Consider the following 72,089-nt stretch of genomic DNA (forward strand, 5'->3'; position numbering starts at 1 on the left):
TTACCGTTAGCCAAAGCATTGGAACAAACATGCAATCAAGAATTGGAAAATAACGAAAGATTAATCGCCAACGTCCAAAGTTTAACTTGGGATACCTTTTGGTTCTTCCTAGTTAAACCATACAGTCAAAGGGCAGCACTCAAATGTTTAACCGATGCAATTGGTTACATGATTCCTGAAATTCATGATGCCACATATTCAGCCCAACTGCATTCTCGTCTGAGTCACCCTCCAGAATTGCAACCAATGCTTGCTATCTGCCAGCTCAAGCCAAAGGATGATCGGCCGAAACAGTGAATCATGCTACCGACTGCAAACAGGCCTATTTCAAGGAGATTCTCATGATTTGGTTATACCACCTAATAGCATTTTTATTTCATAATTAGTTAGCTTAGATAGTATTTATAGACCCTTTCATGTCTTTAGAAAGGGTCCTCAATTTTTATACAAACTTGGATCGGGAAGTCACACTATTGTGCTTCTGAAATATTTTTTTTATGAAGACTGGGCCAATATTCTGAATTTTAATAAAGAATGCTTTGATGAGATATGCACTATTGCTTTTTGTGGAAGTGTTTCTAAGTTAAAAGAAGGAATTTGAATGCGATTGATATCAGGAGTGATCCAAATAACATATGGTACTATTATGTATGCTTTTGCTCCATTCTTTCATATGAATCAACATTTATTTAATCTTGCTACATTGGATATATGTATGTGTTTCAACAGCAGTCCTCATACTTATCACTATTGAATGTTTAAGGAGTGTTATTCTTTCAATCATATTTATGTTAATGATATATGCAAAATAGTGTAATAATGTTTTAATGATTACTTTGTTCAACTACTTGAACAAAGTAATTATCATATGAATAAATGTCTTTGTTTACCAATAGAGTCATCTATATTCCTGTTTCAAATAAAGATCATCAAAAGTTACACTAAAGCAGAAATTTCCCGGGATAGATTAGTTGTTTATAATTTTACTTTTTAGATTAAATCATCTATCCATTATCATTAGATACTAGAAAATCAACCACTTATCCATCCTATTTACAAACCATTGGGAAGCTGGTCCTATTATTCCCAGTCGGAGCCACCACACCAAATGGAAAAGGAGCTTCCTTTAAGGTCCGGACCGGGTGGTTTTCCGCGATGTTGATGTAGCGATTTTCGAGGAATCAACATTTTTGGCGCTAGAAGGAGGGCATGAACTGTGAATGGTGATAAAACCCAAACCTATAACCCATTCTGAGAGTAAATCTCCCTCCACCTCACCTCAGACCTCCCCTTTGCATGCTGGAACTCCAGCCTTCAAACGAGAAGAATAGGAGTCAACTACCACTGCTCAAACCGAACATATCCCAGAACGATTAAGTCCTGAGTCTCCTGAAGTTCAGTCTCTCATCCATAAACTTCAAGGCTTTTCGATATCACCACAGAAATCTGAGGTATCTCAAGGCAGTGAGACTTCGCAATTCATTCCACCTCACCCTCTCACCAGACTTCAGAGTGGAAAGCTCGGTATTGAAACTACTGAGTTTCCTTTACCCAAAAGGAAAAGGGCAAGAAAAACCACTGAAGGATCTGACAGTGAGACTTTCTCATCGTCATCCTCCATTTCATCTTCTCCAGTGCGAAGTCAGCCATCCACTCCTCCATTACACATTGTTGTTCAACAGGGATCAGGAACATCAACATCTCAACCACCTCAAACCTCAATATCAACTCCTTCCCAAACATCTGGAATTTCATCGGCAATATCATCTACTATTAGTTTTACAATGGCTCAGAATCCATGGAATAATCCTGGTGCGGTCACTATGCCTGCACCATTACATCCATTGCCAACGCATCCTGAAAAATGGTTGCCGAAATTTAATCCAGATGCAGGAATACAAGTCGACGAGCATATTAACAATTTCATGTTATCAGTTAATTTAAAAGGAGTGACAGAGGAAGATGTTGTTGTTAGGCTTTTCCCTTATACCTTACAAGGATCAGCTGGGTCTTGGTATTTTTCCCTGCCCTCTGGATCCATTACAAGTTGGAACATTTTTCAAGAACAGTTCCTGACTAAGTATGGTGATGACAGATCTTTAGCAACGTTAATCAACGATCTCTCGAATCTTACGATAGAATCTAAAGAACCTATAAAGGAGTTCAATTCGCGGTTTAATAAACTTTTGAATAAGATTCCAACCACCTCTAAACCAAGTGAACAAATCAGAAGCGAATGGTATATAACAACCCTACCTTCAAATATAGCTATTTTTGTAGATAGAGCTGCAAAACCAAACCTAGCTGAAAACATGAAAGAGGCGCTTGCTATAGAGAAACGCATTATTGCTTTAGAAAAGAAAGCTGCTCTTGAAGATAGAAAATCCAAAAAAGTTTCTTTCAAGGATGATTCAAAGAAGAAAACCCCTAAAGATCCATATGATATGGAGGGTCTCCAAAAGGTTCTCAAGACTATGTCAAATGAAATGGTAGAAATCAAGAAGCAAGTAGCTGAGACTTCAACAAAAAGGCCATTTAGAAATTTTAAGAAACCTGAATCAAAACCACCAAATGCTATATCCAATGTAGACTCAGATCCTGAAGAGGAAGAAGAGGAAGAAACAGTCTTGTCATCCGCAGAACCTGAAGAAGAGGAGACTGTAGAATGTCATGGGATGTGGGACTTTATTTTACCTAATTCCGATACAGAAAATGAACAGGAAGCTTTCCCTGTGACTACCAGGAGTAAGGGTACTCCTGAACCTGTTTAGACAACTTCGAAGAAAAGGAATGCAGGTACCACTACTACCAAAGAAAAGGTTCCCACAAAGAAAGCTGCAGCGATACCACCCCAAAATCAGCCATCATCTTCAAATCCACCTTCAACATCTAAGACATTAGTAGTTACAGATTCTATGGACTACAATATTATCGAAGACATGAAGAAGAAAAAGGCAAATATCACTATGTTTGAGCTTAGTAAACTCAAACATCAATAGAAATTACTTCTTAAGGAGTTAAATGTTGTACCTTCTTCTCCTCTTCCTAATGTTGTATTGTCCAAAGCTGCTAATGAGTCAGGTAAACCACCTCCTGGTAGAGTAGAAGCTATTGATGCTGTTTTAATTGGGGATAGATCGAATTCCCATACTCCTTCTTTCCTCTTAACCTACGAGATCTATAATAGAAATATACACAACTGTTTGATTGACTCAACGGATTCCTCTAATATAATGCCAGCTTCAATTTGTTCAAAACTGAACATTGAACCCCAAAAGTCTGCAATTCATATTGTATAGTTGGATAGCACTAAGGTCCAGGTTTTAGGAGAAATTAACTCAATGACTATTAGGTTATCAGCTGATCCAAGAGTCGTTCAGAGAATTGATATTTTAATCGTTGATATACCTGAATTCTATGGTTTGATTTTGAGTAGAGACTAGTCTGAGAAACTCCATGGTTATATTTCCACCGATTGGTCCCATATGTGGCTACCTTATAAAGGAAAGCTAAATCAGATCAAGATCGATCGGGAGAAACACATGACCCATACTGTTACTGAATTCGAACAAGAAAATCAACCAATAGCATTCAATAAAAATATTTTGGGGAATTACTCATTCGAATCATTCTTTGGCAATTTCACCGCCCAACCATCTCCTTTCTTAGTTAATAACTTCACATCTCAAATCAAAAAAAAATTCACAAACAAATAGATCAAGATGTGTTAATATTGCTGAGGAAACTATAAATAAAATTGTAGATAATTCCTTATTTTAGTCATTATACTTTGATGGGTCTAAATCTAGTGAAGGTGCAGTAGCAAGATGTATTTTAGTTAGTCCTAAGGGAGAAAAGACCATGTTATCATGCAGATTGGAATTTGAATGCACAAACAATACAGCCGAATATGAGGCCTTAATTCAAGGACTCTACAAAGCAATTGGTCTTAAAGTTCAATATTTGAAAGTGTTCGGTGATTTAGAAATTGTTATAAAACAAGTTAGAAATATAATTCATTGCCTTTCTAGTCACCTCAAACATTATCAGTCTTTGGTGCAGGAACTCATATCTCAATTTTTAGCATTCAATATTTCTCCCATCCCTAGGTCCCAGAATGCAGCAGCAGATCTACTAGCTAATGTTGCTTCCAAGCTCCTTCCATCTGAAGATTACAGCCCAAACAAATTTTCAGTAGAGTTAATTTTTAGACCATCAATTCCTAATAATGTCACCAATTGGCGAGTGTTCAATCATGATGAAGACATTTTAAATTTCTTAACTTCTGACAAGACCTATGATGATCAAATCATTGATGAAAGTGATCATGACCTTCAAATGAAGGAAAAGCAAGAAGAAAACTCAATACCTAAACCAGTGGTCAAGCTTGAAGATCTTTATGACATAAAAGACAGGTTTAAACAGGTGACCAATTCAAAGCTCCAGAGTTCTACTTTAAGATTTGAATTGATAAACCTAGGTACTGAGGAAAATCCTCAAAACATCAATTTGGGATTAGGACTTTCTTCAGAAGAAAGAATTGCATTCATTAGATTATTGCGTAAGTATAAATATGTCTTCGCTTGGAAATATGATGATTTGAAAACATACGATACATCGATCATTCAGCATACTATTCCAATGCTTTCTGAACAAAAACCAGTGCAACAGAAGTTAAGGAAGATTCATCCTAACCTAGAGAGTCAAATAAAGGCTGAACTAAACAAACTCTTAAAGGCTAAGATAATTTTTCCTGTTAGACATTCAAACTGGGTGTCCAATATGGTGCCAGTAAGAAAGAAAAATGGCGACATTAGGATTTGTATCGATTTCAGAAATCTTAACAAAGCAAGCCAAAAGGATAACTTCCCTTTACCTACCATGGAGCAGACACTCCATTCAGTAGCTGGTTCTGAGTTAATGTCCTTTTTAGATGGTTTTTCAGGATATAACCAAATTTTGGTCCATCCTGATGACAGACTTAAAACTACCTTTAGAACCAAGTGGGGAACTTATGCTTACCAAAAAATGCCTTTTGGACTTATCAATGCTGGAGCTACATTCCAAAGAGCAATGGACATAGCATTCAAAGGATTGATCAATAAATCAGTAGTTGTCTATTTAGATGATATTACTGTATTTTCCAAGAAGAGATCAAATCATTTACATGATTTGAAACAAATCTTTGAACGCTGCAAAAGGTATGGTATCTCACTCAATCCAAAGAAGTCCTTTTTTGCTCTTAATCAAGGAAAGCTCTTGGGCTTCATTGTTTCAAAGGATGGCATTTATATTGATCCAAATAGAATTAAAGAGATTTCTGATATTCCATTCCCTCATAATAAAAAATCCATGCAGTCATTTTTAGGTCAAATTAACTTTGTAAAAAGATTTGTCCCAAATTTTTCCCAGATTGTTTTACCATTGCAAACTATGATCAAGAAAAATTCGGTGTTTAAATCGGGGCCTGCAGAAAAAGAGGCATTTGATTCCATCAAACAATCAATCATAAATGCCCCTGCTTTAAGCACTCTCAATTTTTCAAATCATTTCATGCTATATACCCTTGCATCTAATTCATCTTATGCAGAAGTGTTGACACAAATTAATGATCAAAACTTGGAAGCACCAATCTCATTTTACAGCTCAAATCTTCAAGGTGCTGAACTTAATTACTCGGAATTTGAAAAACAAGCCTTTGCAGTGTACAAAGCTATTAAACACTAAGACCCTTTCTCTTAAAAGCTCACACAAAATTTATAGTTCCTTTTTCAGCAGTAAGACAATTACTAGTCCAAAGGGAATTAGGAGAAAAGAGAGCAAATTGGGTCATAGGTTTACAAGAATATGACTTGGAAATCAAACCAGCAAAGATTATCAAAGGCCAAGGTTTTTGTAGGTTGTTAGCAGGAGCATCCAATATTCAGGAACCTGAAGGTACAAAAGATACTGAATAAATCAATCAGATAAGTATCACTAATCCTGAGTCTCAATATGCAGATCTGATCTTCTATTTGAAAAATGGATATGCTCTTTCTAATCTTTCCTATAAAAACAAAAGTGCCATAAGATTGAAAGAAAAAAACTTCATAATTGTAGATGATGTGTTATTTAGATGGAATTATGATTCAATCTTGTTAAGATGCTTAGAAAAACCTAAAGCGCAAAAGGTCTTGCCGGAGCTACATGATGGACCAGTAGGAGGACATTTTGGAGCTGATACAATAGCTCACAAAATTATTCATGTTGGATATTATTGGCCCACCCTGTTCAGAGATATTCATGAATACGTAAGGAAATGCCAAAGTTGTCAAACCACTAGTGGAAGAAAAAGAAAGCCCATGAGGATAAAGGAAAACACACTAAGTTCCAGAAAATGTGGCTTGGACCATTCCAAATCAGCGAGAAGATAGGCCCTTCTACATTCATATTGCAAGATCTATCAAGAAAGAGAGATTCTCTTCCTGTTAATGGCCTTATCTTGAAAAAATTCTTCAATTGAGGAGGTAACCCCTTCTCCCTTTGTAAATATTCAATTTTCAGCAGAATTTGTGTGCATAACTTATTTTGTTTAGAATCTTAAGAAAATAAAGTTGTAAGAAGCCTCCAATTGGTATTTGCTATATTGAAAAAGTTACTCAAAAGAAATAATTTTGATATTTACTTTTAAGAAATGGAAGCCTTAAATGAAAAGGAAATTTCTAGGAAATTAGGTATATTTAGATTCTGAAAACCCCATTTTATTTTTGTGAAATCTTCTCAAGACTTAAAAGTACTGTAAATCATTTGAATGTTTTAAGTAGCCTGAAAAAGGTTATCAATACAAAACAGAGACTGATTCAGTCTTCACATCTCCAACTCCCACACTGTCATCCATATTCTCTTAAGGAGAAAATTGTTCATCCCATCCATCAAAGTTTATAATTACTCAGAGTGTAATTCTAAAATCTATTTGATATAAAAGATAAGAGGTCTTATTACAAGCCTGCTTACCATGGTCATAGGGGAATAGTTCAACTGGCATTAACAACACTGCATACCAAAACAGGGTAATGGCTTATAATTATAAGACAATGGGTCTCATCACGAGCTAGCATGTTCAGTTAAATTACAACCAGTGAATGGCATTGTCAACAGCTGGCCACCAAACCAGGACAATGGCTTTTTATCTTACAAAATTGAGGAAAAAGGAAAAAGTAATACAAAAATATGGAAACATATCTTTTGGATTCATTCTTTTTAATTATACTCTGAAATGGATGGAATAATGAATGATCAAATGGTTAAAAGGTATCCCTGTCGAGACTATAGACGTTTGCTGGCAGCAGAGGCTCTACCTGTGACAAAGGAGTCATTATAAAGCTAAGTTGAAAAAGTCTTTTGTTTTATCATTATCAACCAATTAAGGCTAATTTAAAACTTAGAATGTATTTAATTTTAACAAGAGAAGGAAATAGCATAAATAGTTATCATTATATTCAGAATTTATGATTACCTAGTTATATTAGATTTTCTCTATCAGATAAGATTTCCAGATTAAGAAAGTTTAAGTATTTTAATTAATTTCTCAGAGATAACTGTTTCTCCCAGTGAATCGCCAATTGTTGTGCTGTACAACAACCCTCCCCATTTCATAAAATTTTTATACAAAATCATAATAAGAAATCGGTCCCTTTTAAAAATAAACTTAGACGTGTGAATAAATTGGTATTAACCCATCATTAGAAAAACCCTCATCAAAAGGTTTAATGAAAATGATATATTTTAAAAAACCTTTTGAATAGAAATAAAGTGGGTCTTTTAAATAATTATAAATTTCTTCGTTATTGCGATAAAGCGATCGCAAAATCGTATATCACAATAATAAGGGAAACATATATAAAGACCCATTCACTCACTCCGATCCAAAAAGGAAATCGCTATCGGATATCGGGAAAGGCAAATCACAAAGCATAATGAAAGAGCCTCCCTCATTTCTCTGATGCGATAAAGTGTATCGCCATCGGCAATCGGTGATAACAAGCCAACACATGATTAAAGGCACATTCAAATCCTCTGATGCGATAAGGCGTATCGCAATTAGCGATCAGCGAAGTCGCAATGGCATGGTAATAAGACCCGAACCCATCCCCTGATTGTGATGCATTAAATGAAGGCGCATATTTCGAAAATGTATTTAAAAGGCTTGCATGCATTGTATCACCTTTCAGTGATCGGAAGATATTTAGGACAAATATTAAAGCCTTTCCTTTCACGTTACCAATCGCCGGTTGCGGTTTACTTCTGATTATCCATCAAAGAATCTAAGCTACGCTCGAATGAACCATTCGTCATATAAACGACATAATGGGCATTTAAAAACTCCTTTACGATGATTGACAGGTTAAACGGCTAATCAATGAAGCAGTTAAGGGGAGATTTTCCTTTAGATTTTATCTACGGCAATTTCACTATAATCCATTATTACCCACTGAGTGACGTAATTCTTTCATATTGGTTCATAGCAGCTGTTCTCTGTATCACATTGGTCTCATTTCTTGTGCAGAACTCTGTTGAAATAAAGAATTTGAAACAAATGGGAAAGAGATCAAATAAATCTGCAGCAGCAGTGGCTCCTACAGCAACAGTGCAGCCAACCAACGATCCAGGGCCAAGCAAAAAAGGGTTAATCTCAGACACTACGTGCCTCGGCCTTGCAAATACTGGTTGGAAAAGCATCTACAATTTAATTGAAGCAGAGGAGCCTGAGGAAGTATCATAAGAAGCTATGGCTGACCCAACTAGCAAATCGGAAGCATCCCTCAAAGATTTAGCTGATTCATATTTGCACAGAATAGCAACGCGTGAGAAAATTCTTCCATACACTGACGTAGTGAGATGGGTGGTAGAAGAAATTCCAGTTTCAAATAGAACATTTTGCACAGTTGACAAGAGGATTTTTGGCTCATTTCAGCCTGATGACTTAAGGAAGATGTATCACTTACCTGAACCTGAAAAGAAATACAACAAAGCCTTCCTTGAAAAGTTTGTAGATGAGAACGAGACTGAATCGGCCCCAATTAAGCAATGGAGACAGAATCTCGCGAAGCACAAACATGAATCATCAGGTAAGTACTCTGTGGAATCATTGTCTTCTCCTTACTGTTATGTCGGGGCTATGATGTGTAGAATGTGGGGGATACATGACTCTGTAAAGTTCACCATCGAAATGGTTCCTTTAATGGAAGCGGCGGTCAATAGTTATGTGATGGATTGGGCAAACATATTGTCTGACAAATTAGCCATTACAATTCTTCAATTTAGATCAAATTCACGCAAAACTACCAAGACCATTCCCCCTTTTTATTACAGTGCTTATATTATGGATATTCTTTGCTTTAATTCTGAATATCCGATACTCGGATGGAGATGGACTCTCGAAGACCCTAAGCCAATCCACATTTATCATCAGATGTTATGGAAAGCTCACTACAAAGACCATTTGTACAAAATCTGTAATGGTTTTATGTTGCCTATCTACTATGCTATTTTTGATAAACCTGCCCCAAGGATTTCCGAGGAAGCAGGGATCGACTTGACTGCTGTAGGAAATTGGTTCGAAGAAGACAAGTTCACATATATAAGGCTTTATGGTAGCCTTACAAGACCCCATGTCCTTCCTCTGTATGTGCGCGATAAGTTGTTAGCTCAGGAATTGGCCTACCAGATAACAATAGCAGGAGCATCCAAAACTCTTAGAAATTCTAAGAAGCAGGTGTGGCCTACATTTCCTTTGAGATGTGGTGTTTACACTCTCCATGATTACAAACATGCAGAAAAGGAGGCAGAAAAAATACACATGCTCAATCTTGCAACTATTCCCAACAGGAAATATGATCCAAAGAAAGTTGCCTATAATGTTCTTGAACAAGCCAAACTTACAAAGTTTGATCATGAAAATGATGAATTTGATGACCTGTTTTCCTCAGCAGAATCATTATTTCAGGTAAAAACATTGGCCAAGATCAGATATAAAGATGAAGGGCTGGAAGTATTCAATAGGCTCAGAGAACAGAGGTTGCAAACTCTGCCTCTGGACTTCTTAGCTACCACCCCAGCAATCCAGTCAAGCAAGCCTGAACAACAAACTATTGACAAACCTCCTGCCGTGGAGAAGATTCCCGAGAAAGAAAAAAATCCAGAACAGGAGAAAGAATAGGAAAAGGGCAGTGAATACATCGATATAGATACTCAGATTGATCCCAAGCTCCTTAAAGAATGGCAACAATTCGATTCCATTATAAGCAATCCTGAAAGTTCACAAGGTTTTAGAACACCTGAAGGAACCAGCGGCCTACCCACCAGCAAAGATGTAGAAATAATTGCTAAGGATCCATCGGATGAAATTTTTTTGCATATAGAATACATACCACCATTAGATGTCTTTTACAGTCCCAAACATAGGGTTGTAGTAAAAAGACAAAGGAAAAGGAGAAGACTTGATTAATCTTCCCTTTTACCTGCACAGATAGAGATGGCTAATGTGGTATGGAAAGAAGAATTCAATCCTTTCGAAGACCTCACAAAACTTTCTCAGTATGCCAGAGCCTACTCGGCAGCTACTATGGATAAAGCATCGGAAGTAAGCAATTTACTTAAGGAAAAAGACCAAACAATTGTTTCATTGCAGACACAGGTATCCGAAAGACAACAAAGAATGGATAAATTGGAACAGCAGTTAGCAACACAGTAGCAAGTGAACAACCAACTAAATGAGCAATTGCTCAAGGAGAAGCAGAGGATAGACCAAAGCGCAGTGCAGAAACAAAAGGAATTAGCCACAACATTGGCCAAGCTGAAGACTATGAATGAACAAATGAGTAAAACAAAAGATGAGCAAATCGCTCAACTATCACAACAGGTAGAAAAGTTCAAGAGTCTTCCTCAACCAGCAAAGTTCAGGTCCGAAGCTCTCCAGATCAATAAAGCATTGGTTAAACAGCTAAATTTGCTATGTCATAATATTTCCCTTGTTGAACCCCTCTGTGAGATTACTTCATCAATGATTGACAAATCAGTCGACTCCAGGCAGAATTTGGAACAAGCCGATGAGACTTTAACCAACTTTCTTGCTTGGCAAGAAACCAGTGAAGGGCAAGCCACAAATCTGCCTAAAATTCTAGAATCACACAAAGAGATTCTTTTCCTAGAATGGCAGTCACAATTGATGAAAGCAGAAAGTGAAACTTCAAGATGCAGATCAGCAACCAGTAATTTAATTGAATTAATCAATGATACTCTTTATCTGTCTAACTTGATTTCACAGTGCACTCTAGGTAAATTGCCGTCAGCCAAAGCATTGGAACAAACATGCAATCAAGAATTGGAAAAGAACGAAATATTAATCGCCGACATCCAAAGTTTAACTTGGGATACCTTTTGATTCTTCCTGGTTAAACCATATAGTCAAAGGGTAGCACTCAAATGTTTAACCGATGCAATCGGTTACATGATTCCCGAAATTCATGATGCCACATATTCAGCCCAACTGCATTCTCGTCTGAGTCACCCTCCAGAATTGCAACCAATGCTTGCTATTTGCCAGCTTAAGCCAAAGGATGATCGGTCGAAACAGTGAATCATGCTACCGACTACAAACAGGCTTATTTCAAGGAGATTCTCATGATTTGGTTATACCACCTAATAGTATTTTTATTTCATAATTAGTTAGCTTAGATAGTATTTATAGACCCTTTCATGTCTTTAGAAAGGGTCCTCAATTTTTATACAAACTTGGATCGGGAAGTCACACTATTGTGCTTCTGACATATTTTTTTTATGAAGACTGGGCCAATATTCTGAATTTTAATAAAGAATGCTTTGATGAGATATGCACTATTGCTTTTTGTGGAAGTGTTTCTAAGTTAGAAGAAGGAATTTGAATGCGATTGATATTGGGAGTGATCCAAATAACATATGGTACTATTATCTATGCTTTTGCTCCATTCTTTCATATGAATCAGCATTTATTTAATCTTGCTATCATTGGATATATGTATGTGTTTCAACAGCAGTCCTCATACTTATCACTATTGAATGTTTAAGGAGTGTTAATCTTTCAATCATATTTATGTTAATGATATATGCAGAATAGTGTAATAATGTTTTAATGATTACTTTGTTCAACTACTTGAACAAAGTAATTATCATATGAATAAATGTCTTTGTTTACCAATAGAGTCATCTATATGCCTGTTTGTAGATAAAGATCATCAAAAGTTACACTAAAGCAAAAATTTCCCGGGATAGATTAGTTGTTTATAATTTTACTTTTTAGATTAAATCATCCATCCGTTATCATTAGATACTAGAAAATCAACCACTTATCCATCCTATTTACAAACCATTGGGAAACTGGTCCCATTATTCCCAATCAGAGGCACCACACCAAACGGAAAAGGAGCTGCCTTTAAGGTCTGGACTGGGTGGTTTTCCCCGATGTTGATGCAACGATTTTCGAGGCATCAATAGGAACCAAGAACCACGTGTAAAAGGGTTAATTTAATTGTAAAACATGGGTTAGGGCAGCATGATTTAGGGTAAAGGTAGGGTTAAAAGAAGACAATTATGGAAAACAATAAGGTATTGCACAGATATGTTCCTGAACATGAAATACATATGATTCTAGTAGAAGCTCATGGTGGCACAGTTGGTGGACACTATGCAGGAAAAGTTGTTGTGCAGAAGATTTTGAGAACAAAATTATGGTGGCCTACACTACATAAAGATGAAAAGGAATATTGCAGAGCATGTGATATGTGTCAAAGAACAGGAAAGCCTTCATGAAGAGATGAAATGGCATTGGTACCACAAGTTACATTGCAGGATTTTGATAAATGGGCTATTGATTTTGTTGGACCTATCAACCCACGTGGAAAGAGGACTGGTGCAAGGTACATAATCATAGTGACTGACTATTTTACAAGATGGGCTGAAGTGCAACCTATAAGGGATTGCAGCACAGAGACTGCTGTGAAGTTTATTTTTGAGTACATATTGTCTAGATTTGGATGTCCAAAGATTTTGATGAGTGACCAAGGTTCCCACTTCCTGAATAAAACTATTGAAGCATTGACTGAGGAATTTCAAGTTTATCATCGGAAGAGTACCACTTATCACCCTCAGACCAATGGAATAGTCAAATAATTTAATAATATCTTGGAGAATGCACTTACTAAGGTATGAAATGTAAATAGAGATGACTAGGATCTCATAATTCCAACATTTTGATGGGCTTACAATACCAGATGTAAGAAGTTGACAGGTCAGACACCATTCAGGTTAGTTTATGGGAAAGAAGTTGTCATACCCATGGAATACATTGTGCCTAGCTTGAGTTTTGCAGCCTTTACAAATTTGGTAATGAAGGAAAGAATGGCACAGTTGATTGCTTTGGAGGAAGATAGACTTATAGCAGGTTTCCATCAGCAAGTACAAAAAGCAAGAGAAAAGGCTTGGCATGAAATGCATATTAAGAAAAGGAAGTTTTAGGTAGGAGACCTTGTTCTTCTATATGACAGTAAGTTTTTGAAATTTCCAGGAAAATTCAAGATACATTGGTTGGGACCCTACGTTATTAAGCATATTACTGATGGAGGCGCAGTTCAATTAGCTAAGTTAAATGGAGAATTGATTCAGGGAAGAGTAAATGGAAGCAGGTTGAAGCTATATAGGGACAACCTCGTCCCTACAACCTCACTATAAGAAAGAAAGGAGAAGAGTCTTAGTGCCACCTGCAGTTGAAAGTGGGCATTGGACTATAAACTACACTGCAGAGAGCTTCGACGTAAGGAGTTACTTCGCTACAATATGGATTATGTCGAAGTACATAGGAGCTGCGACATAAGACAAATGTTCGCTACACTATGGGATGCGTCAAAGTTCGCTGAAAAAATATGACCGTTAAAAGGGAAAGTTAACGTTAAAATACATGGAAAATTGCATTTATGAGGACAGGTTGGCAAGATCTAAGGATATATATGCAATTAATGAACACAATTTGAACGCAATCTGGACAAAATCCGATCTAATGATGGGGTTTCAATTTTAGACTTGTTATAAAAAGTCGCCTCCCGCCCAGATTTGGAATTTTTCTGAATTGAGAGCTCGAGTGTTGAGAGTGTGAAGAAATTGCAGAGAATTTCCGCATGAACAACCTGTCAACTGAAGAATTTGTGCGTATATTCAACGAGAGAAGCTTAGAAGGAGTCATGGAAGCAGCCGCCGCAGAAATCACTGATAAGCCTACATCATCATTCGAGATGACCGCAGTAGCATCAACACAAAAATAGTGGAGATCACCGAGGAAGAAACCGACCAAGAAAGAGAGAACCAAGAAGAAACATGATAGGAAACCTGTCAAGCCTCAACCACAACCTGAGAAAACCAAAGACTACGAAGAAGTGGAGGAGGTGTAGATGGAAATAGGTGGTGAAGCATTTCCATCACCTCTATCACCATACATTCCACCGAGGAAACTAAATGCTAAACTAGTCAAAGACTCGAAGGATGTGAAGTATGGCACCTTTACACCCTTATTATCAGAAGCAATACCATTCTCAGGAGAATTGATATGGAAAATTCCACAGCTCAAGTTCGTAGATTACGATTTTAACAACAGGAAGAAGTACCCTCAGTTCGCACCAGATCGGTATTTGAAATAGGTGCACTACCCAAACAACAGAGTGACAAGGCTAGAACCACAACAGTGGGAAAATGGGTTGGTGCAGTCGGGATTATTGAATATGTTAAATGTGTCACACTTTAGCAGAAGTCTGGGGAACACAACATGTGTACGAAAGTTGCTCATGCTAGTGCACGATGGAGGATTATGGATGGGGAATAAGATCCCTATAGACCCAATGTTGATCTGGAGGATCACAAGACTGCCGTACCAAGGGCGGAATCCCGCAGAAGAATTTGTCGAAAAAGATTAGGAATGTGCTATAGCGGACAATATGAAGAAGAAGTTTGGGCTAGAAAAAGGAAAGAGGGGATATGACATCAATTCAATTAGTGACCAAGAAGTTCACTTCGCAATGCACATATTCGCTGGGAAGATCATGAGAAAGTGTTGGACGAATGAAGTTCCTGCGTCGGTGGTTTCATTACCTACGTAGTGCGCCAACGGGGTTCAGTACAACTAGGACGAATACCTATGCAAGGAATTTCTGGATGATTTTCGTGAAGTCCAGGAGAAAGGTACCACATTCCATTATGCGTGGTTAATTTTGATTATTGCAATGTTAGCATGGAGAGAGTCGGAGGATTCACAGTCCCCCCCAGTAGCATCAGATGTTTGTGAAGCCGTGTGGTATGCCTCACTATGGTTTACCACCGAACCGTCATGAGAAATGGAGAACATGATGTTCTTTGTATTATATCATATGGATTTTCATATGTTAGTGAACCAGCACCCTCACCTATCATCGAGCCTATACGAGAAATATAGCGTTGTTGCGAAGTTCAAGGCCGATTTTCACAGAGTATATATATAGGCTCGCAGGGATACAAGCAAGAAATGGCATCCCCTGCCATACTTGGTCACAGAGGATGACTTCTTGGAACCAGAAAAATAGTGGCCTTCAGAATGGATGACTGCACTGGAGGCAAAAGCAGGACACAATGCGACAGAAGAAGAGGATGACACTTTGTAGCACGACGAAGCAAGTGGAAAAGACAAGGACAAAGATAAGGATGAGAAAGAATCAGAGGAAGAGGAACAACATGATGAGGGTCTCCAGGATCCTCCTGAGGGAGATAAGCAGAATAAGGAGGCTGAAAAGGTAGAAACAAAACAAGTTACCACAAAAAAGAGAAAAGCACAGGGTGAAGCTACCACGAAGATCAAGAAAAAGTAGAAGGTAGATAAAACAAAGGATATCACACCAATGGTCCTCACTCATGGGGACCTAGAGAAGATCGGAGATAGGATTCAGGAGGCAACAACTGAGTCGTAGAACAAAGTAGAAGATCACTACGGTGCACTTCTGACCAGTGTCGCAAAGCGGATCGAAAAATTGAAGATACTGGCGCAGACCGTCAGACACTCAATGCAGATAGAGGAAAGGATTGGAGTAGAAAGGCATATAGAGCCTACGCCTGCAGCGAGGTTAGCACAGATACCTACTAGAGCCCTACAGTTTTACTCCGTCGAACTACAACAACATGCTAAGGAATGGAAGCATATTAATATGAATATCACAGCAGTGTTGTTGCCAAGATTACACAAGCTGCACTTAGAAATTATAGAAGAGTTGAGGTTACGCAAACAACACACCTCGCAGCTAAATATTCAAGTATAAAAAGAGTGAGTTGCGCTTTGGTAGAAGCTCGAGTAGGTGATCCAAGAAAGGGATCAAGTAGCACAACAACACCAAAAGATCAGGGAGGAAGTAGAAGCAACGTGCAAAGAAATTCTGAACCTTGATGTCTGAGAGGAAGAGCTAGTAGAAGACAAGGTCACAAATCACAGCCTTGCAGTTAAAAGTTATAAGGAGAAAATTGTCACAGTGCAATTCAAGTACGAAATCCAGATCAATGAGATGCCAATGAAGCTACAGCCAACTATGCCACAAGAAGTACGAGATCAGAGGGAGATTGACCTAAATACCGCAATGGCTAGCATCTTCACTGCAGTGGCAAACTGTGGAAAAATCTTGGATGAAAGTCTACAAATCTAGACTTCGCTATAGGAAGATCCAAATGTACAGAAGCTGCAGGAAAAAATGTAGCAGAAGCAGCAACAGTTAGAATAAATTCGGGCATCTACAAAGACCTTACCAATCTTGTAGAAGCTCATGAAGATCAATGAGTTGAAGGCCCTCCAAAAGAAGATTGAGGAACTGAAGAGGGAAGAACATATTTTGACAGAGAGGACTCAACCTTGGCAGGATGAGGCCCTCCAACTATCATAGGAAATAGATGAGAAGCTTCAATAGCTTCGACAGAGGGAGACAACGTTGGTATAGAAGGTTGCAAAACATGTGAGAGAGGCATTGTTGGAGGAAGTGCACAACGAGGAAAAGTAGGTAATAGAGACTCTGCAGCAGTTCAACCAAGCCTACAACAACATCACAGCAAAAATGAGAGGAAAAGCAGCTAGGTGACTCGGAACGAGTCACATATGAGTGTTGGGGGCCTGTTGGGCGCAACCCAACTTAGACTATATTTTGGTGAAGACTCTGCATTTTGTGCAGCAGGGTGCGAAGTAAAGAATGCAGTGGAGTGCGAAGTGAACTGCACAATGGAGTAGCGAAGCATGAAGTGGACCATGCAGTAGATATACCGTGCGGTGTGGGGACTTCGAGGCGGGTCAAAGCCCCTCCTTTTTGTAAAAAGCAAGTAATATTGTAAAAGATGAATGGTTTTCAGACCATAGTAGCTTGTATTAGGGGAGTCCATGGTATATGGACCATGGTATTTTGATGATATATCCCTCGATGTAATAGTATATATAGGGATCAATAATAAAGAAGAGAATAAGCTTAGAATCACATCTTGAATTGAATGGTTGTATCTTTGTCATCTGTGGTTTGGGCAAGAAGGCGAGGCTCTACAGCTGAGTGCGCAGATATCCTGGAGCTAAGTGCACAGGCCAAGAACTATTTCTTTTAAAAATTTATTATTATAAGAAATTGTTCTTGTTGATGTAGTCCCACATTGGGATGAGCCACGGTAAAATATGTGTCTTCATGTGTATATTTTCCTTTTTTGTTGTTGTAGCATAGCAGTGTATTACAGTTGCATTTTATTACAGTGCAGTGATGATTATGGGTTTATATGATATGTTTATGTGATTAAATGAATGCAACGAAGTAATATATGTATGTTAAAGATAAAATAACATAATAATACCACATTGTATCATCCCTCAAGGCTGCAGAAACCTGGTTCTGCAACCTCCCATAGTCACTTCGGGTGAGACTGTGATCTACTTGCAGGTCATTGCCAAAAGGGCCAGTGATTAAGGGTTTGGTTGGTGCACAGTATAGATCAAACCTGGGTCAGCCCAACCTAAAACCAACACCAACCAATCAATCAAGTTCGATCTGCAGTTGCAAGAGGAGGAAGGAAGTGCAAAATACCTACAAAAGAAGAAGAAACCCTAGTGAAGAAGGAAACACTTGTCAAGTAAAAGGAAGCCGAAATTCTTTATTTTATGCCACACATGCGAGTTTCTGGGTTGTTTCAAGGGGTCCAAAGTTGCAGGACTGTAATAGGGATGAAAATTTTGAAGTAGGAAGGTTGAAATCTGAGTTTGTTGCAAGATTGAAGCAGTTTGATTAGAGTTGACTATTCAAGTTTGACTAATCATCTTGGGAGGTTGACTTGGTGGATTGGAGGAGGTCTTTTGGTCTGGTCAAAGGTCTTGGTTATCTCATTTTATTTGGTTCTAATGAAATAAAAGAGAAGTTTTGTTTTTCCCCTCGAAGAGGGGTTTTATCCTTGGCTAAGAGCCTACATTATGTGCCTTTGTTGTGTTGATATTCATGTACTTATGTTTTGGTAGTTGCTTGATGATAAGAAGATAATACGAATTCAAATATAATCACAAGTAACTATTAAGATAAGAAAATCTTTCTACCTTTATGATTTTCTAACATATTCTTCCACCATGCACTCTGTTTGTGCATGCAACATTAATTCATCAAGTAATTTCGATGCATCAATGCATCAAGCCATAAAAACATCAACACATGATTCACACACATAGAATTACATAAAACATAAATCAAATTTCATTAATTAAACCCACTATACTATTACATAACATCTATTGGCACCTTGGCTGGCCAGATATTGATTCTAATAGACGCTCTTCATACACACACAAGTTTACAATTTATATTAGAAATTACAATATCATTGATTATTTCAATATCATGGATTATTTCAAGATCCACGATCTTCTCCACAAAGCTCTCAACAAATTCCTAAGATTTATCACAAATGTGATTTTTCAACATTTTAATCCTTTACAAAATCGATGTTATCCTTCCTTTTTTATAGTTGCGCCTTCTAGAACTCATTCTTGCAGATGTTTTGGAGGATAGCTCGATGATCTTGGATCATATCCTGGTACTAAAAACTTCACTCTAGCCCTCAGACTGAGAGGACGGCAAATTTCCTTCCTCTGAAAACACAAAAAAAAAGTAAATAAAAAGAGAAGAAAGTACATTCAACTTAAGTATAATACTATATATATTAGAGGAAACTCATATATACATTGTCTTGCATACTAACCTTATAGAAAATAAAACATCAACATTCAAATCATTCCAAAGAATAGTTGACAAAAAACCCAATTTGATGCTTCTAGCTTACCCAATTTCAAATCTTCATGGGGGTGCAAATTATATATGATATTTCTTATCATTGGGGTCAAATAGTTGAGAACTTCCCTTATTTTCCTTTATATAATGGGATTGAGAGTTAACTACTCCAAAGTAGGTTAGCTCTTCTTTGGATCCAATAACCTTTTTCCATTCAACTAGACGAAAGGTACTAAATTTCATCTCTCTAGCTACTCCACCATCCCTCAACTAATCACTAAGCGAGGAGATCAATGCTATAAGGGGATTGATTCTTCCCTAATGACATGTTGCATTTCCTTTAATTGTGCTAGGAACATCCACAAACTTATTAAAAGATGGAGTTGGAGCCAAAATGAGGATTGATCTATTTATATGTTTCATTAGCTAAGAACCAATATAGGAGAGAACTTTAATGTTTTAGTAAAAAGTAGAAAATGAAAATGCTCAAAATAAAACCTATAGTGGAAGGAAATGTGTTCATGGTCCAACACTTTATTCTAGTTGCATCCATTGCAACCTAAACTTTATCTCTGTCTTTTATTTTTCCTTTCTCTAGAATACCCTTTCTCAAAACAATTTCAATTTAAGTCACATGACATTGAGCCACATGACATCTAGGACATGCAGATATGAGTATCCTACACGAGACATGTCAACCCCCAAAACAATACATGGGGAACATATTTTCTATATATATTAAAAAAAAGTTGCTTGTACATACATATATAAACCATTTTTAGAAAGGATAATGCTTAATTGTGTCATGTAATTGCTGACAAATTAGTCAGCAAATTTTGTGTTCATGAGTTATCAAAATTAGGGCAACAAATTATTAGATGTAGTGAGTATTCAAAGTTGTTATTCAACAAATTATTAGGGGTAGTAGATTAGTAGTTTTATCATTAGAATTATGATAATAAGTTAGTCACATAATTGATAATCAAATTAGAAATATGTTGCCTATATAATAATGAATTCATTGCTTCCATAGATATATGAGATTCAAATGAGAGTAGAGCTCATGCATTGCATGTTAAATCTATCAAAATAATACATATGAAAACATGTAAAACAAACAATGAACAAAAACTAGAAAAGTTTGGTTCTCAATGCATGAACTCTACTCTCATTTGAATCTCATATATTTATGGAAGAAATGAATACATTAGTATATATCCAACATATTTCTAATTTGATCATCAATTATTTGACTAACTTCTGATGTTAATTCTAATGATAGAACTACTAATCTACTACCCCTAATAATTTGTTGAATAATAACTTTGAATACTCACTACATCTAATAATTTGTTGCCCTAATTCTGATAACTCACGAACACAAAATCTGCTGACTAATTTGTCAGCGATTACATGACATAAATAAGCATTATCCTCAACACTCCCCCTTAATGCTTAACGAGGTGATTCCAAGCATATCCTTCATGTATTGAAACTTCCCTTTTGGTAGTGCTTTGGTGAATATATCTGCAAGTTGATAATTTATTGTACAAAACTTTATTTCAATTTCTATTTTTGCCACAGTCTCTTATGAAATGAAATTTGGTATGAATGTGTTTGGTTCGATTATGAAAACATGATTTTTAGTTATGGTAACGGTAGACAAGTTATCACAACAAATAGTTGTGGCATGTTTTTGTTCTTGTTTCAGATCTATTAAGACTTTCTTGAGCCAAATTGCTTCACATGTTGTTGTTGCTACTGCAATATACTCTGCATATGTAGAAGACAATGAAATAGTTAGTTGCTTCTTTGAACACCATGATATTGCACCTGATCCAAGGCTGAAGACATAACCTGAAGTGTTTTTTCTATCATCAAGAAATCCAACCCAATCACTATCTGTATAACCAACCAACCCAAAATTATTTGATGAAGTATACCAAATGCCATAATTTCTTGTTCCACGGAGATACCTCAAAATTCTTTTTGTTGCTCCAAAATGAATCTTACATGGACTTTGCATGAATCTAGAAATCAAACCTACTGCATGCATAATATCAGGCGTAGTGGTAGTAAGGTACAAAAGGCTTCCTACCAGACTCCTATAGGATTTAGCATCTACCTTTTCAACTCCATCTTCTACATAAAACTTTTCATTTGTATTCATGGGTGTGCTCATGGGTTTACAGTTTCCCATTTTCCATTTGTGAAGAAGATCTGAAACATACTTTTCTTGTGAAATAAAAATGTCATCATTCATTTGCTTCACTTCTATGTGAAGAAAATAATGCAACAAACCCAAATCAGTCATTTCAAATTTAGTCATCATAGCCTGCCTGAACTCTTTCAGTAATAAATCACTTGAAGATGTTTATATCAATTCATCTACATATAAGCAAACAATTAGTATATCATTACCATTTGACTTGATATATAATGTGGGTTCATTTTCACTTATGTTAAATCCCTTTTTCAAAAGATAAGTGTCAATTTTGCTATACCATGCACTTGGAGCTTGTTTAAGTACATAAAGAGCCTTTTTCAGTTTGTAGACTTTGTGTTCATTTCCTGCTACTTCATATCCCTGGGGTTGTTGAACATACACATCTTCTTTCAACTCACCATTTAGAAAGGTTGATTTCACATCAAAATGATAAAATAACCAATTATATTGTGATGCCAATGCCAAAACAGTTCTGATTGTATCAAATCTTTCAACAAGAGAATATGTTTCATTGTAGTCAATCCCTAGTTGTTGAGCATATCCCTTTTCCACTAACCTTGTTTTGTGCTTTTGCACTGATCCATCAACTGCTTACTTGGTTTTGTACAACCATTTCACCCCAATGACTTCTTTTTCAATAGGAGGATTCACAAGCTCCCATGTTTCATTCCTTTTAATCGTTGCCACCTCTTCATCCATTGTTTTGCACCAAACTGACTCTTTTATTGCATCTTCAAAACATCTTGGCTTTGCTTCAATCTGAGACATCAAAGAAAAATTAGTATACCCATAAATTTCATTTAAGGATTTTGTCTTTCTTGGAGGAGGACTTGGACTTGAAACGGTGGCCTATGAAGTATTTTGATCACTGGATGGATTTGCAAAAACAAAAGATTCATCTTCTTGTACAATAATACTTGGAGTTTGTTGTTGCACATTTTGATTCCACTGCCATTCTTCTTTCTCATCAAAGAACACATCACGACTAATCATTAGTTTTTCAGTTTGTGGATTGTACAATCTATAACCTTTATTTTCCTTGCAATAGCCAATAAAAATGTATTTCACATTTTTATCATCAAGTTTTCTTCTCTTTTCAATAGGAACATGAGCATAAGCAATGCAACCAAAGACTCTTAAATGAGAAACATTGGGTTTTCTGTTGGGTCCCTATAATACTAGTGATTACCCCATTACTATTGTAGTTGCATCCCTTATTAATATTGTTGTGCCCCTATTATCCCCATATTGTTATTACTGTGCCCCATAGAATCCTTCTATTGTTATTTTTGTGGCTTTATATTATTATTGTTAGGCCGGCTGGGTTATATTGTGACTCCTTAGACTTCTATATATAGAAAGGAGGTTTCTCCCTCGAAGAGGCTGAATTCTAAGGCGTTGATCTATCTTTTCTATCTTTTCTTGAGCTGGTTTCATAACATTTGGTATCAGAGCTTTGGATTCTAGGGTTTCGTTGCTCCAAAAAGGTCATCGTGGCATTTTCGCTATAAATTTTTTTCTGCGACGTTTCAGAAGATAAAAAAAAACCCATTTGAGAAGACATCGCGCTAAACCTTGGGTCCGAATTTCAGAGCTTTTCACGCTATATTTGCGGAGATATGATCTGAGGAAGTTGGTCTTTTTGTAGACTCCTGAATTACATTTCAAACTGGTGACCTGGGGAAAATCGTCATAACTTTCCCTCTAAGCATCGAATTGAAATTTCGTAAGAAGTTACAGAAAGAGGACGGACTGTAGTTTCTTGTCAATATTTTTTAGAGCCAATGGTTAAAACAGTGACTCGTGGCACGTCGTACAAGTTCGCTCTACTGAACTAGTCTATAATCAAGTCACTGTGGGAGATTTCACATAAATTTCCTTGGAGAATCCAATTTGGGTCAGACTGGTGGCACTGGAAAGAGGACACAGAGGGCTATTGCAGGTCGCAATTTTAGAACTAGATGATCAGAAAGTACACAGATACATCAGAGGCAATATCGAGCTCCTGCAAAGTGAAAAAAAGTGTGTAGATTTTTTTAAATTTTTGCTTAAGCTTGATTTGAAAATTTATTTTGAAGGAATTCAAAGGGCATAGTAGAGCATTATTATCGGTAACTGATGCTCCGAGGAAAGAAAATGCAAACACCTAGTAAGCAACCTGAAAGCTCTAGCATGACTCATGAAGAAGAGGAAGAAATGCTACATGATATATCAAAATTACAAGAACAAGTGAAACAAATTTCACTCTCACAAAAGCTAACAGAAGCTAAGATAAATGGCGTGGAAGCTAAGATGAATGGCATGGAAGCTAAGATGGACAACTTGAAGATAGATTTGAACACAAATTTGAAGACAGGCATGACAGATTTGAAGACAAATTTGACAAATTTTCTACAAGAAATACTTACTAATGGTGAAAAGGTAGTAAAGGAAACTCATGATGCAAACAAGAGAAAGGTTAATCATGATTTCTTAGACTCTAATGTGGATCGAAGACCCACCATATTCCAAAAATCGATATGAGGAAGTTTGATGGCAAGGATCCCGCAACATGGATATTACAACTGGAGCAATTTTTCGATCTCAATAATGTGCAAAACACACAAAAAGTACGTATTGCAACTTTATATTTGGAACCAAATCAGTTTGTATGGTATCAATGGCTTTGCTCTCGTAAACAAATTATCACTTGGGCAATTTTTACGGAAGAATTGATAGCACATTATGAGGATACAAAAAGCAACACTTTTTTTAGCCAATTAATAAGTCTCAAACAAAAGGGTTCAATAATGGAGCACATTGAGGAGTTTCAAAAATTGAACATAAGGGTAAAAAATATTCCAGAGGAGCATAGGATTGATGTGTTCATAAGGACTTTAAAGAATAATATCCAACATGATGTTCGCCTTTGGGAACCTGATTCATTAGAGAAGGCATTCAGGTTAGCAAGAAAAATGGAAAGCAAAATTATGGCAACCAAGAAGCATACCACTCACAACTATAAAGATGGAAGTGTGGTTGCCCCTAGTCTTCCACAACCTATAAGGTTGACACCACAACAATTGGAAGAAAAAAGAGCAAAAGGGCTTTGTTACAGTTGTGATAGAAAATACACTAAAGGTCATAAGTGTGCTGAGAATAAATTATTCTACATAGATTGCGAAGAGGAAGAAGAAAAGGAGCAAGAAGAGTCAAAAGAAGAGGATATACTCCAGGAACAAAGCCTAGATAAAGAAGAAATGAATCCAACCATATCTTGTAATGCATTGGCGGGAATTACCACTCCTCAAACCATCAAGATAGAAGGACAATCAAGAAGAAAAAGGTAATAGTGTTGATTGATTCAGGAAGTACCCACAATTTTATTCATTGTAAAGTAGCAAAAGAATTGAATTGCTTCTTATATCTAGCACCAGAGTGTCAAGTGATGGTTGCAAATGGAGAAACAATAAATTGCTCTGGAAAGTGCCATAATATCAAGCTATCGATGGGAGAATATGTATTGACTAGCCCAATGCTTTCCATTCCAATGGGAGGTGTTGATGTTGTACTAGGAGTCCAATGGCTACAATCCTTGGGTACAATAGCTTTTAATTTTCAAGAACTTTTCATGAAATTTTCCGTGGAAGGAAAGGAAGTTGAATTAAGGGGTATTGTAGGGAAACCGGAAAGATAATTAGCTCTAATGGTATGACAAAGCTTCTAAAAAAGGGACAAAGGGGTGTAATTGCACAATTATGTTCGCTAGATGTTTCCACATTGCAATCATCTATTTCTCCAGATCTCCAAAAAGTCTTGGACAATCATTCCAAGGTATTTGAGACTCCCAAAGGTCTCCCACCTATTCGTGATCATGATCATGCTATTCATTTGATTCCAGGAAGTGTTCCTCCAAACATCAGGCCGTACAGATATCCCTATGCCCAAAAGAGTGAAATTGAACGTATGGTTGCAGAAATGCTAGAGGCTGGTATAATTCAACCGAGTCAAAATTCTTTCTCTGCTCCAGTAGTATTAGTGCACAAGAAGGATGGATCATGGCGCATGTGTCCGGATTATAGGGAGCTCAACAAGCTCACTATTAAAGATAAGTTTCCCATTCCCGTCATTGATGAATTACTAGATGAATTGCATGGATCAATTTACTTCACCAAGTTGGATCTTCATTCAGGATATCATCAAATCAGAATGAAGACTGAAGACATTCCGAAAACAGCATTTAGAACTCATGAGGGTCATTATGAATTTTTGGTCATGCCTTTTGGCCTTACCAATGCACCTTCAACATTTCAAGGTTTGATGAATTCCATTTTCAAACCATTCCTTAGAAAATTTGTGTTAGTATTTTTTGATGATATACTAATCTACAGCAAGTCTTGGAAGGATCATGTTGAACATGTTGGCAGGGTGCTACAACTATTGGAGGAGAAACAATTATATGCAAAAAGATCCAAATGTTTCTTTGGAGTACAAGAGGTGGAATATCTGGGTCATATTGTATCTCATGAAGGAGTTAAGGTAGACCCTAGCAAAATTAAAGCCATTAAGGAATGGAAAATTCCCACATCCATAAAGCATCTGCGAGGATTTCTTGGGTTGACAGGGTATTATCGCAAGTTTGTTAAGAATTATGGGAGAATAGCAGCACCTCTAACAACATTATTGAAGAAAGATGCATTTTCATGGACTCCGGAAGCAACAAAGGCCTTTGAACATCTTAAAGAGGCAATGTGCCAAGCACCGGTCTTAGCTACACCGGACTTCACAAAAACCTTTATTGTGGAATGTGATGCTTCAGGAAATGGAATTGGTGTTGTTTTAATGCAAGATGAAAGACCCATTGCTTTTGAAAGTCGTCCAATCAAGGGAAAGTTTTTACACAAAGCTATTTATGAGAAGGAAATGTTGGCAATACTCCATGCACTTAAGAAATGGTGACCCTACCTAATGGGAAGACACTTCAAGGTAAAAACGGATCATGATAGCCTTAAATACTTTTTAAACAAAGATTATCCTCTGAAGAGCAACAAAAGTGGGTCACAAAGATGTTGGGTTATGACTTTGAAATCATCTACAAAAAAGGGAAGCAAAATGTGGTGGCAGATGCACTCTCAAGAAAGGATGAGGATGTGGAAGCATTGTTGTGCGCCATTTCTATTATCCAACCAGATTGGATAAACGAAGCAAGGGAGGAATGGAAGAATGACGAAGAAGTGTGGGCACTTATTCGAAAGTTACAACAAGATTCCAGTACGTCTGATACATTTAGCTGGAAAATGATTCTTTATGGTACAAAGATCGCTTATACCTCTGTAAGAATTCCCAACTAAAACAAAAGATTCTTATGGAATTGCACACTTCTCCCTTAGGAGGGCACTCAGGATTTTTAAAAACTTACCACAGGGTTAAGAAGGAATTTTTTTGGGATGGCCTTAAATCGATATTCAAAAGTTTGTGGCGGAATGTTTGGTTTGCCAACAAAATAAAGTTGAAACAATTAAGACACCGGGTCTATTACAACCTTTATCCATTCCAAGCCAATGTTGGGAGGAGGTTTCAATGGATTTTATCACAGGTTTACCCAAGTCTGAGGGAAAGAGTGTCATCATGGTGGTAGTTGACAGACTTACCAAGTATGCACACTTTTGTGCATTATCACATCCATTTAAATCCAGTACAGTTTCTACTGCATTTATGGAAACAATTCAAAAGCTACATGGAAACCCAAAGATTATTGTAAGTGACAGAGATCCCATTTTCACTGGAAATTTTTGGACAGAATTATTTTCTTGTCTTGGTACTCAGTTAGCTCATAGCTCATCTTATCATCCTCAATCTGATGGGCAAACTGAGATAGTAAACAAATGTTTGGAAGGATATCTTCGTTGCTTTATATCTGATAAACAGACACAATGGGTCAAATGGTTGCCTCTGGCTGAATGGTGGTATAACACTTCCTTCCATACAGCAACAAAAATGACCCCATTTATGGCACTTTATGGATATCAACCACCATCCATCACATCATATTTAAGAGAAAATTCTAAGGTTCAAGCAGTGGAACATCACATCGAACACCAACAACAAGTCCTCCAACTCTTAAAGGATAACCTCATGTTGGCACAGAATAGAATGAAACAACAGACAGATCAACATCACAGCGAAAGAAGTTTTGATGTAGGTGATTGGGTATTCCTACGGCTACAACCATATAAGCAAATGTCCCTCAAACAAGCTAAGAAGGATAATAAATTATCACCAAAGTATTATGGTCCGTACAAGGTGTTGCAAAAGATTGGTACTATGGCATACAAATTGGAGCTTCCTGCAGCTTCTCGATTGCACCCAGTTTTCCATGTTTCATGTTTAAAGAAGGTTATAGGTGACAAGCTCCCAGTTCAAACAATATTGCCAGAACTTGACGAGGAAGGAAAAATTATATTGGAACCGGAAGCAGTCACAGAAACAAGAACTCGACAGCTACGAAATCGATCAATTTCAGAGTATCTTATCAAGTGGAAGAACTTATCCGCTGAAGATTCCACATGGGAGGATGAGAATTTTATACAGAAGCATCCAGAACTACTCAAGCGTTGAGGACAACACTTTTTTGAAGGAGAGGGGCATGTTGGGTCCCTATAATACTAGTGATTACCCCATTACTATTGTAGTTGCATCCCTTATTAATATTGTTGTGCCCCTATTATCCCCATATTGTTATTACTGTGCCCCATAGAATCCCTCTATTGTTATTTTTGTGGCTTTATATTATTATTGTTAGGTCGGCTGGGTTATATTGTGACTCCTTAGACTCCTATATATAGAAAGGAGGTTTTGTCATTTGAATCATCCAAGAATTGTTCATTTATGTAATGTAAAGGCCCCCTCGAAGAGGCTGAATTCTAAGGCGTTGATCTATCTTTTCTTGAGCTGGTTTCATAACATTTTCTTCCACACCATACCTAATAAGGGGTAAAAAATTTCTTGTTATATAACAATTTCAAGCCTTTCATATTCAAATGTCCATACCTCAAGTGCCATAGCCAGGAACTATCATCATAAGCAACATTTAATGTTGTACTTGCTTCACAAGGGAGATTGAAAGCAAAAATTCTATTTTGCAGCATATTAGTCTTGGCTATAATTTTACTATGATAATCTTTATTATAGATTATGCATTGCTTGTTCTTAAAAACAATTAAATATCCCTTTTCAAGGAGCTGCCCCACACTCAACAAATTATGTGCTAGACGAAGAACATATAAAACATCATTAATGCGCTTTGGTTTTCCTTGTTTTGTCTTCACAAAAATTGTTCCCTTACCTTTAGCTTCAACTGGCTTGTCATCTCCCAAGAGTACATCAAATTTTACAGATTCATCTATCTTCACAAATCCATCTTTATTTCATGTCCTATGATTGTTGCAACCACTATCCAAAAGCCACACCTCCTTGGAAACATTATTAGTTGAATCACAAGCCAAGAATAAAGTGCCAACATCTTCTTTTTCTTCAGAAAAATTAGCTTCTTGTTTTTATTTTTTCCAACAATTCCGTTCATAATGGCCAAATCTTTTACAATAAAAACACTTAACTTGGGATTTACTAAATATTTTACCTCCATCATTGTCATCATTGCCTCTTCCTTTGTTGTTCGCAGAAAACCTTCTTCCTCGACCTCTACCTCTTTTGAATATCCGTCCTCTTCCTCTTCCATGAATGTTATGAATTTCCTCATGGAATGAATTCTCATGTTCATGACTTTTGTCTTTGGAAACATTTCCTTTTGCTTGAAAAGCTTGCTCAATAGATTTTTTAGAAGATCTATTCATTCTTTGCTCGTGAGATTGAAGAGATCCCATTAGCTCATTCACAGACAACTGAGTTAGATCCTTAGACTCCTCAATAACAACAACAACCCCATCAAATTTAGCAGGGAAACTTCTTAAAATATTCTCAACAATCTTTTGATATTTTAGATCTTCTCCATAAGACCTAATTTCATTCACTATTCCCATAACTCTAGTGAAAAAATCTTGAATAGATTCAGAGTTTTGCATGCACAAAGTTTCAAATTCTCTTCTTAAGGACTGCAACTTAACAACTTTTACCTTATTCATTTGATATGCTTGTTGCAACACATCCCATGCCTCCTTTGATTTTGTTACTCCAACTAGTCTTGGAAAAATGGAATCATGCACTGCTTGCTAGATTAGGAAGAGAGTCTTTGAATCCTTTTTATGATTTTCCTTTAGCTGTGTTCTTTGGTCTTGAGTTCAGTGGGCAAGTGTTTGAGCATCTAGTTCTGTATAACCATTTTCTATGAAATCCCACAAATCTTGTAAGAGAAACAATGTTTTCATTTTAATGCTAAAAAAACCAAAGTTCTCACCTTTAAACACTCGTATTTGTGGCTGAGAAATATTCATACTATTGTTGTTGTTGGCCATTGCTGCCAACTGTTGAGCACTCCACCAATAACTTGAATATGCACAAGCTTCACAAAATTATGAAAACTCTTGCCAATGGTTTTCACAAACTTTTGAAATCTCCTGCCAACAACGCACACTTTACATACAAATCAACTCTCTTCACCTAGCTCTGATACCACATGTTAAATCTATCAAGAGCATACAATTGAAAACATGGAAAAAAAAAAATGAACAAGACTTTAGAAAAGTTTGGTTCTCAATGCATGTCTCTTGCATTGAGAACCAAACTTTTCTATTTTTTGTTCATTGTTTTTCTTTCATGTTTTCATATGTATGCTCTTGATAGATTTAACATGTCCAAAGTGGAATTTGCCCATAGTTGCGCAATTTAACACTCCCTCTCAACTAGGAGAATTCCACCTACCAATATCTGACCATCGATCATCATGTCATCCTGTCATCATGTACTATCTTTGTATCTCATCTCATCTATGCTGAAGATTGATATAGATAATAAGAATAATCGATCGAGAGTGAGTCACAAGACCTTGCCACTCTCCACTAACAAAAGTCAGTCCACATAACTAATGGTAAAACCCCAATCTGACTTGATCCTGAGCAATCGATTTGTTGAACATCTTGCATCCTAGACATAGGGAGTACGACAATACATGATGCGTCCATATGTAGTGTTATGGTCCCTATCCTCTTTTCCCAACTCATTGGCCATATGAGAGGTACTTCCCAAGAGTCTTAGACTGCAAGGGTAGGACGTATGTTGGGGCATCAACAGGAGAAGGTGAACCACTCATCTTGATCATATGCCATAGGAAAAGGTGAACCACTCATCCTATGCATATATCATTAGTCATAGGGGAGGTGAACCACTCACCCTATACACAACATACCTACAGGGGAAGGTGAACCACTCACCCTATGGTCACACATAGCTCCAAGAAGTACTCCAGGCCCCCAAGAGCTCCCAGAGCTCAATTTCCAACTCAAGCGGGACCCTCATGGGAGGGTATTTCCATGACTCCAAGTCTCTCTCGGAAGGTTAAGAACTTGACCTTCCCCAAGGGCTTCATGAGGTTTTTTGCAACTTGTTCATTCATCCTGATGTGTTGGAGCCTTATTTCTCTCCATTGTACCATATCTCGGATAAAGTGGCACCTGATATCAATATTCTTGGAGTGGTTGTGGAACATAGGATTCTTTGAAAGGCGAATCCCACTCTGATTGTCGTAGTAGATAACAGTGGTATCTAGCACGTGCTCAAATAAATCACTAAAGAGCTTCCTCAACTAAACAACTTCACAACAAACCATACTAGTTGCAATATATTTGGCCTCGATGATGCTTAGATAAACCAATTTATGCTTCATGTTCATCCAAGAAATTGAAGCAGATCCCAAAGAGAAGCAACATCCTGACGTGCTCTTTCTCTCCACCACCCTGCTAGCCTAGTTAGCATCAAAATATCCATGTAGCCTCAAATTCCCGACAGTGTATCTCAATCCATAGTTGATAGTGCCACGAAGATATCTTAAGAGATTCTTTGCAGCAACCCAATGTATGTGATGAGGCTCAACCATAAATTGACTCAAAGTATTTACAGTGAAGCATATGTCAGGTCAGGAGTTTACCAAGAACATTAGGGCCCCCACAAGTTGTTTATATTTAGAAGGGTTTTCCAATTCGGGCCCAACAACACTTCCACATAGCTTCTTGAAGTTTAGTTCCATCAGAGTAGTCACAAACTTGCATTCCACCATCCCACATCTTTCTAACAACTTCACAATTTATTTTCCTTGAGAAAGGAAAATCTCACTTGGCTTTTGCCATACCTCTAGGCCTAGGAAGTAATGCATCAGTCCTAGGTCTTTCATCTCAAATTTGGAAGTCAACTCCCTCTTGCATTGATAAATGAGAGGGTTTGCACCAGTTAGAAAGAGATCATCAACATAAAGGACCAAAATAAGTGGGATGTCCTTTTCAACCTTGAAGTATAGGTTTGGATCACCATAGCTTCTAGTAAATCCTAGCTTCATGAGATAATTGTCAATCCTTTCATACCAAACCCTAGAGGCTTGCTTCAACCCATAGAGGGATTTCTTCAGCCGGCAATCATGTGTCCTTCTATCTTGTACTTCAAACCCCTGAGGTTGTTCCAAGTAGACTTCCTCCTTAAGTGAGCCATGCAAGAATGCAGTCTTGACGTCCATTTGATGTAGGCTCCATCCTTGATTGGCAATGAGAGAAATAATAGATCGGATAGTGGTATATCAAGCAACTGGTGCAAATATTTTATCATAGTCCACTCTTTCCTTTTGAGAGAAGTCACAAGCTACGAACCTGGCCTTATATTTTTCAACACTTCCATCAACTCCATGTTTAATTTTGTAAAGCCATTTTGAGGTGACCACAGACTTATCCTTGGGTCTAGGTACCACATCCCAGACATCATTCTTCATGATTGATTCATATTCCTCACTCGTCACATCTTTCCATACTTGGTGCTTTACAACTTCTTCAAACGTGCAAGGTTCATCTTGAACAATAGTACTCATGGCAGCCAAGTATCCTTGATACATGTTAGGCTTCTTGCTTTCATGAAATGTCCCTCTTGGAGCAATATGTCTTTCAACATCTTCGAGAGTATCTTTGAGCCATAGTGGCCTTTTCCTTGAGGTAGAAAGATCACCAGGAGGTGGATCAAGAGGATCCATCAGGCCATCAACATCATGCATAGGCTCATCCATCAAAGGTTCTTCTTGTGATTTAGCAGTATCATCATCATCCTTCTTTGGGATGGGGAGATCTCTAGCTTTCCCAAGGTCAGTGGTAATATATCGGCTTACTTCCACATCTCTTTGACCAGATACATAGATTCTACATGCCTTTGAATTTTCACTGTATCCAACGAATATACTTTTCTTCCCAAAAGCTTCCAATTTATCCATTTTCTCTTTAGGCACATGAAAGTATACGGGACAACCAAAGATTCTAAAATGAGAAACACCATATTTCTTACCAGTGAAGACTTCCTTGGGTGTCTTGCAATCCAAAGCTTGATACTAGCTCCTATTTTGAACATATACAACAGTGTTGGCAACTTCTGCCCACAAGAATTTCGGTAGACCATGATCATAGAGCATGGCACGGGTGGCTTCCATGATTGTTCGATTCTTCCTTTCAGCAACACCATTCTGATCAGGAGTGTATAGAACAATTGTCTCCCTCTTAATGCCAACCTCTCTGCAAAATTCATTGAATTCATTTGATTCATATTCAGTTCCATTGTCGATCCTCAACGTCTTGATCTTCTTCCATGTTTGATTCTCCACCAATGCTTTGAAAGAACGAAACCATTTGAACACTTCATCCTTCCTGTTCAAGAAATAGATCCATGTTTTGTGTGAGAAGTCATCCACAAAGATTGCATAATATATGTATCTTCCCAATGAGGTTACGAGCGGGACACCAAATAGGTCAGAATGGACCAATTGAAGAATATTAGTTTTCTTGCTTTCACTAGAAGGGAATGGTCCCTTTGTATGTTTCCTGGCTACACATCCCTGACAGACTCCTCCATGGTTCATATTAAAGTAGGGAATCCCTGTGACCATCTTCCTTACCCCAGGTAAGGCTTTGTAATGTAAGTGGGAAAATCTCTGATGTCATAACTCATATTGAAGAGAAGTATCGCTTGCCAAAGCTCCCAAAGGACTTCCACCAACTTTATAGAGACCATCAACCGTAAATTCAAGAGTAAATGCATCTTTAGGGTTTCTATGCCAAATATGTACCTTTCCATCAATGAATGCTACCTTGAAGCCTTTGTCTTCCATCGCAGAAATAGATACCAAGTTCTTCTTCAAATCGGGCACATACAACACTTTTTGTAGATGTATGGTTTGACCATGATTCAAATGTAGAGTGACAGTTCCTATCCCTTTCATGTGGTAGGTGGCATTATCTCCAAGTATAATCTTTAGATTAGTTTTCTTCTCAACTAAATTTGAGAGGGCCTCCTTGTATCTAGTGAAGTGCCTTGAGGATCCACTATCAATCAACCAATGATCTAAAGTATCCGGAGGAGAGGCAGTTGATAGAGCAGAAATAAGATAAAACTCATCTTGTTTTTCTACAATATTACTTTCATCATACATGGCATTTCTTGTCCTTTTGGGAGGTCATCCATTTCCATCTCGAGCAACTGGAGCATTCCTCTTTCCTTTGTTGTTATACCTATTGTTCCTTTGACTGTCATTGCTTTTGTAATTGATGTTGTTGTTATTATCATCCATTGGAGGATTCTTCTTGTGAGGGCACTCTCTAGCATAGTGGTCGAACATGTTACAATTGTAACATCTTCCTTTGAATCCCTTCTTAGATCCTTAACCCCGTCATCTTGGACCAACATCATTCTTCCTCTTTGCATAGAAAGGAGTAGGTTCATTTCCATTTTTGGATTTATCTCTCTCCATCATCCTTGTCTCCTATTAAGTGCATCTAGCCAATAACTCATCGAAACCAAGTATCTTGTCATTGTTGAGAATGGTGGTGACAAATACATCCCATGGTCTTGAAAGACCTCTAAGAGAAATGAAAGTGAACTCCCTGTCAGAAATAACTTCTCCACTAGATAGCAAGTCATTCTTGATTTGAGTTATTCTCATGAAGTAGGATTGGATAGACTCCCCTTTATTCATCTTGATATCCTTCAACTTGTTTTTGAGAAAGAGGATTTGATTTGCATTGTTCACTTTGCACATCCCAGCCAGTGTATCATACATTTATTTAGAAGTTCCCAAATCAGAAATATAGGCAACCAAATGCTTTTGAATGGAGTCAATTATAATTTTCTTAGTTTTGACCTCACCTTTTCTATACTTTGTTCTAGTAGCAATAGGTGCATTCGAAGGAGGTCCAACCACTTTTCCTTGCACATAGTCCAATATTTCATGCTCCTCCAAAGTCAGGTCCAAAGTCATCTTCCATGTACGATAGTCAGATTTGTCATTGAGCTTGTCCTCAGTGTTGAAGCAAGATGTAGAGGCAATGGAGACTTGTCAAATATTCTTTGTCCAACAGATATCTTAGTGATTGTTTTTCTCTCTCTTGCTTGGGCTTGTCCTCACCTGGGCTCTGATACCATGTTAATTTTAGATAACAATGGAATGTTCTATGCTTGCAACAATTACTCCAATGTCCTTTCATTAGCCCAATGATAATTTCCACTTTATTTCCAATAGCAATCACATAAACCATTAATTCACATTGACAATAACTATAGATATAACATAAACAATAAATGCAAAAGACAAGCCAAGGCGAGAGAATACAAGAATTTGGCTCAAGCCAGGGAAAAACCCCAAGATGGGGAAAACCCTTAATCAATTCTTCTTATTATAAATATCAAATGTTCAACAAAGAGAGAAAGTGTACAATAATACAAAGTCAAAGCCAAAATTGACTTACCATTTTGATGATCCAATACCACTATCCAAAACAGCCTAGTGAAATTTGCAATTATGCCCTCAGTCAAAAGCAATCAAATTCTACCCTAAAAAGAAAGTCAACAACAGTGAAAGTCTAGTCAAACTCTTCCAAAACAACTCGGTCAAAGGAGAGAGAAACTCGGCCTCTCTTGTTAGTCAAAGTCAGCCCAAAACAATCAACAAATCAACAATCAAATTTGGTCAACCTGAAGTCAACCCTACAGTCAACGCAGGTCAAAGTGCCCATAAATCTTGGTTTTTTATGCCAGTTAATGCGTCCTACCCAAACAAAATTATTCCTCCAAAAATCACAGTGAAAACAAGTCAAAGGAGCCTCGATCAACGCTGGTCAAACTCAGCTAAAACAAAAAGTCAACAATCAGTCACACCGCCTTCTAAAATCTGCACATGTGAGAGAAATAGGCTACCTGCAATTTGTACGACCCAATCAGATGAAGATAGAGAAGATATGATGAGTTGTGATGGTGCCAAATGAGGTTTGAGGTCACTCTTATTTATATGTGTTGGAGGAGGGTCAATTTGTCCAACTTGACCCCAAGCTGACCTTGACAAATTGCACGTGTGGTCTTCACTTCAAAACATATTCTCCTTGTCTGATTTTAGTGAACTTTAGGTCAATTTTGGTCCTCTCGAAAAGAGGAATTCAATGCAATAATTATCTCCATCAAATGAGCTATCCAAAGTGGAATTTGCCCCTAGTTGCACAATTTAACACATCATACTAGGTTACTATTGTACCACCATTCAAGAAGGGGTAACCACTAGACCCATTGAGCTTGCTCAAATTCAATTGAGTACCTTGAAGCCTGGACAATTCCTACCAAAAATTGCTAGTGATGATGGGATCATGATCAGTCACAACGAATTTAGGCATGCCATGTCATTAAAAGCATTGTCCATGAATACTTGTGCTATTTTGGAGGCTTGAATGGTGTTATAAGACAAAAAAAAAATGACCATATTTGAAAAGGTGCCCAACAATGACCATTATTTCTGATTTGTTGCCTAACTTAGATAGGCCAAGTAAAGTCCATAGAAATATGAACCCAAATAATGACAAAAATGAGTAAAAATTGTAATGCCCATAAAACCTTACTATTTCCTCTTTGTATCTCTAACAAGTGTAACATTTTGACACAAAGATGCGGATGTGCTTTTTCATGCCTCCCCTCAATATTCTTACCCTTATGGGATATATATAAAAAAAGAGAATCTATAAGGAATTTGATTAGGCGAAGAATGAGATAGCAGAAAGGGATGACAGAGAGTCATTTCCAAGTGGAGGCAATGCACGGGGGGTCTATTGAGAATGATACAGAAAGTTGAAACAACCCACAACTCCCATGGGATATATATATAAAAAGAGAGAATCTATAAGGAATTTGATTAGACGAAGAATGAGATAGGAGAAAGCGATAACAGAGAGCAATTTCCAAGTGGAGGCAATGCACCAGGGTCTATTGAGAATGATACAGAAAGTTGAAACACCTCCCAACCAAGATCATAACACCTGAGATTGTGCCTCTTCTAGCTCATAGAATCCACCTTGTTCTGCTTCTGGCACTCAGAGCGAAGAAGATAATCATGAAGATAATCAAAAGCACAGGGGTCAGGTCACCCTAGTCCCAAGGCAATATATAAGGTCACTCTTCTAGCAATATACAATTGGTGCTGCAGGAAACAAAAATGATGGCAGAGTTTACCACAACCGTAAAGGAAACAGGAATCTTACAGGTTGAGGTCATCAGTCCCCCCCTCCCAACAAGTAGGAAAGAATGGATATTAAGTCAGATATAGAGTTCCTGAGCTTCCACCCTAGCGGGGGTACAGATATTGATGCCACCACGTCCTCGTTCAGTTGCTCCTAGATTACTCAGTCAAGTTGAGATGGCATCTGTATCTCGAGGGACGATACAAACAAGAATTGTTCCTCTGATGACTTTTGGGCCCATTTCGGTTAGTTCATTAAGTTCCAGTTTAGCACAAGGTTTAATAAGCTCATACTCTCAATTGTTACTGATTACTTTTGGTTTTTTGTGTCTACGGTGTCAAAATTGTATATTGTTGCCTCCTGACCGCCAGAGATTAGCAATCTATTCAAGAGCACGCTAAGGAAATTTATCTGGAAAAAATTTCACTTATACCACAACCTAAAACTTTAGTTGATGATTGAGTTCACAAGAAGTTGCATTTCGATTCCCAGGGAAATCTAATTTAGTATATATGCACCAAGAGTAGATGATGTTAATGATAGGTCACAGATGAATATTACTGATTATGAAGTGCACCAAGTATCAATGTTGAGTTTAGAGGCTACACCACAGGAAAGCGGACAAGTTAATGGATTTATTAAATCAGGCGACTCGGAAGGGAGTTCCTAATCCCCTTCTGATCTCTTTACATAATGCCCAGAGACTTCATTTGACAGGACTACTTTATTACAAGTGTCCTTATCTGAGGATTATTGAGAAATCTTGTATTCTGGTTTATGTTCAGCAGAAACTCAATATGTAATCATGTGCTAAGTTTTTTGTAACTTACGCACACAGTAAACAGATTCGAGCTTCAAATTTTCTTTATAATATCCACCCTGTCCTACTCACACACCTATAGTGAGCATAGCTAGTAATTTGCTAGCAAGTACAACCAGACACTGATATGGAAAAAGGCGATCATATTGTTATGGCATATCACATGTAGTTGTTATGTTAGAGGTGTTGACAGAGGTGAAAAAATTATGAATATGTAAAGGACTTCTGTATGGAACGTCTGGAAATCAATAGGATTGACTTCTTGTTTGGGATTTGTGCATTTTGGTACTGCGTTCTCTCATGCTTCTCTACAAGGTGACCTGTTTTTCAAGAATTGTATAGCATTCGTCTACCATCATTTATCTCCCTAGACAACCTCTAAAACTTTCTACAGATATTCTATATTTGCAGGTTCAATCGATCTCCCGTCAAAAAAACATGCACTTCTTTATTGACCTCGATCCAACTACATCCAGGTCTTTTTTTTGCACCTCTCTCTTTCATCATCCTTCGTACCTTTTCAATGTCATCCCACCTGCCAGCTGTAGCATAAATGTTTGATAGAAGCACATAAGGTGCAGTATTTTTAGGGTCCAACTCAAAAAGGTGCTCCGCCGCACATTCTGCTAGTTCTATATTGTTATGAACTCTACAAGCACCAAGCAAACAGCTCCATATGGGGGCATCAGGATTCATTGGCATTTTGTTGATGAAGTCTTGGGCTTCATCTAGATGTCCAGCACGCCCAAGAAGGTCAACCATGCATATATAGTGTTCCATTGAAGGTACCAAGTTATACTGTTTACTCATGGAATTGAAGTATTGATAGCCCTCGTCTACTAGACCTGCATGACTGCAGGCAGAAAAAATACTAACTAAGGTTACATGGTCCGGGATCATGCCAGAGTGTTTCATTTGTTCAAAGAGTTTGAGGGCCTCCTTGCTACAGCCATGCATAGCATATCCTCCTATCATTGTGTTCCATGACACTATGTCTGGGTGATGCATCGTCTCAAATAGTTCACGTGCCTTCTGTATGCTTCCACATTTTGCATACATGTCTATGAGGGAATTCATCACCGCATTATCAGATCCAAATCTGCTTCTAATTATATTTTCATGGATCTCCATACCCTGTTCCAAAGCCGCCATGTTGGCACATGCTGCGAGAACAATTGTAAATGTTGTTGAGTCTGGCCTCGCACCTTCCAATTGCATTTGTTGAAAAAGGTTCAGGGCCTGGTCATCATGCCCATTCTGTGCAAGTCCTGCAATCATTGCATTCCATGACACAGTGTTCCGTTCCTTCATTCCCTTAAAAATTGTAAGGGCTTTATCAACAAGCCCATTCTTTGCATATCCTGTAATCAATGCATTCCATGAGACCAGGTCTCGCTGATGCATTCTCTGGAACAATTCCCACGCTTTCTCTATGCTCCCACATTGTGCATACATATCTAGAACGGCTGTCATCACAAAGACATCAGACTGAAATCCACTTGTAATTATTTTTGCATGGATCTCCATACCTTGTCCTAAAGCTGTCGAATCAGAACACACTGGTAGAATATTGATGAAGCTTTTTGAATCTGGTTTGACGCCTGCAAATAGCATCTGTTGAAAAAGTTTCAAGGATTCCTCACCCTGCCCATCATGTGAAAGTCCTGCAATTACTGTATTCCATGAAATCACATTTTTCTGAGGCATTTCTTTAAAGAATTGCAGGGCCTTATCAGTGAGCCCATTTTGTACATATGCAGAAATCATCACGTTCCATGAAACTGTATCTTGATGATGCATTTTCTTAAAAATTGCATATGCTTTCTCTAAGCTCCCACATTTTGCATACATGTCTATCAGCGCATTCATCACCATGATATCAGGTTGAAATCCACTGGTAATTATTTTTCTATGAATCTCCATGCCGTATTCCAAAGCTGCCATTTTAGTACATGCTGAAAGAACAGTAGCAAAAGTTTTTGAATCCGGCATTGCACCAACCGATTGCATTTCTTGAAAAATCTTCAGCACCTCCTCGTAATGGCCATTCTGGGCAAATCCTGAAATCACTGCATTCCATGACACCACAGTTCTTCGAGTCATATCATTGAAGAGTTCCATTGCCTCATGAACAAACCCATTCTGTGCAAACCCTGTTATCATAGTATTGCAAGAGACCACATTTTTTTCAGGCATTTCCTTAAAGAGTTTCAAAGCCTCTTCTACAAATCCTCTATGCGCATATCCTGCAATCATAACATTCCATGAGACCACATCTAGAAAACTACTTGTGTCAAATATTTCACGTGCCATCTCTAAACTCCCACATTTTGCATACATGTCTATCAAGGCATTCACCAACAAAATATTAGATGCAAGCCCATTTGTAATGATTTTTCCATGGATCCCAATACCCATCTCCAAAACTGCCAAGTTGGTGCATGCTGGGAGAACACTGGCGAAGGTTTTCGAATCTGGCATTAAATCCATTTGCTGAAAGAGAAACAAGGATTCCCTACTATGGCCATTCTGTGCAAATCCTGCAATCATAGCATTCCATGAAGCCAAATTTCGTTGAGTCATTTTGTTGAAGATTTCAAAGGCCTCACCGGTGAACCCATTGTGTGCATATCCTGCAATCATAGTCGTCCAGGATACGAGATCTCGTTGAAGCATTTTTTCAAACAGTTCGCGTGCCTTCTCTATGCTGCCACATTTTGCATACATGTCTATCAGGGAATTTACCACAACGAAATCAGATTCGAATCCAGTTTTAATAATAATAGCATGGACACACTCACCCTGCTGTGGGGATTCGGAGTTGGCACATGCTGGAAGGACACTGGCAAAGGTGAAATTATTGGGTTGAACCCCTGTTCTTGGCATTTGATGAAAGAGTACCAATGCCTCCTCAGGAGGTCCATGCCTTGAGTAAGCTGCGATCATTACAGTCCACGAGCACACATTTCGTTCAGGCATTTGGTCGAAAACTCTGCGAGCGTCCACCGCGCTCCCGCACTTAACATACATGTTGAGAAGAGTGTTCTGTAAAAATCTGTCTCCCATGAATCCCATCTGATTGAGATGGGCGTGGATTAGTTTGCCATCTAATAAGGCCTTATTCCCAACGCAGCCCTGCAAGAGATGAACGTATATACTAGACTGCAGAGGCTTGTCCGTCACGGTCAAAACGTTGAGATGGGTGAAAGGTTCAGGGTTAACATTGACATTAGCTTGTGTTTTGGGAATGTTAGTACTGAGCATTTTATGGTGAAGATCAAACAACACCACCATCATCTTCTTCTTGTCTGAATTGCTTAGTGGTTGGAGCATTCTCATTGCCTGCTGCTGCAGCCTACATAGGAATGAATTCCAAGAACTTAACCAAGGTCACCCGGCACCACTTCATCGTCTCCGCAATGCGTCTAATGCCTGCAAATAATTCATGGAAAATTTTGAAAGCGAAGAGGATAACTTATTGTAACCAAAGGGTGCGCAACTAATCACCTTATGCCCTGTACTTCTTCGAGTGTCTCTGACTACATTTCCTTTTCATTAGTATTCCTTCTGTAGGTGGGTAATCCTTTAGAGGGATTGCTAGGAAGTAGAGGTTAATGCTCTGCACTGTAACATGTACATGTAATGCATTTTCTGTTAATAAGAATGAAATATACATAATCTGCTCAAATTGCGCGATCTGGATCTGTAATGTCTGCGTCTCAGAAGTCTCTTTGGCATACCGAGAAGCTTATGTACACTGGAATAAACAATGTGTATATATCATTCCATGTATATACGCAGTACATCTGTACTTCACTATTGGGATGTTTATTACTGAATAATATGAATAAAGGATAACCTAATAAGTAGATTAATTAATTTTGTCCAGAAATTGGTTAGAATTGTGTTAGAAGTTATAAGAATTTTGTTAAGTGGGATGATTAAGGTATAGATTAATTAGTTTATCTAGGATTTAGTTTCTATTAAGTTATAGGTTTAAATTTTATGGAAGAGGTTGAAGATGGGAGTCATTTTTGGAGGTATCAAACTATTCCAAGGGGTATCCAAGTTCCACTGAGTTTTACACAAGTGATAGCAACCCAGTGGTGGGCAAATCATTCTTCCATCTAACATTGGGGTTGGCCTCGGCCTAGACTCAACGTTGTTGGAAAAAAAAAAAAAAAAATTATATTGCACTAGTTTTTTGGGACAAGGAATGGTGGGGATCCTAGATGACTAGAGCATATCCCTAAATTTTTCAACCCAATGTTGCACTAGTTTTTTGGGACAGGGAATGGTGGGGATCCCAGATGACTAGAGCATACCCCTAAATTTTTCAATGGGTTGGGAACGACAATAATATATTATGTGTGTGTGTGTGTGCGTTTGTAAAATACGAAAGAATATTAAAATTTTAGAATTCAACATTGTAGTATTATGCAGAGCCCTTACACTTCCCAGTTATAAAACACTCGAGCAATTCAAAAATGCACTGAGTAACACTCTATTATTGGCCATTAGACATGAGTAAAATGCAATTTTGTTTTAGGAAACTTCAGTGTAATTATTTTCAATTTGCAATAAGGTTCGTGAAGAATTGCCTCTATAGCACCTATTCTTCCTCATATTTCTTGTTATTGATGATTATGTAAAAACCTAAAAAGCAATTCCCTTCTCAATAGGTTTTGTAAACTTTTAGAGTTGTGTTGAAAACCACTAAAACACTTTGGTTTTGTAAAGATCTTAAATTTGGATATCAGATTCAGAAGGTGATTGAATATGAATTTATTCAAACGTTTAATACCCAATCCAAATCAATACTATTTTATTGTTTTCACAATGCTTGAAATTGGGATGGTGTAAGCAGTGGACTTTGAATGACTCCTAGAAACTCATTACAACATGTAAATGCGACACCCCTTTCATTACCCCAAATTTTGTAATGTAATTAAGAACATATAATGTGAGGGTGTTAATGTTGATGCTATGATGTCAAACTCTATTATATGATGTAATGTTTATTTTTATTAATAAAAATGCTAGAGTTGAAGAGGACAACTAATGGATTCTGATGCCTAAGGGAGGGGGAAAACTTGACTTAAGAGGAAAGATATACCTTGAGTGAATATTTCCCTTTGATGTGATGGTTCGTCTTCCCAAGAAGCTGAAAGGTTGGAAAGATGAAGGGTCAAGGTGTGATTATAAAAATAAGAGGGAGAAGTAATCAAGGGGTTCTTCTTCTTAGTTCTTAAGCTTCTAGTTTTTCTATCTTCTATTATTCTTCTCATACAGTCATTTTTTCTTTCTCTCACTCAGAAATTTGATTTCGCATGAGAATTGGTGACAACTTGTGTAATAGGAATTGAATGTGTTGTAGTGTTTTTTCCTTGAACTAGATGGCTCTGAGGAATGGGAGTTGTCCTATCTGTGCATGACACAAAGAGCATTGATGAAAAGAGGGCCATGGGATTGCAAATATCATAAAAGGACTCTCTTGTGATGTGCATACCTGCATTGTCATTTGTGAATGCCTATGGGCATGGTCAAGGAATGAAAAGGTTGAACACTTAGATTCGTTATTGTGTGTGGAGGAGAGTGGCTTTCACTTTTTTTGTTAAATCTAATTTGAAATTTGTGTGTTAAATCCTTGAGTTTATTTTTTCCCTCAAGGCATCAATATCTAGATCAGGGGTGGCTAGCTATGAGAAAGATTGCAACATAATTAAACCTATGGTTGGGTGGAGAGTGGCTCACCCTTCTTTAGTTTCATATTGCAAAATATTTGACTCAAGACAAGTATCTCTTATGCATGACTATTTAATTTCTCTTTTCAAAAAGTTTATATGTACATACATTTACACTCCAACACATTTATCATGGTTGTAGTTGTTTTATATTTATTAAATTTTGTAACAACACTACTTGAGGAAGATAGGCTTCCTAAATTCTTCTTTAAATAGGTCATGTTGGCATTTCTACTATAACATTTCTTCTAGGAGGTTCCAGGAGTTGAAACTTGGACCATAGTGAGGGGAAATACCACTAACCCTATAGCAAAATTTCAAGATCTTTGATCACGAAATTTTGGTAAACATGATTAGAGGAAGTTGGGCTTCCTAAATGCATCTTTAAACAAACCATGTTGGCATTTTTGTTGTAACTTTTCTTCTAGAAGGTTCTAGAAGCCAAAACTTGGACTATAGTGAGGGGAAATCCAATTGATCATCTGGCCCAATTTTTAGATCTTGGGTTACAATATTTTAGGAGATTTGATCAGAGGAAGTTGAGCTTCTTGGATGCTCCTAAAATCATGCATCAAACATGTAACGTTCAAATTTCTATTATAACTTTCATCTGGGAGGTTACAGAGGCTGAAACTTGGACCATAGTGGGGAGAAATCCATTAATCATTTGGTTTAGTTTTCAGAAGTTGGACTACTGTAATTTAGGAGATATTCCTTGAGGAAATTTCTATATTAGTTTGCATGCAAAGTGTTTGAAGAAAAGTCTAAATGGTTTAATGATTCATTGCATGCAATCTATTTGATGAAATGCCACAATGAAAATGTTGTTTTGTGGATGGGGATAGCAATGTTGTATGTTAGCACTGTTGTATGATAGTATTGTTATAGTTGATATATGACTATTTGTATGCAAAACATTTGAATAAATGTGTTAAATGTGTTTTATTACAATTTGCATACAAATTATTTGATAAAATATCTCAAAGACAAAAATCAAAAGTTGCATGATTGAGCGGTATGTTTTAGTTAGTATGGTATAAGTGGAATTAGAACAATGTTTTTTATTTGATTTCATACAAAAATTTTGACAACATGTCTATAAGAAAATTACTACTTAATTCGTTGTATACAAAGTATTTGAAGAAATGTTTACATGTAAAGTTCTTGAAAAAATGTATGACAGATGAAAATCAAGTTTTTGCAAGTGTGGTTAGGATAAATTTAGTAGGTGTATGTGACAAAGTGGTATCAGAGCTTATTGTCAAGCTAGTAAAAGGAAAGTGAAAATTTTGGGTACCCTGTAACCTCTATAAATCATCGAGGGAAATGGGTTTGTTACAAGTGGTATCAGAGCATGGTTCAGCACTAGACCTAGATTGGCTCAAGAATAGATGAAATGGGAATTATGATACTACATTACAAAGTGATATCAGAGCTAAGGTTCAACATTACACCTTGATGAGCTTGAGTATAGGAAAAAAATTAGGTTTTAAATTGATATCTATGCATACATGTGCATTTATGTGAAATTATTTTGTTGTATATATGAATACATTGATGTTACTTGAAGACTGACTTGAGTTTGATGCAACAAGGATAAACATGCAAGATGCTAACTTGATTCGCTAGAGAAACTCGATAGAATTGCAAAAGTTTATGGCCAAGTGATGCAACCATAACTATGAGGGAGAATCTCTTAACTTATCTCTTGCTAGTTTTAATACTTTTCTTTAATGTTTTGAGAAGTTGTCATATGTTGATAAATAATAGCATGGGCATCATAAAAATACAAGAGATGAAATAGTTCAAAGTTGTATGTCCATCGAATAGATATTAAATAATGAAATGATAGATGCATGAAGATATCCTAGGTGCATACAATAATGGATGTGCATGAAAAAAGACTTGGAGTAGTCAGGTGTCATAACATGATTCAAATTACTAATAATGGTTAATGGTGAACATGTAATCAAGAATAGGTTGACAACATGATTGGGAAGCCAATGAAGGTGTTGAGTGTATTCTTATGTGTTAAAATTGGCAACTAGGACCAAACTCCATGTGGGTCATCTTATTTATGGCAGCTGATATTTTTCTTGGATTCCTCTCATTGAGAGGTGTAGGATTGATCTAACGATCATCCAATCCCAACATGTATTCATGGAGATATGAATTTATTTGTATTTCTTGACAATTTGTCAAGGTCGGCCAGCAAGTTAAGTTGTGTTGCACACCCCCAACTAACCTCAATGTTGCATATAAAAGAAGGAGACATTTTGTCTCATTTCACTCACTCTCATCATCTCATCTCTTCCTTGTCTCTTGGGTATACAAAAGGAAGGAGGGCGCAAATCTCTTGGGCAGCTTTGAAGAAGGACGTAGATCTCTAGGGCATCATTGTGAGGACGCATATTAGGGTAGCAAGGACGCAAGAGGGTACAACCATCTTGTTTGGGGTGATTTAGGGCTACTTTGACCAGCGTCTTACCTTCTTTGACTGCGGATTTGCAGGGGTAGCCTCTCCTAGGCTAGACGAAGTGTTGGACAGCCTGAGTTGACTTTTGGAGAGCTGATTTGGGACAGCATTGACTGGTTAGGGCAGGCTGCAGGTTGATGTAGCATTCATTGCTGATTTGTCCCTCTTACTTGGATTGTTTTGGGTTGCACATACTTGTTGTTGGAGGCCGAGTTCTCCTAGGATATCTTAAGGACATTGGTGATTTGTTTGACCAGCTTTAACCTTGTTGATTTGATTTATGTTGTTGCTGTTATAAATCAAATATGTGTGATATTGTATTATCTCTCTCTCTACTGAATTATTGAAGAATATAGAAGAATTGATCAAAGGGTTTCCCCGCATTGGGGTTTGTCCCTGGCTAGCCGCCACATCTTGTGTCTCTTGCCTTGGCTTGTCTTCTATTGATTTTATTTATGTTCTATCAGCATTTTACTTATATGTTAATGTGATTGAATTAACATTGGGCTAATAAGAAGAATTGAAATAAATTTCTCTAAGCATAGAACATACCATAATTTAACATGGTATCAGAGCTGAGGTGAAGACAAATCCCAAGCAAGAGCAAGAGCAATCACTAAAGACAGTTGGAAAAAGTCAAGGCTTCATGGGTTCCTCATCACACTTCCCCGCCGAAAACAAGCTCTATGAGAAGTCTGACTATCACGGATGGAAGATGTCTCTTAATCTGACATTGGAAGAGCAGTAAGTGTTAGACTATGTGAGAGGCATAATTACGGAGCCTCCATCAAATGCATCGGCTGCTACAAGGAAAAAGCACACTAAGGGTTAAGTCAAAGAAAAGAAAATCATTCAGGACTCAATTGACAAGTGTCTGGTGGCCTACATTTTTGGGTTGAACACCTCCAAGGAAATCTATGATAAACTGGTAAGCTTGTTTAAAGTTAGTGATGCAAATCAAGTTTTGTTCCTAAAAAATAAGCTGAAGGATATTAAGAAGGGCAAGGATGAGGATATTCAATCCTACTTCTTAAGGATCACTGAGATCAAGAATGACCTCCTATCAATTGGAGAAGTCATTGCTGACAGGGAACTAACTATCACTACTCTTGGAGGGCTCCCATCCAAATGGTATGTATTTAGAACCACTCTTCTCAATAACGATGGAATTCCGGGATTTGAGGAATTGATGGCAAGATGCATTCAAGAAGAGACAAGGATGGTGGAGCAAGAAATGCCTTCAAGCAAAGGCAACCCCACTGCTTTCTCCTCTCAAGCCAAAAGGAGAAATAATTTTGGGTCTAAAGGTCATTTCAAAGGAAAGCCTGCATCAAAGGTTGGAAGGAAAGGAAGATGTTTTGTTTGCAATAAATTTGGCCACTATGTGAGGGAGTGTCCAAATAGAAAGGACTCATCACATGACGATGATCAAAATCACTCCCAGGGAAACTCCAACCACAATCAAAGGAATGGCAGGTTCAATGGCAAAGGAAAAAGGAATGCGGGAAATCAAGTAAGTGGTCAACCCTCCAAGAAAGAAAGGAACTCCAGGTATGAATCAAATGTTGTTAACAATAAGCAAGATGAGTATTATCTGATATCGACCCTCTCTACTACTTCTCCTCCGGACTCATTGGGCAATTGGCTTATTGATAGTGGCGCTTCAAGTCATTTCACTGGTTACAAGGAAGCTCTCTCTAATTAGATAGAGAAGGAGACAAACTTGGAATGTTACTCTTCAATTAAATCAGGGTAACACAATTCATTTGCAAGAAGTATTATATGTACCTGATCTCAAGAAGAACCTGGTGTCCATTTCGGCAATGGAAGACAAAGGCTACAAGGTGGCCTTCATCGATGGAAAGGTATGTGTGTGGAAAAATAATTTTAAAGATGCTTTCACTCTTGGGTTTCAGGTTGACTCTTTATATCAAGTTGGAGGAAGTCCGTTGGGAGTCATGTCTTGCGACACAACTCTTCAGTCTGAACTATGGCACCAGAGGTTTGCCCACCTTCATTATAAGGCTCTACCCGATGTGAGACAGATGGTGATAGGGATGCCCAAGTTTAAAGTAGAGCAAGAAGGTGTATGTCTGGGATGTGCCGAAGGAAAGCTCAAAAGGGGACCATTCCCCTCAAGCCATAGCAAGACCTCCGACATTTTGCAGTTGGTTCACTCCGACATATCTGGTATGATGCTCATGAACTCTTTGGGAGGATATCTATATTATCTCACTTTTACAGATGATTATTCTCGCAAGACTTGGATATACTTCTTGAAAAAGAAGGATGAAGTCTTCTCTTGGTTTCGTCCTTCAAAGCCTTGATCGAGAATCAAACCGAGAAGAGGATCAAGATCTTAAGGACTAATAATGGGACCGAGTATGAATCCAATGAGTTTCATAAATTTTGCAAAGAAGCTGGCATTAAGAGGGAGGCCACAACACCATACACTCCTGAGCAAAATGGTGTGGCGGAAATGAAGAACCATACAATTTTGGAAGTTGTTTATTCCATGCTCCATGATCAAAGGCTTCCAAAGTTTCTATGGGCCGAAGCTACGAATACCGTTGTATATGTTCAAAACCGATGCCCTCATCAAGCATTGGATTCCAAGACTCCCGAAGAAATTTTCACTGGTAAGAAACCTGATGTGTCTCATTTTAGAATTTTTGGAAGTCCCATATATTTTCATGTGCCGAAAGAGAAAAGAAGCAAATTGGGTGCATTTGGTAAGAAGGGTATCTTCGTGGGCTATAGCGAAACTTCTAAGGGGTATAGAATCTATGTGGCTGGTCAAAGGGAAGTCGAGATAAGTCATGATGTCACCTTTGACGAAGATATGGCTCTTAGCAAGGTTGACAATATTCCTATTCTAAGGAAATTTAGAGAAGTTGACACTAGGAAACCGGATGAGAAGGAAGATGAGACGTTGCTTGATGTGGAAGAACCTATGGACCCTATTAATCCCCCTCCATGGCTTAGGGGGATAGTTGATGATTTTGAGGGACATATTGGACCTAGAGGGACTTACCATGAAAGTAAGAAGTCGACTAGGTATCAGGTATACTTGACTATTATGAGCACTATTATTCAAAATGAGCCTTCAGCGTTCAAAGAAGTCATGAAGCATCAAGTATGGAAGGATGCTATGAGTGAGGAATATGAGCCCATCATGAAGAGTGATGTCTGGGATGTGGTCCCCAGACCTTAGGACAAAACAATTGTCACCTCAAAATGGATTTACAAAATAAAGCATGGAGCTTATGGGAGTGCTGATAAATATAAGGCTCACTTTTTTGCTCAAGGCTTCTCTCAAAAGGAAGGTGTAGATTATGACGAGATATTTTCACCTATTGCCCGATACACCACCATCTGCTCGATCATAGCCCTTGCCACTTCACAAGGATGGAACCTACATTAGATGGATGTCGAGACCGCGTTCTTGCATGGTTCGATTAAAGAGGAAATCTATGTGGAACAACCCGAGGGGTTTGAGATTCATAATCGGGAATCTCACGTATGCAGGTTGAAGAAAGCCCTATATGGGTTGAAGCAAGCACCCCGAGCCTGGTATGAGAGGATCAATAACTACTTGATGAAGCTGGGATTCACTGGGAGTGAAGCCGATCCAAACCTTTACTTTAAGGTTGAGGATGATAATCCTCTCATATTGGTGTTGTATGTTGATGACCTCTTTCTAACAGGTGCAGACCCTCTCATTCACGAATGTAAGAGGGAGTTGGATTCTGAATTTGAGATGAAGGACCTAGGACTGATGCACTATTTCCTAGGGCTAGAAATCTGGCAAAATCCAGGAGAAATTTTCCTATCTCAAGGAAAATATGTGGTGAAGATATTGGAGAGATTCGGTATGGTGGACTGCAAGCCCGTGACTACCCCAATGGAGCTTAAATTCAAGAATTTATGTGATAGTGCTACCGGACCTGCTTTGGGAAATGCTTCTAAGTATCGTCAACTCATAGGAGCATTGATGTTCTTGGTGAACTCCCGTCTGGATATATGTTTTGCAGTTAATACGTTAAGCCAATATATGGTTGAGCCTCATCACTCACATTGGATTGGTGCCAAGAATCTTCTAAGATATCTTCGGGGCACAATCACTCATGGGTTGAGATACACTGCTGGAGATGTGAGGCTACATGGATATTATGATGTTGATTGGGCAGGTAGTGTGGTGGACCGAAAAAACACTTCCTGTGTTGTTTCTCTTTGGGTTCTACCTCGATATCCTGGATGAGCAGGAAGCAGAAGTCGGTGGCTTTGAGCACCGTTGAGGCAGAGTACATTGCTGCGAGTATGGCCTCCTGTGAGGTTGTCTGGTTGAGGAATATCTTCAGTGAGTTGTTTGGAAATACATTGGATACTATCGTGATCCTCTGTGACAACTAGAGTGGGAGTCGTTTATCCGAGAATCTCGTATTCCAAGATCGCTTCAAGCACATCGATATCAGGTACTACTTTATCCAGGATATGGTACAACGAGGAGCAATATGGCTCCACCATATTGGGATAGATGAGCAGGTCGTTGACATTCTTACGAAGACCCTGGGAAAGGTCAAATTCTTGACTTTCTGAGAATGACTAGGAGTCGTTGAGAGACCCTCTTATGAGGGTCTTGTATGATGCATACATTGAGCTCTGGGAGCTCCGAGGGACTTGGGGTACTTCTTGGAGCAATGAGCAACCATAGAGTGACTCACCCTCCCCTAGTGGTGCGTTGTATATAGGGTGAATGGTTCAGCCTTCCCCTGTGATACCCATGGCAACATATAGGCAGGATGAGTGGTTCATCCTTCTCCTACTGAGACATCCAACCCATGTAGTCTGGGACTCATGGGAAGTACCTCTCATTTGTCCAATGAGTAGGGAAATGAGGATAGGGACCATAGTACTGATGGACGCATCGTGTATCCACAATACTCCCTATGCTGGGTGACATTAATCTGGGATCAATTGGAACTGACTTTGGGTCAGTAAGAGTGATATAACTCACTCTCCTCTTGTTGAGAGGTGTAGGATTGATCTAATGATCATCCGATTCCGACATGTATTCATGGAGATATGAATTTATTTGTATTTCTTGACAATTTTCCAATGTCGGACAGCAAGTTAAGTTGTTTTTCACACCCCCAGCTAACCTCAACGTTGCATATAAAAGAAGGAGACATTGTGTCTCATTTCACTCACTCTCATCCTCTCATCTCTTCCTTGTCTCTTGGGTATACAAAAGGAAGGAGGATGCAGATCTCGTGGGCAGGTTTGAAGAAGGATGCAGATCTCTAGGGCATCATTGTGAGGACACAGATTAGGGCAGCGAGGACACAGGAGGGTACAACCATCTTGTTTGGGGTGATTTAGGGCTGCTTTGACCAACGTCTTACCTTCTTTGATTGTGGCTTTGCATGGGAAACCTCTCCTAGGCTAGACGAAGTGCTGGACAGCCTACGCTGACTTTTGGAGAGCTGATTTGGGACATCGTTCACTGGTTAGGGCAGGCTGCAGGTTGTTGTAGCATTCATTGTTGATTTGTCCCTCTTACTTGGACTATTTTGGGCTACACATACTTGTTGTTGGAGGCCAAGTTCTCCTAGGATATCTTAAGGACATTGGTGAGTTGTTTGACCATCTTTGACCTTGCTGATTTGATTTATGTTGCTGCTATTATAAATCACATATTTGTGATATTGTACTATCTCTCTCTCTTTGCTGAATTATTGAAGAATATAGAAGAATTGATCAAAGGGTTTCCCCGCATTAGGGTTTGTCCCTGGCTAGCCACCACATCTTGTGTCTCTTGTCTTGACTTGTCTTCTGTCGATTTTATTTATGTTCTATCATCATTTTACTTATATGTTAATGTGATTGAATTAACATTGGGCTAATCAGAAAAATTGAAGTAAATTGCTCTAAGCATAGAACATACCATAATTTAACATTATGGAATCAAGGATATGGAAGATAAGGTGTTGATGAGAGAATGGTACAAGTGGCACCTATGCATGTTGATATAGCTATTGTGACAACGTTGTGAATGCACTTATCCTTGAGTTTCCTTGTGGAAGGTTGGAGCCCTAGAGGGAGGGGTCTAGGGGCAAGTTTGTGTGTGGGGTCTGGAGCGTACCTAATGTTATTTTTTGTAGCATCAGATGTGTTCTAGCCACGAAATTTGGCGGAGAGGCTAGAATACATGAGATCTCCAAAACCCAGAAATAGTTTTAGGAAATTGCGCATAGAAATGACTTAATTAGATTGTTAACCAATTTTTAAATATTTCCTATGTCTAAATTTAGGGAATATGGTTAATTAATCAATATTAATTAAGTCAAGGCGAGAATCATCTAGAAACTCACATGGATCGATCCAGAGATGATCATAGCCATCGATTATGTTTTAATATTGGTAGTTGGTGCTCCAAAGCGGGATTATAAGAGGAGGTCGATGTGGTGATGGAGAGCACTTGAGACACTTGAGCAGTTCGATTTCTTGGCAGATCGATTTCCAGAGTAGCAGCAATCAGTTTCTGGAGAGAGCTAGAGATCGAAGTAGTGAGTGAGGGGCAGAGACAGTGAGGCTAGAGGAAGTATTCTAGATCCAGCAAGTGCATTTGCAAAGAGGCAAAAGAGCCACAAAGAAGTTGACGCAAGGGAAACACAACAACTTCTAGAGGAAAGTTCGATTTGTTGAGAGGGAGAGGCGTCTTCAGTTCCAAAGTTTGGGAAGGAGTCCCAGAGTGTCGGAGAAGCATATTTCCAGTCAGCAGAAGGCAAAACGACTTCATTAGAGACCATTCAGAGGCTTGGCATCAAGTAGGATGCGTAGAGAAGTGTAGAGGCTGACCAGAGGGTCAGATGGATGAGTTTCTGAAGGCAAGTTGTGCCGAGAGATTGCCCGTGGGGTGAGGAAAATTCCTCACTAGATTTTTGCCAGTATTTTTCTCTATAGGATTGCCAGATATCGACATCCAGTTGTACTCATAATTTCTCATTATTGCTTAATAATAAAACCCTCAGCTACTGCACCAATTTTCCCACATTGGATTTTCCAGGGACTTTTGTCCAAAAATATTTGTGTTACTTTTATGTTTATGTACTAGCATTTCTCAGCTTCCAGTGTTTTATTTTTCCACGAAATTTTATTTTTGAAGGTTGCAGTGTATTTATTTCGATATTTGTCTAGCAGATAAATTGTTAATTAATTAACAATTAGGAGAAATAATATCAGTTGATGCAGTAGGGTTCTAGTTTGGAATTTTCACATGGTATCAGAGTGCAGTTGATTAGCCGGAGAGCTCATAAAAACGATGGAAAGGAATTTTGCTGCTTAGTAAGGGGAGCAGGCCGAAATTCCCAAGGGCAACATAGTATTTTTCTAGGAGGTCGAGTTACTTGATGAAGTTCAATGTTTCTGAGAGGGGCAAAAAAATTCGATCCTTCCAAATCGAGTGATTCCAGGGGCAGAGGGAGCAGAGAAAGAAGAACAAGGACCTGTCAAAGGTCAAATGCTTCAAGTGTGGTGAGTTTTGTCACTACAGTACCAAGTGTCCTCTCAGGAAGAAGGACAAGGAGGAGAAGTAGGACCAGTAGGAAGCTTCTGCAGAGATCAACAGGTTGTCCTCCAGGTTGGAGGAAGACTTCGTGATGTTCATAGATATACCTTTAGGAGTGAGGTGGGGATATTTGGTACTGTAGTCCCAAAGAAATATAGAGATTGGGCAGGATCCTTGAGGAGTCCAACTCATGGATCATTACCTAGCTATGGGGGCACACAATACTTAGTAGAAGGATGGATCAATGGCAATTGATGTAGGAAAAGACCGAGTGACAGTTGTAGAGACTAGTAGCAGTCAGATGTTGAGGAGCACAGTGTAGAGTTGGTAGTAGTGCAGTTGGCACAGTGCAGAGTCAGTAGTAGCGCAAATTCTTCAATGACAATGCAAATGCTAGTAGCAGTCAAAGACTAGGGAGACAGATGCATCATACTGATCATAGTTGATTCAATATTTTGGATGTTTTTCAGTTGCAGATGTTGCAGTTGCAACAACAATAGATGAGAGGGAGTTGCAGTGCAGAAGAAGTGTTGGAAACAGTATGGCAATGTCAGCAGCAACACAAATATAACGTATATCAGAGTTCCGCATTGGTTTGTGGGCAGTATGGCCAGACATCAGCAACGTGATAGGAGATGATGCAAAGATAGGGTGTTGTGGCAGGAAGTGCAACACGAGAGCACATTCCTCGCTAAGAGTGAGTGTTAGTTTTTGTAGCATCAGATGTGTTCTAGCCATGAAATTTGGTGGAGAGGCTAGAATACATGAGGTATCCAAAACCTAGAAATTGTTTATGGAAATTGTGCCTAGAAATGACTTGATTAGATTATTAACCAATTTTTAAATATTTCCAGAGTCTAAACTTAGGGAATATGGTTAATTAATCAGTATTAGTTAAGTAAAGGCGAGAATCATCTAGAAACTCACACGGATTGATCCAGAGATGATCCTAGCCATTGATTATATTTTAATCTTGGCCGTTGGTGCTCCATCATAGGATTATAAGAGGAGGTTGATGTGGTGATGGAGAGCACTTGAGACACTTGAGCAGTTCGATTTCTTGGTAGACCGATTTCCAAAGTAGCAACAGTCAGTTGTAGGAGAGAGCTAGAGATCGAAGTAGTGAGTGAGGGGCAGAGACAATGAGGCTAGAGGAAGTATTCCAAATCCAGCAAGTACATTTGTAGAGAGGTGGAAGAGCCACAGAGAAGGTGACACAAGGGCAATGCAACAACTTCTAGAGGCAAGTTCGATTTGATGAGAGGGAGAGATGTCTTCAATTCTAGATGTCGGGAAGGATTCCCAGAGTGTCGGAGAAGCATATTTCCAGTCAACAGAAGGAAAAACGACTTCATTAGAGACCATTCAGAGGCTTGACGTCAAGCAGGTTGTGCAGAGCAGCGTAGAGGTTGATGCAGAGGCTCAGAAGGCCGAGTTTATAAAGGCAAGTTGTATCGGGAGATTGCCTGTGGGGTGAGGAAAATTCCTCACTAGATTTTTGCCAGTATTTTTCTTTGTAGGATTGCCAAATTTTAGCATCTAGTTGTACTCAGAATTTATCACTGCTACTTAATAATAAAACCCTTAGTTACTGCACTGGTTTTCCGGCATTGGGTTTTTCCAGGGACTTTTGTCCAAAAATAATTGTGTTACTTTTATGTGTGTGTGCTAGCATTTCTCAGCTTCTAGCGTTTTATTTTTCCGCATAATTTTATTTGTGAAGGTTGCAATGTATTTATTTAGATATTTATCGTAGAAAATAAATTGTTAATTAATTAAAAATTAGGAGAAATAATATCAGTTGCTGCAATAGGGTTCTAGTTTGGAATTTTCACACCTAAAGCCTATAAGATAGATGAAACTCCTATAAACCACAGAACTCTGAAACATCCTTGTCCAACCCAAGTTGGATACCTTGAAAGGATAGTGGCACAACCCAAGGGACTACAGTGATCAAATAAGGGAATGCACTACCTTGGGTCAAGTGGGGTGATGGGGGGATATGAGACTATTGGTTGGAGGTTTTCGGGGTTGGTACCTTAACTTTTTTTGTGTTCAATATTGGTTATGTATCATACTTGGTTCTTGGTAACCTAATGTCTTTGTGAAGTCATGAATGAGCCTGAGAATGATCCAATGTTGAACAAAATAGGAGCAGCAGAGCCTATAGGTAAGAGAAAATAAGAGGTTTGTTGTTAGTCAATGATTTTCTCTAGATAAGTGTCCTAAGAATTATTTATTATGACTCTTGAATTTTATGCACACTTAAAGCATTGTTTGAATTCTTTATTAAGTGCATGATATGAGTATATGCTTGTAGATTGCATGAAATAATGATCATGTTCTAAGACAATTTTAATGATATAATGTGTTTTGAGACAACTAATATGTACAAAAATGCAAGGGGAGGGACCCCATAGTTGTTGCAAGGAAGAAATATGGAGTTGCGTCAACGAACAAATGTGGATAAAGGATCATTCAAAGAGGGATTGATGGGGTCAATATGAACTAGATTGATAGTGGAATCATAGCTGTGAAAATGGATTAAGAAGGGAGTTTCCCTTAACTGAAAATTGTGTTTGGGTGATGTTATGCTCCACAATGTCCTAGGCTGAGGAGGAGATCGATGGAGGTAACCTCAAACCAAGCTTTAAGTTTGGTAGCTAGCCCTACCAAACCAGAGAGGGCTCTCTCTATGAAATCACAACCAAAGGTTGATTGGAATGTAAAAGAATATTAGGCTAGGTATGCTAGGCTCAGGTAGGTTTTGAGTTTTTAGGGTTTTGATGCTGGATTAGGGATGAAAACCAGGTAGCTAGGTCAAAGTATCAAAGGGTTACAACAACAAATATATGGAGGAGCAAGGTAGCAATACTTTTGTGATGGATTTAGGGTTTTGTCGGTGTAGTGTAGGGTTTGAAAGAGTAAGAAGGTCTTAATGAGCATGTGCACCATGAATTCATTAGTTAGGAAGAAAAATTACACAAAATGACTTTCCCATCAAAACAAAGCTTACATGAAAAGAATTATGCTTATAACCTTTAAGGAAAATCACTGAAGAAATAAGGTATGGAAAGGAGAAATGTATATCATTCATATAAAACTATAACAGAGAAAATACATCATCACAAACTCACTGCACATGAATTCCTAGATAATAGTTGCAACTGCTCCTTTGATTTCCTGAATAAAGAGTTGAAGTACAAGCTACAAGTGTTCCAACCTCTGATGTCCAACCCTCCAAATGACTAAGAAAATGATACATATAGACAAAAAAAACATCTCCCTTCTCTCAGGGGTCGAATCCATGAGTGGTGGAGCATTTCCCAAAATATCTCTAACCATAACCTAATGACTAGGGAGGTTAACAAACTCTCTTCTTAATAGAAAAACTGATACATTTGACCATAAAAGACATTTACAAGCATGTATCTACTTCACATTCACTCTAACCAACCTATTTACACCTCTTTACATCATCACAACATCAAAAATGACAAATTACATCAGTGGAGGTCAAATATGGACTAAGTCAATTGAGGAAAGTGGCTTTCAGGTGAAAATGCAGCAAATTTAGGCAAAAGCACAGTGTGCGAGGAGAAAACGCAGCGAAATTGGTAGAAGTGACTTTTGGAGGCCTTCCTGAGGTCCAAATCAGGATCTTGACGGCTCATTAGAAGTATGTGGATGTATAGTTATCATTTGACTCATCAAGAAAGTCATTTGGACACTCCATGACAGAGAAAAATGCATTTTCCCAAGACTACTCCCAGAAGTGCAGCAAAAATGCAACACCATCTTGCAGGGCACTTTTGACTACCTTCATGAGATCCAAATGCAGATATGAAGGTACCATTGGAAAACTTAGGATGTCTAGTTATCAATAGAGTACTTAATCATGCAAAATGGCCTCTCCAAGACTGAGAAAAATTCATTCTCCCAAGGTCACTCCAGAAGTGCAACAACTCTCTTGTAGCAACTGTATTTTGGGCATTTCTCCCAAATCATAACACCTGTGTATAAACTGAAGGAGGTTTTTGTTCCTTGGTCTATGATTGAATAAAACCTCTTTAAAATTTGAAAAAATCATCTCCATTTGGTCAAAAACATACTTTGAAGCAAAATTGTCCCTATGTGTAGCAAATGATTTGTCTCTTGGAATGATTTCTTGAGAAATGGTGGAGACATGATGCTATGTGCCGAAATGGGCTCATACCTGGAAATTTTCCCTCCTTTATAATTCCTATGATTAGTGGGTGTGGTCTCTACATCCATTATGTAACCCTAGCTCACTAGGAAAGGGAATTAGGGTTTAGTGCTAGAAAACAGGGGATTTAGGACAATTTTAGAAATGAAGGGAGATGAAGAGGTTAGGGGGCTCCTAAATTCTTGGGAAAATTTAGGGGGGTAGGGATAGATGTTAGGGAGTGTAGGGAAGTTAAATTTTAGGGAATGGGTGAGGGGAAAGGGTGAAAAAGTGGAAAAAATAGTCATAGCCTAGGAAAGTGTCAAAAGTGTAGCAATAGGCTAGGGTTTGTGGGAAAGTAAAGGAAATGAGGGGAATGGGCATGGGAAAAGCTTAGGGGAGGATTTAGGAGGTAGTTAGATGTATTTGGAGGCTTAGGTAAGTGAAAAATAACATAGGGAGTGTAGGGATAGGTGGTAGGAATTTAAACACAGTCCTAACCCTAAAACTGCCAAAAACGCAGCGTGAGGACTAGGGTTAGCTCTAGGACTTAGGTAATGAGGTGAGTAGGGGTAAGGAAGGCTAGGGGAAATGTGTTTGAATGCTAAGGATAGATTTTGAGAGTAGAAATGAAGTTTCAAATGAAGTTTGAATGTTTTTTTAGGCTATAGAATCGAATTTGGAGACTTTGAGGCTTGATTTGATAGGTGACATCAAACGTACTTGATTAGGGCAACTTGTAACTGAAAAGTACTTGCAACAGTCTTACTTGAAGTGGAAAGTAAGATCTCAATGTGAACCATTGCACTTTAACACTTTATTCCCTAAATTCACTAACTCCCATGATAGTGACAAGAATGATGACATGACTCTCATTGGATATAGATGACACAAGAAAATGATGAGACTAGGTGTACTCTTAACTACTTTATGAAACTTTGGACTTTTCAACCATACATGATTTCAAGACCACAATGATGACCTAGACCAACATTTAGACTTATGATAATAAATAATGACATGACCATGCTTATGGTGGTGACTTTGCAAACCAAGGGAGTAATAATGACCTAGACCAGCACCAACCAATGACCAAATTTTATTTGAGGACTGATTTGAAAATATAAAAATTTGACCTAAGACCCTAAAAAAAACTTTGAAAGAGCACATTTGATCACTGGTGACTGGAAGGATTGACAGACACTAAAAGGTGATATATTTTATTTACAAATATGATATGAATGTGTGGATAGTAATCAAATATAAAGTGGTACTTGCTATGTTTTGGGTAATACTGATCCGAATGGAAAATGATATCCTCCCATGATATTCATCCACCCATGGAATTTACCCATGGTATTGTAAGTGGAATCTGCCCATGGTATTCATCCACCTATGGTATTGTAAGTGGCATTCACCCATGGTATTCATCCACCCATGGAATTTACCCATGGTATTATAAGTGACATCCACCCATGATATTCATTCACCCATGGTATTTTCCCATGGTATTGTAAGTGTCATCTAACCTTGGTATTCATCCTCCCATGGTATTTATCCACTCATAGAATTTACCCATGGTATTATAAATAACATCCACCCATGGTATTCATTCACCCATGGTATTTACCCAGCCATGCAATTTACCTGTGGTATTGTAACAAAAAAAGGCTACAAGTGACAAGTCGCATTTTGTAAAAGGACAGATTGTCCACCACAATGTAGCTTTTATAATTATTCTATGTTTTAATAAAAAAGTTCTTTGTGGTTTTGTTTACTGTGTGTTATCCTCTTTTCCTCTGGAATTTCAATTTTCTAGACTTGGGGACCTCCCCCCAATATCTGAATTAGTGGTATCAGATTCAAGTTACGGTTCCATGGGAATGATGGTTTGAAGCATATTTCAGTTTCAAAGTTTTGCAACAATATTCAACAAACTTCATACAAGTTATACGATCTACAAATATCATTATATATGGTGAAAAATACCTCATTTGAAAGTACTTTCTGTTAGCTCAAATGGGTTTTTTACGGAATTTGATTTCGTTTCTCGGTTTGAGAGATATGATCAATTGAAATTACACATGTCTGAAATGTTGCGCGACCACGCGTACCATGAGTTTCTAGAATTATTTTCTCACTCCACATGTCATCAAAGTTTAAATATCTTATATCAATGGAAATATCTTTTCAATACCTCAAATGGGTTTTTGACGGAATTTTATTTCATCACCTATAGCAGAAGTTATTACCAAAGTTACAACATGAGGTCTATAATGTGAAAGAAGCCTTTACATCATCCCATTGGATAGGAGAATCTACCATAGAAGCCAACATGCTTTTACCAAGCAGAATGACAAGTATCATGGTTATGAGTTACCCACGAACCCAAGTTTTCTAGGCCACACACTATTAGTATCATAGTTGGTCACAAGCATTATAGGGTATCTCTATCCTCAGATCTTCATTTTTCATGGATATGGGTCATCCACAAACCCATGCTTCATTGAAGTCCATTTCTTAGGCCTCACATTGTTAGTATCATAGTTGGTCACAAGAATTACAAGGTATTTCTATCATTGGATCTTCGTTCATCATGGTTATGGGTTAACCACACAAAACCCTTCTCTTAAGTGGCTCTTCATATTCAACAAAGGCTTCTCAAAAGGAAATTTCCCGCAAATGGAACCATTGCTTCTTAAGGAGGAAAGGAATGATCTGAATGGAAAATGGAATCTGATGAGCCCCAAAAATGGACAATTATTTGGGCTCATTCAACCTCCTAAATTGACTTAATCCACCATTCTCATTGGTTTATTGCATGTTTTTGATTATTTTTATGTTAATAGAGTGAATTTGGTTAGTCATTATGCCAACAAGTCTAATGGGTGCTTTGTGTAGCCTTTTTGGTCCACTTGGAGATAAAATTGAAGGTCTTAATGAGCACTTGGCAGCCAAATTCGTGGGAGAACAAGCTAGAGGATTTGTAGGAAGGTGTCCCCCTCATTTATGGGCCCTTACCTCGAATTCTCCACCATCAGCTCGGAGTTCAAAGGCCACCAAATCAATGAACACAAGGGCAGCCAAGCAAGTCAAGTAGGACTGCTGTTAACTACAAGTCTTGGGCAGCCAAGTCCCTAAATTTTAGGAGGACTGTTGGGTCCTCAAATTGTATAAATAAGAAGGCTTAGGGCCTCATTTTGGTTAGCCAGTTAGTCATTTTGTTAGCCAATGGATGTTAGCTAGTTAGCCAGTCGATAGTAGCTAGTAGTTAGTCATTTCATAGCCTTGTTGTAGTCATTTTGTAATTCGATTTGTAGGCCATGGATTAGCTTTGCTTTCAGCTCATTTTCAAGTCCTTCTTGTGGACAGTTTTGATGTAACTCTTCATTTCTTGATCAATAAAGATGAATCCAGCTTTGCACCAGCTCTAAGTCTCTCTTTGGAGGCTGTAGCTCTTGGGGTTGGGCCCATCTCAAGCGCCCAATACCTCCTTTGATTATCTTTATGTGTTTTTGCTGCATTCTTAGAATAAAATCTGCTATTTTGTTTTGTTATTTAGTTTGTTTTTTTGATGAGTAAAATAGCTTTTCATGCTCAGATTTAGTTGATAAGTTGTTAAAAGAAAAAGCTTCAAGAAAAGGGCCAACAAACATCTGTGGTTTCACCTCTCCCTCAGTGGGATCAGGAGCTGTGACTAGGATGACTTTACTGCCCACAAAAACACTGACTTTGCTTTGCTATGCAATCATTAGTGCTTGGTTTTCATTTACAGAAGTTGGTTACATGTTCAGATCTTGGAATGCTTCATTTCATAGTTAATACACATGGTTTCCTTGCAAATAAAGCTGTTGTCCATTCTTGTTACTGTTAGCTAGATCATATTAGGGTAGCATAACTAGATCTTTGTTTTCTTGCATGTCTTTGTTTGTTCAGTTTGAAAAACCACTTGCAGAGTACCTGTTATCCTTCCTTTCCTGCCCATACTCCATCCAACCTACCTGCTTCACCCTTCACTTATAACCCTTACCTTACATTTGCCTCATCCGCTTACTTTGCCATGATTCTCATCTTCTTATGCAACATCGTTTCATCCATCCTTGAACAAATCCAATCGCTCCTTAGCCTCATCCACCAAGTCCTAGACCTCTTCACACCCCTATTTCACCTTCATAATCATTCCTCCATCTTTTTCCCTCCATCCATGCTCCAAAATCCCATTTCGAAACATCCTGTAGAAGAATTATAGAACATCCTGTAGAAACCCCTGCAGACTTCCTGTAGAAGTCCATAACCTCGGTTGCCTAGCATCCAGACTTTGTGAAACTCTCGGAAAGAATGTTAGGGATCCCTTAGACCCTCTTTGTACCATCCCAACCTTTTCCAAGCATTCCTCCTCCTTGATCCATCCCCGCACAGTGAAAAGCCAGTTAAAAGCACATGCATGATAATTCTAATAACTTAATCAAAAATACAAAAAGATGTTTTCTTCAGATAGTGATAACTTAGACACATGCATTTTACCTTCCTAGAAGTAATGGCATCTCTTTTCGTAGTTTGCATTCTCTCCTTTACATCAGTAGGACTAGCTGGTAGAATTAGGGTTTGCTAGGGTTTGTGTTTCTTTTTGGCTTTCAGTTTCTTTCCGCAAGTAGATTAGCTTCCTTTGAGTTAGCTTTCGTCCTTTAGTTAAAAAGCTTCTTCTAAGAGCTCATAGAAGTTGGCTTGAGCCCCTAGCGGACTTGTGCCAGCTGACCAAGTGACAGCTGCGACAAGAGCTAGTACTTGTGCATACAGCACCGTCGCTTCCAAGTTTGTTACGAACTACCGGGTTGATAAAATTAGAGATAGGAAGCTCCAGGAGTTGTAGCATTATTGCTACAATACTGGAGCCCACCATCTTTTTGGCGTCGTTGCCGGGGAAGCGTCAGAGTATTGGTGATTGTCGCTTTTCTTCTATTTTCCACTACAATCTTCTGCTAAGTAGTTTATTTCATTTCCATTATGCAATTTCGTTTATGCAAAAGTAGATTAGCCTTTCCTGCTTTCATAGATTAGCATTTCAATTCCGCAATTTCATTTCTGCAAGCGTAGATTAGCATTTCAATTCCGCAAGCGTAGACTAGCATTTCATTCCTGCAATTTCATTTGATCAAAATAGATTAGTCATTTCCTGATTCCATTTCAATTCCGCATTTTTATTTTAGCAAGATAGTTAGTTGCAGTTCAATCTATTTCCGTTTTGCAGGTAGAAATAGAAAAAAGCAAAAATCAATCAAAAAGATTTCTTTTCATGCCTTGTAGGAGTAGAGATAAGTTAGAAAAATGATTTCACAACACCCCCCATTGCTTCACACGACCAACCTTCTCTCTTCTTCGATGGCTGTGACTAAAAAGAACCCCTGGATGGACATCAAGGCATATTTAAAGAACCTCTAGGGGAGAAGAAGAAGAAAACATTCTTCTGGAGCAAATGGCTACAAGTAGAAATGTTGGGAGCAATACCTTGTCCAAGAATGAGTTTGCAACTCAAATCGAAGATTTCAAGAGTGATATGAGGTAGTTTCTTGCCATGCAACTGGATACCTTGCGGATCCAAAAGAAGCAAGAAGAAGCCAAGAGGGCTTTGGCCATTTTTTGTCCTAGGTGCACTAGAAAGCATCCTAGGAATGAATGTCCATTGTGCTCCATAGAAGTGTGTTTTGTATGTGAAGAATACCATCCTACAGATCAGTGCCCTTCCTTGCCCGGAATCAAAGCTGCCTATCAAAGGGCTAAAGGAGCCACTGAATCACTCTATTACATGAACCAAAGTTGGCCGCATGGACCTAGATCTTACCAGCAGGAATTGCAAGGGACACCCGAGACCTATTATGACCCCTATCAAGCCACTTTCATGCCTTCTTGGGGTCCCCCTGCTCATCCTTCCTGGTTCACACCTCCTCCTTGTTCCTTCACAGATCCATATTATGCCCAACCAGTTGCTCATTCATTTCACTCTTATGCTCGGCCACAGCCTCAGTGGAATGCACCTTATCAGGAGTGGAGGCCCCAGTACAACACTCCTCCCACTTCGTTTCCTCCACCACCTGCTCATCCACAACCATCGCCTCCTCCTCCACCAAGGAAACCCCAAATGCCTACCCAACCACAATGCCATCCATCTCCATCTCAATTTCACACTTCCACTCAGCTACCCATACCACCATTTCCAAATCCACACATTGGAGCAGCTTAACCCCATTGCAAATCTGAGGCACAACATGTGCAAATGACTCCTTTTGAGCTCAATGATGTTCACCAAAGCTCAGGAAGAGTGTTGCAAAAGAGAGAATCTATTGACAACATTGAAGGACCAAAGGAAAAAGAAGGTTCCAAAGAGGAGATCAAAGAACCATGGGCTGCACTTGATGAAGAGAAGAGATCTAAATCAGAGATAAAGAAAGATCCCTCATGGTTATCATCAAATCCTCCATGTACTCAAGAGAAAGATCAACACAAAGAGGAAGATCAGAAGGTCATGATAGAAGGTGACATGAAGAATGATCCAAATCAGCAAGACGACCAAGGATATCAAAGCTATATTGAGATATGGTTTCAGAAGGTCACTAAGTTGCAGCGGTACTTTCTTCCTCAGTTATGTTTGATCCCTTCAAAGCCAGATCATTTGGTCTCTGAGATCCGGATACCTGTCAAAGCATGCATTTCGAGCCTTCACATCATCTTGTGTCTAATCTCGATGTGCACATGGCTCCATTGGAAGTATTCTTATACTTGAGAATGAGTTTGTTTTCCAAGTAGGGTAGGGTAGAAAAAAAAAAGAAAAAAGAAAAGGAAAAAAATGAAAAAGAGGAAAATAGAAATCTAAGGTGAAAACCTCCTCGGAGGCACCTTAGATTGGCTCATTGATTGAAAACCTCCATGAGGCGGTCAATGGGTTGGAAAAAAAGAGAAAAGAGAATAAGATCTCTGGGTGAAAACCTCCCTTGGAGGCGCCCAGGGCAGGCAATTAGGGTGAAAACCTCCATGAGGCGCCCTAGTTGTTTTTCAAAAAAAAAAGAGAAAAAGAAAAATAAAAATAAAACTAATTTCCATTGGCTAATTGCAGGTTGCAAGAAGGACGTTTCATGACAGGAGGAGCACTCAAATCAAGGTTAAAGGAATTTTTCTTGTGCCTTCTACAGGAAGCTCTGTATTTCTACAGGAAACATCCTGTAGAACCTTTGGACGAACCAAATTCAAGTCTAAAATGGAATCTGATGGTGGGAATCTGTTGATTAGGCCTACAAGCACTTGTGTGTCCATCCCTTGCCTTTCTCCATCATTTTTTCCACCTCATTGTGCTTCTCATTGTGCTTCTACAAGAACTTCCTGCAGAAATTGTGGGAAACTAGGCATGCATTTCAAAAAGTGGTTTGGCGAACATGGTAACTTCCTCAAGGGTTCAGAAGCCCTCATGCAATCTTCCAACTCCTCCTCCATCATCTCCATACCTGCATCACAGCCCAAGCTCAGTTTTTCCTTCCATGCAAACATTTGCAAAAAGCCTTGAGGCAAAAATCCATAGAACAAAATTTGTTTTTGCCATAACTTGAAAACCATGCATCCATTTGACAAACCGTTTTATGAGGAATTGTATAAGGGTGATGGCAACATGCTTGAGCAGTTTTCAGCCAATTCCGGTGCATGGTTTCCAAGAAATCAGCCTCCATCACCATTAGCCATTTTTGTGATTTCTCCATATCCGTGCATCCATTTTAAAACCTGTTTCATGGGGAGATGCATATGGATAATAGTAACCTACCCAAGCAGTTTTAGCCGATTCCGATGCACGGTTTCCGAGAAATCGATCTCTGAAATTGTCAGCCATTTTCCATTTTTCTCGAAATCCGTGCATCCATTGATCACGATTTTGCTATGGGAGATGCATCATGATGATAGAAACATGCTCAGCAAGTTTCAGATCAATCCGCTTTACCGTTTGGGAGAAATGGCGAAAACAAGTTCTGGTTCTGTGACATTGCAGCAGCAGCAGCTTGAAAGTGCAGATCTGAACGTGGAAACAAATGCATGCAGCTTAGATCTGGTCAGAGGAAACCTGCACAAGGAAAAGCAATCAAAAATCATCAGCCAAGCCCTCATGCAACCAAAGGATCCAAGCATGCAACAGCAGAACATGAGCATGCAGCAGCAAAAAGCTTCACAAGCAGCCGTTTGACTTCAGGTACGTGACTAAACCTTGTTCATCTATTGCATGAATCTAGTCTAAGCATTGCATGAACGAATGGAATGGTGAAATTAAGCCATGAATGTAGCAAGACACCCAGTTCTCTAGCACTCACGAGCAAGTCACGCAGCATGCATGGGTCAGTCATGCACGTGAAAATTAAAAAAAAAACGGACAGTGTGGGCAGCCTAACTCCAGTGCAACTGATGGATGAGATTACAGGCAGAGAACACACAGTTAACCACTGCAGTTCATGATAACACAGCAGTTGCATGTGCCAGCACCCGTCTGTGCCACCTCACTCCAAAAATCACGCAGAAATCTGAGCGCTCAGCTGAAACTCATAGACTGCTGTTAACTTGCACTTGCATCATGTCCAACTCGAAGTATACATCCTCTGCTTCCACAATCGGCTTGACCTATCATCCTCCGCTGAGTTTCCTACCTGTTCTCGAATTTCACTTGTGCATCAGGCTCACTCAAAGGCAGAATCACATTCTACAGGAAACGGGTGGGGTCTTCTACAGGAAAGTGCAGCAGAGTCTTCCAGAGCAGAGAAGCCTAAGGTTCTTCATCCAGTTTGGAGCTTGAAGAAAGCTTTGAGATCCGACACCATTGTGGAATAAATCCAGTAGCAATAGCAGGCCATGGAGTCAGAAACAAAAACTCCAGAGTTCACTGGTGGTCAGGAGATTGCAACTTTTCTTGTCTCATATGGACTACTGCCCAAGGTTTGGGAAGAGTCTCTTCATGCAAGCAATTCAGAGGGCTTTACTGTGAATGAGCATGAAGATTTCGTATGTGTCACTTTTGCTTCAAAGAGTAGAAGATTTCATTGTCAACCAGAGTAAACGTGGAGAGGACAATATAAAAACTGTTCAAAAGGTCTCCTCTGAATGCCTCAAGGGTGATGATGGTGAACCAGCCTTCATTCATCCAGGAGCTCTTATGTTGTTTCTCCATATAATCGAGAAAATAGATTTCCAAGCAAAGTTGTAGATTTACACGGACTTCAAACAAAAGAAACTCAAGCCCATCATATTTGTGGGTCACTCCATAGGAGGGGCAGTTGCAACCTTGGCCACATTATGGGTTCTGGGAAAAGGCTAAGGCAAAGCTCTCCCTTTTGTATCACGTTTGGTTGCCCTCTGGTCGGACATGAAAGGCTTGTTGAAGCAGTTGGCCGTGAGAACTGGGGAGGAAACTTTTGTCACGTGGTTTCCAAGCATGATATTGTTCCTCGGATGCTCCTTGCACTGATTGAGTCCATTGCTAACTCTTTGACTACCATTTTTCCTTATTGGCAGGGCACAAATGTGCCTGATTCTTTAATTCAAGATGCTTGTAGGACTCTTCTAAAACAGATCTTTGTTTCTCCAAGCAGCCCATACAGACCTTTTGGCACTTACATGCTTTGCTCAGGCAATGGTGTAGCTTGTATTCAAAACGCTCAGACGGTTTTGGAAATGCTTAGTTTGACTATGCGAAGCCAACAAACTTCTTTTGATGAGATTGTACAGGCCTGTCTTTTAGAGCACATAAGGTATGATTCTATTTTGGAGGAGGTTTTGCAAAACTCCATAAGAGGGATACGGTCAATAGAGAATTCCAATTCAGAATCCCCTTACGAGATGGGTATTTTATTGCAGCTTGAAGCTATTGAAGTTGGAGCTCAGAATGATCATGCACAGCTGGCCCTACGAAAAGCTGGAGAAACTGAAAAAGGGTATAACACAAATGTTGACAAGCTAGCTATTGAATTAAGCGTAAAACAAAGTAGCATGGCAGAGCTTGAATGGTATAAAGAGAGATGGAAGAAGGTTCAGTTGCATGGCGAACATATCATAGTCCAAGGCCTCAAGTACCAGCCTCTACACCACCACCAATTTGTTTCTCAGCATATCCATCAGGCCTATCAGCATATTGATGAGCCTCGTCATTGAGTTTTTGGGAGAAAATCATGGAAATTTTGGCTAATTAAGAGCAGAAACTTGAATGAGACAAGGAGGAGAGATTATAGGAGATAGATCCTCCTCATTAAATCCTCACTCATTCAAATATTACGTAATCAAATCACACTAGCTCAGAGTTGCCACAACACAGTTCAAGGAGAAGGCACCCCCAACCAAGCAAGCAAAGTCAGAGAAAGCTATTTCTACAGGAAGACAGAGAACTGTTAGCAGACTGTTTCTACAGGAAGACATAGAACTGTTAGCAGACTGTTTCTACAGGAAGACAGAGAACTGTTTCTACAGGAAGTTTGAAAAGAGGGAAGCCAAAGGAGAAATCAGCTGAGATCTTAGCCAAAGAAGCCACCAGGGCCATCAAAGACGAGGAGAGAGATTGGTTGCTCAGAGGATGAGCAACACTTTCAGTAGGGGGTGATGATGAGCCCCAAAAATGGACAATTATTTGGGCTCATTCAACCTCCTAAGTTGACTTAATCCACCATTCTCATTGGTTTATTGCATGTTTTTGATTATTTTTATGTTAATAGAGTGAATTTGGTTAGTCATTATGCCAACAAGTCTAATGGGTGCTTTGTGTAGCCTTTTTGGTCCACTTGGAGACAAAATTGAAGGTCTTAATGAGCACTTGGCAGCCAAATTCGTGGGAGAACAAGCTAGAGGATTTGTAGGAAGGTGTCCCCCTCATTTATGGGCCCTTACCTCGAATTTTCCACCATCAGCTCGGAGTTCAAAGGCCACCAAATCAATGAGCACAAGGGCAGCCAAGCAAGTCAAGTAGGACTGCTGTTAACTACAAGTCTTGGGCAGCCAAGTCCCTAAATTTTAGGAGGACTGTTGGGTCCTCAAATTGTATAAATAAGAAGGCTTAGGGCCTCATTTTGGTTAGCCAGTTAGTCATTTTGTTAGCCAGTGGATGTTAGCTAGTTAGCCAGTCGATAGTAGCTAGTAGTTAGTCATTTCATAGCCTTGTTGTAGTCATTTTTTAATTCGATTTGTAGGCCATGGATTAGCTTTGCTTTCAGCTCATTTTCAAGTCCTTCTTGTGGACAGTTTTGATGTAACTCTTCATTTCTTGATCAATAAAGATGAATCTAGCTTTGCACCAGCTCTAAATCTCTCTTTGGAGGTTGTAGCTCTTGGGGTTGGGCCCATCTCAAGCGCCCAATACCTCCTTTGATTATCTTTATGTGTTTTTGCTGCATTCTTAGAATAAAATCTGCTATTTTGTTTTGTTATTTAGTTTGTTTTTTTGATGAGTAAAATAGCTTTTCATGCTCAGATTTAGTTGATAAGTTGTTAACAGAAAAATCTTCAAGAAAAGGGCCAACAAACATCTGTGTTTCACCTCTCCCTCAGTGGGATCAGGAGCTGTGACTAGGATGACTTTGCTGCCCACAAAAACACTGACTTTGCTTTGCTATGCAATCATTAGTGTTTGGTTTTCATTTACAGAAGTTGGTTACATGTTCAGATCTTGGAATGCTTCATTTCATAGTTAATACACATGGTTTCCTTGCAAATAAAGCTGTTGTCCATTCTTGTTACTGTTAGCTAGATCATATTAGGGTAGCATAACTAGATCTTTGTTTTCTTGCATGTCTTTGTTTGTTCAGTTTGAAAAACCACTTGCAGAGTACCTGTTATCCTTCCTTACCTGCCCATACTCCATCCAACCTACCTGCTTCAGCCTTCACTTATAACCCTTACCTTACATTTGCCTCATCCGCTTACTTTGCCATGATTCTCATCTTCTTGTGCAACATCATTTCATCCATCCTTGAACAAATCCAATCACTCCTTAGCCTCATCCACCAAGTCCTAGACCTCTTCACACCCCTATTTCACCTTCATACTCATTCCTCCATCTTTTTCCCTCCATCCATGCTCCAAAATCCCAATTCGAAACATCCTGTAGAAGAATTATAGAACATCCTGTAGAAACCCTTGCAGACTTCTTGTAGAAGTCCATAACCTCGGTTTCCTAGCATCCAGACTTTGTGAAACTCTCAGAAAGAATGTTAGGGATCCCTTAGACCCTCTCTGTACCATCCCAACCTTTTCCAAGCATTCCTCCTCCTTGATCCATCCCCGCACAGTGAAAAGCCAGTTAAAAGCACATGCATGATAATTCTAATAACTTAATCAAAAATACAAAAAGATGTTTTCTTCAGATAGTGATAACTTAGACACATGCATTTTACCTTCCTAGAAGTAATGGCATCTCTTTTCGTAGTTTGCATTCTCTCCTTTGCATCAGTAGGACTAGCTGGTAGAATTAGGGTTTGCTAGGGTTTGTGTTTCTTTTTGGCTTTCAGTTTCTTTCCGCAAGTAGATTAGCTTCCTTTGAGTTAGCTTTCGTCCATCAGTTAAAAAGCTTCTTCTAAGAGCTCATAGAAGTTGGCTTGAGCCCCTAGCGGACTTGTGCCAGCTGACCAAGTGACAGCTGCGGCAAGAGCTAGTACTTGTGCATACATCACCGTCGCTCCCAAGTTTGTTACGAACTACCGGGTTGATAAAATTAGAGATAGGAAGCTCCAGGAGTTGTAGCATTATTGCTACAATACTGGAGCCCACCAGAATCCACCCATGGTATTCATCCACCCATGTAATTTACCCATGGTATTATAAGTGGCATCCACCCATGGTATTCATCCACCCATGGAATTTACTCATGGTGTTGTAAGTGGAATCCACCCATGGTATTCATTCATCCATAGTATTTTCTCATGGTATTGTAAGTGGCATCCACCCTTGGTATTCATCCTACCATGGTATTTATCCACTCATGGAATTTACCCACGGTATTGTGAATGACATCCACCCATGGTATTCATTCACCCATGGTATTTACCCACCCATGGAATTTGACTGTGGTATTGTAACAAAAAAAGGCTATAAGTAACAAGTCGCATATTTTAAAAGGACAGATTGCCCACCACAATGTAGTTTTTACAATTATTCTTTGTTTGAATAAAAAAAAGATATTTGTGGTTTTGTCTACTGTGTGTTCTCCTCTTTTCTTCTAGCATTTCAATTTTCTAGATCTTGGGGGCCTCCCCCCAAGATCTAGATCAAATATAATAAGGCTACCTAATGAATTCAATGTTGCATGGAATGTTCATATGGCAACTGTGCAAGAATGATCTCTTGTTCTTAACTACTACGTGAAAGAAAGTAGTGTATTAATGCTTATGCGAATTTTCATGTGAATGATTGAAGACAAGAGGTTGAAAATTAAATTTAAAAATAAATGTATATGAATACCATGGAATATGTACAAGTATTACACATGCATGACAAAATGTATATGCACATGTTTGGACGCATGATTGAAGGCATTGCTTGAATGTGTAAATTGGATACATATTGCAAATTCCTTTTATGAATATTCATTGAAACTTGTGTGTAAGAAGATGAAATGATAGAGTTGTGACAAACATATGTAGTTGAAATCATTTCAGGTGCTGCTAAATATTGCAACATCAAGTATGCTAACAAGTTAGCAAAACTCCTTGAAAAGATCTTAACTGAGAATGCATCTGATGGTAGCCAAGTAAGTAGGGAAAATAGCAAGCAAAAGTAAAATGTTAAAGGAATTAGGTAAGAATTCCTTTAAGTTGAATTTGATATCTTTTGTTTTTCAAGTTAATGCATGTATTGCATGGATGTCCAAAAAAGGGTATGGTTAAGGCAGAAAATTGTCAGCACAAAAAGATTTAGTAAAAAATTAATAATGTGTGCATGCATTGAGCTTCCATGTTGAACAAATATTAAATGAATGAATAATACACTCATGAGATAAAATATGTTTGGTAATGCATTGAGATAATGCATGAAAATGTGGGATGTATGAAACAAATGTAGGGAATGCAATTGTGTTCATAAGTC

At 38.5% G+C, this 72,089-nt stretch overlaps 1 protein-coding gene across 2 annotated transcripts; it reads right to left on the minus strand.

Moving 5' to 3' along the window:
* Nucleotides 1–37,820: 37,820 nt before the first annotated feature.
* LOC149143059 (pentatricopeptide repeat-containing protein At2g13600-like) lies at nucleotides 37,821–41,774 on the minus strand. 2 transcript variants are annotated; one of them, XM_089447075.1, is made up of 2 exons: nucleotides 40,830–40,999; nucleotides 37,821–40,735 (listed from the first exon to the last, which is right to left on the minus strand). In XM_089447075.1, exons 1-2 carry the CDS (start codon nucleotides 40,856–40,858, stop codon nucleotides 38,428–38,430), a joined length of 2,337 nt encoding a protein of 778 aa, XP_089303201.1. In that variant the 5' UTR covers nucleotides 40,859–40,999; the 3' UTR covers nucleotides 37,821–38,427. The 2 variants fall into 2 exon arrangements, with proteins under 2 accessions (XP_089303201.1, XP_089303200.1); XM_089447074.1 differs by having other exon boundaries at nucleotides 37,821–41,774.
* Nucleotides 41,775–72,089: the final 30,315 nt, after the last annotated feature.

Source organism: Pinus tabuliformis, chromosome X (genome assembly GCF_031772625.1).
Source record: "Pinus tabuliformis cultivar Carrire ecotype Pingquan chromosome X, CPIR1, whole genome shotgun sequence".
Lineage (NCBI taxonomy): Eukaryota > Viridiplantae > Streptophyta > Pinopsida > Pinales > Pinaceae > Pinus > Pinus tabuliformis.

Coding starts and splice junctions, on each gene's coding strand:
- LOC149143059 (XM_089447074.1), bottom strand. CDS start 41,367: ATGAGAATGCTCCAACCACTAAGCAATTCAGACAAGAAGAAGATGATG.